At 38.1% G+C, this 72,089-nt stretch overlaps 1 protein-coding gene across 6 annotated transcripts; it reads right to left on the minus strand.

Annotated features, from left to right (window-relative positions):
* Positions 1–7,366: 7,366 nt before the first annotated feature.
* Positions 7,367–46,750, minus strand: LOC107783358 (uncharacterized). Of its 6 annotated transcripts, none has more exons than XM_016604327.2 (22): positions 46,370–46,750; positions 45,628–45,974; positions 45,400–45,434; positions 45,180–45,301; positions 40,645–40,734; positions 40,419–40,538; positions 40,184–40,267; positions 34,173–34,250; positions 32,971–33,096; positions 32,790–32,879; positions 16,232–16,267; positions 16,087–16,142; positions 15,307–15,454; positions 11,178–11,622; positions 10,971–11,062; positions 10,279–10,828; positions 9,952–10,087; positions 9,778–9,819; positions 8,877–9,042; positions 8,699–8,782; positions 7,954–8,088; positions 7,367–7,479 (listed from the first exon to the last, which is right to left on the minus strand). In XM_016604327.2, the coding sequence occupies exons 2-21, from the start codon at positions 45,924–45,926 to the stop codon at positions 7,990–7,992; spliced, it is 2,898 nt and encodes a 965-aa protein (XP_016459813.2). In that variant the 5' UTR covers positions 45,927–45,974; positions 46,370–46,750; the 3' UTR covers positions 7,367–7,479; positions 7,954–7,989. The 6 variants fall into 6 exon arrangements, with proteins under 6 accessions (XP_016459813.2, XP_075087117.1, XP_075087118.1 ...); XM_075231017.1 differs by lacking the exon at positions 7,367–7,479 and adding an exon at positions 44,366–44,430 and having other exon boundaries at positions 7,510–8,088; positions 46,370–46,585; XM_075231016.1 differs by lacking the exon at positions 45,400–45,434 and having other exon boundaries at positions 45,180–45,323; positions 45,616–45,974; positions 46,370–46,648.
* Between the last annotated feature and the right edge of the window lie 25,339 nt (positions 46,751–72,089).

Raw genomic sequence — 72,089 nt, forward strand, 5'->3', positions numbered from 1 at the left:
AATGGCTGCACAAAAGCAACGAATCGAAAGATACTACAATAGGAGAACCAACCTTCGCCACTTCATAGTCGGGGACTTAGTCCTGAGGAAAATCACCATCAACACTCGAGATCCTAATGAAGGGAAGCTCGGCCCAAATTGGGAAGGACCCTACCAAGTCCTTAACATCGTCGGAAAGGGATCTGATAAGCTCGGTACGATGGACGATGAACAACTACCAAATAATTGGAACATATCGCTTCTCAAACGGTATTATTGTTAATGTATGACTTTATTCCCTTTTTTCATTTATATATTCGACACTAACTCACTGCAGATGATCGATCGAAGATATCGAGACCTCGGGTTTTAAAGCACGCGTTGCACTCTTAGATCGGTTTTTGTCCCAAGTTGGTTTTTCCGGCGAGGTTTTTAACGAGACAACAATTATGTGCTACCTGAGGACGATTCAACAGTATCCAAGGCTTCTTTACAATCAACCTCGAATACTGGGGGGTATCACCCTCGTATGTTACATTTTCGAGGAAAATACTTCGTGTCAAAGGGTCTCGATAGAGAAACTTTGTAATGGCCCAAACGGTCGAATGAACCGTGTTTGTATAGATTAGTCGAACCCCGATGGAAAAACATGTACGCATGGATAAATTATACAAAGAAGCATTCTTTCTATATCAAACATCTTGTGTCTTGAAGAAAATTTTCTACTATACAAGCTCCATACTTATGATTTTGTGAGAAATGGCTCAAAGGCCAAGTGCAAATATACCTCGTACACTCGGGGACTGCCGTCGACGGTCGACATATTGGAGTAATCTAATCCAATCCATAAGACCTCAAAAAGACACCCCTCGATCTATAGGCCAAGGGCATCACTCTTGGGGACTAATACTTCGAACAAGTTCGAAGTATTATTGGGAAATAAGCCAAAGAGGCATACCCAAAGGCTACGGCCAAATAAAAGCGGCTCGGAGACGTCCGAATTCTGCAATAAAAATAGGCCTTCGAATTCTTTGAAAAAATGGTTAAAAAAGGCTACCCTCGACATTTAATCAAAAGGGCTTCGATAAAATCAGCCCTCGAAAAACCTTAAGAGGTATCAAATTATCTTAACACAAACGTGCTAAGGCACAAAAAGCAAAGGGGTTTCAATCGATTTCGAACCCTCAAAAAATCCAATCGGTAAAGAATATGTGCTAAGATATAAAGGATTTTTTTTTACTAAGTCTTCTAAGCCAAAAAAAGGAAAAAATAGCCATCTTTTAGAAGCCATATCGGCCTAATCTAAAGAGCCTAAGGGTCAATACACTTAGAGTTCGAGATTTTGTTCTCACTCAATTCAGACCTAAGGGTTCCACTATTCCGAGCTCAAATAAAATATAGCTCGAGGATTCATCATTATTTGATATAAAACCTTAAGGGGTCTGTTACTGTGAGTTTGAAACGTACTCGAACTCGGCTATAAAAGTAGTACATTTACGACATCGATCAAACCATCCGAAATTAAAATCCCGAACATATTGTTAAGCTCAGGGACTCGCCCTCGCTTAACTAAAAAACCTAAGGGTTTGTTCTACTCTGAGTTCGAGCTATTGCTCACTCGATTATAGAGGCTACAGTAACCCGATTGCAACAAAGTTTTCACAAGGCAAAGGCAAAACAGAATTTATCATAAATCAGAAATCGGAGACGAAACGGAAAGAAAAGAAACCTTTCATATATGCAAAGTAGTTACAAAGACCACTCACGGTCTTACACAAAAAAAAAAGGAAAAAAATTCCTAAGTACCTAGTCCGCCTCGGGAGCCGCATCTTCGAGAGCTTCATCTTCATCTCCGCTCTCGGATCCACTCGCAGACGCGACGCTTCAATCGCTTATGTCCCTTACGTCACGATGTTGATGTCATAATCGATCGAGGTACTAAATCAAAGGCTCAGTTCGTTTCTTCTCATTACACTCCAAGAAACGAGGGGACTATCTGTATAAGGTCAAAATCGGGCCTACCCGATTTTACTGTTTGATCAAGACAAGGGAGTTGCATCGGGGGTAGCCTCGTAATAAATCAGACCCGAGCTCGAAGATGAGACATCGAGCCTAGAGATCAAAGTGTACGTTGAGACCGAGGTCAGCAACAATCGATATCAAGTATGACCGATTTCGAGGGGAGCATAATAACGGAATGGCGAGATATCAGTAACCGGTCGAAGATCACGGCGTGAATCTCGGGACAGATATCCGTAATTGGTCGAAGATCATGGTGTGAATCTCGGAACGGACCAAATCAGAAGCGGTTAACTAGTTGTTTATACGATTTTCTTCTGTAATTAGAGACATATCATAATTAGGTTTCCTCTACTATATAAAGAGGAGTTCCAATCATTTGTAGGGCATCATGATTCACCGATAAGAATATACATATACGCTGCTTTCTTTGTCTTACTAACTGTTCATCACTGCTTCTTTTATCCTATGCTGTTCTTATTAACTAAACCTCGAGACTATCTCGAATAGAGGTCGAAGCATTGTTTGCAGACTGGTTTGATTTATTTTATTGTCCAATTTATATATTTAATTCGTTGTTTATCAATTGGTGCTGGTTTAAAACACATATCCTTAAAACCACAATATAACTTTAATTGTTACTCAATTTTTAAAGTAAACAAACTTCACTTCCGAGTTCATTTTAAGGCACTAGTGAAGAGACATTACAGTAAAAATAATATGGACTAGCCAGTTTTCGGATTGCTAATCGAAAAATAGCCAGCATTTATAATTGAATAATAGCCACTATTTTATGCAGAGATAAAATCTGGACAAAAATATCCTAGCTGAAACACGAAAAGTTCCAGCATAATATGCTGAATTATAGAGCTCCTGCGTATATACTTCCAGCATATTATGTTGGAACTCCAATACATTATAAAATTCCAGCATATTATGCTGGAATCTCATATGTAAAAAAATTCGAACTCCAGCATATCATGCTGGAATTTTTCTGATTTTGTACGAGTGTTTTTGTTCAGATTTTATTTTTACATGAAAAAGTGGCTAAATTTTGATTACTTTTAAAATTGTGACTAATTTTTAATTATCAATTGTAAATCAGACTATTTCTGAATTTTTTTTTCCACTATTAAAAACTGTCTAATGCTTCTAGAGTTTGCTCATATCGAATTATCCAAATCACACAGAAAATATCAAAGTTTCTATGTATATGGTCATATTCCAGTATCATATCTTGTTTCGCAATACATGTTCTATTTCATATAATAATAATTATTGAGGATAACAAGCTTTGCTACTATCTTCATTGTATCGACAAAATTTTGACGAAATGCTTGTGCTAGTTAACCTTCTTCTAACCTAGCCTATAACCGGGGCAGAGCTAGAGTGTCGGGACTCGGGAGCAGGTTCGGTCGAACCAGTAACTTTGATTCGAACCATGTAGTATTTGTCTTAAAAAATCCATTGAATATGTATAAATTATTAATTTAGAACCCAATAATTTAAAACGATTAGAATCCTGAACCCATAAATTTAAAAGTCTAGCTCTGCCTCTAATCTTTCCTTAAGGATGTGAATTACCTCATTTTTTGTGGAGGGATGACCCTTTTTCTTGTCTAAAGATTGTATAATATTTACGTAAACACCAACTAAATCTTAGAGTTTTTCATATTTTTCATGTGCTCTTGCCAGTTGCCCACATTATCGACGAGCATTAGGAGATGTTTAGGTTGAGTTTTGAACATCCTGACTTTCAAAATCTTACTTTCCTGAAGCGATGTGAGTCAAAATTGTGATCACCTCTGTTATGGCGGGACGTTTTGTAGGTTGCGCTGGTACACACATTCCTCTGAGTGTAAGAGCTTGTTGTAAACCTTTTGCTGGATAATTATATCTTGATTTCTTATGGATTTTTATATCCAAATCATGGAATTTGAAAGATTTTTTGGGATTTTGACTAAGTTTTAAAAAATAAAAATAGAGGATTTGAGAGTAGATTTGGAATCGATTTTGAAAACTAATTTTATATTTAGACTCGTGGGGTTATGAGTAATCGAGATCTACCACTTGAATCGAGTTTTGACCGTGCGGGCCTAGGGCTATTTTTGTTGACTTTTTGGGAATTAGGTAAAGATTGGAACTTTATTGTTTGGAATTGATTCATTTAGCGTTATTTGATATTATTGAGTATTGTTTTGCTAGATTTGAGCCGGACGGGGGTAAGTTTTAAAGGAAAGGCATTTTTGGAGTATTGAATTGGTTTGTTTGAGGTAAGTATCTTGCATAAACTTATGTGGGGGAATACCCCTTAGGATTTGGCATTAATTGCCTATTTGTATTATGTGAAAAGTGACATGTACACGAGGTAACAAGCGTGTACAAGGGCATATGTTTGGCATATGACCGGATTAGACCTTAGGCCATTAATATGCCTTAATTTGGGATTGTTTTCTATATGAAACATGATTAAACCACTATGTGACTACATGATCAAGATCGCTACATTTGACTTAGACATAGTCATGCTCAGTGTTTTAAAAGGTGTGGGTATAAGGCGGGGCATTTTACATATACCTCAGCGAGGCGTAAGCCCCAAGGCACGGGGCGTAAGCCCCATAGGTATTTAATTTTTTATATTTTATAAAATAATATAATTACAATAAATATTTATAAACATGTAAAATTGCATAAAATTGAAGAAAACTATAAATATGTGAAAAAATATATAGATGTGTTCCAAAAAAATAGTCAAAAGAATATATATATATATATATATATATATATATATATACACAAGATTGCTCCATCCCCACAAAAAACTAGTCAAAACAATCTATTATACGCTACTTAGAAGCACAAGTAACTTGAGTCGAAAAGAATAAAGTTTTCTACATGGAGGAACAAAAAGGATGACTAACGTACAATTTAAACTTTGAACTTACTGCTATGAAGGAGAATGGAGTTCTCTTTGTATTTATACAAAAAAAAAATTGAATATTCGTTGCTTTTGGGAGATAGTAGCAGACTAGCAGACAAGATAAAGAATCGGGAAAGACCATGAATTAGGGCTTCAATCAATAAAAAAGGTCTTAACTTTTAAATTTAATACATTTCAGTTCCTTTTTAAAACTTTTGAGTAAATACCAAGCTGAATTTTGAGAATTTGGGTATTAAATGAAGGGCTTATTCAATAAATTTTGTTTTAATTTGAAAAAGTCTGAAGCTTACGCCTCACTAAAAAACGTGCCTCAAATGCCCGGGCGTACGCCTCTTGAAACTTTCGCCCCACACCATCGCCTCAGGGCGTTTTTGGTGCGCCTCACCCCAGGGCTCGCCCCGAAAACGTCTTTTAAAACACTGATCATGCTTTATTTGTTGGACACTCCTCCGCACTTTTATGTTATTGTCATGTCCTTGTGCACTTTGTTGATAAGTTGTGAGCCTATATCTTGATGATATGTTATTGTTTTGTGATATAGTGCACATGTAGACATGTTGAGCATGTTGATTAGGGGTGTTAGCACGAGGTCTTTACCGTGCGATTGTGTCTATTGTTGTGTGCGTGGGGCAAATTAAGGGCAGCATTTTTCTCGAGTTGCCCACATAGCGAAATAAGAGTGATGATATGCGCATGTGGCAAAATAAGAGCGGTATTTCATTGTTATGTGTGCATGTAGCGAAACAAGGGTGGTTTTATTAATGATGTTATGTGATGATTTGTGGGTGTCTTTCATGATGTTGCTTATGTATTGAAACGTGGTTGATATTTTGATCACATACATGTTTCTTAAAAGTTTCCATCTTGTGGTTTTAATGAGTTAGTTGACTTGATATAATATCACATGCCCCACTTCTACTTGATGATTTGTGAACAAAGATGAATTTTTCTACATTGGGTTATTATCATATGCTCTACGAGATGGTTGATATTGCTTTCCCTTATATATTTTGTTGCCAGTTATTGACATATTGCACAGGTTATTGACTAGTGAGTATCACATGACCTAAACCTCGTCATTACTCCACTGAGGTTAGTCTTGATATTTACTGGGTACCGAATGTGGTGTACTCATACTACATTTCTGTATATTTTTGTACAGATTCAGGTATTAGTGACAGCGAACCCCGAGAGTGAGTTTGTTTGTTCGCGAGAATTCAAGGTAGAGCTGCATGCTATCGCGGTCCCTTGGAGTCTCATCTTTTTATTTATACTGTTAATTTACATTCGAATAGTATTAGCTATCAGAGGGCCCAAAACGATTTAACTTGATGCATGATAACGGAAGCATCCAGTTATCTCCTTTAGCCTTCTCCATCCAGCTTAATTATGCCTAGTGTGAAAGTTGAGGAGGAGTTGATGAGAGACCATGTCGTCTAAGATAGTTGGGTTTTGCCATTAAAATAGAAATGCGGAGAAACTAGCTTAACTTTCCTCAAAGAAACATGCAAAATGGGAACCACCAATGATTTAAAAGAGGCTGAGAAAGAGTTGACATACAAATTAGTAAATATGATAGCTTGCTACTTGTAGAAGCCATCTTTATCGGATTGGAACTACTAAAAGTCCTATTAAAGTTTAGATAGGACTTTAATTCGAATTTTGGTGTTTATATAGTAGCACAACTCTTTAGCCCTCTTCAAATTGTCAAACGATTCAATGTAGTAACACCATTATTTGCCTAGGCCAAAATAGTTAGGCGTCGTCTTCTTGTTATGTGATGAATTGAATTAGCATCTTCTCATCACAATACACAGTGGATTAAGGTAGATTTGCATGTTCAACGTTCAAACGATAAGGCTAGCTGGACGCAGTAGCTGAACTATGATTTTTACTAAGGGATGTCAAAATATAAAAAAGTAAATATACACGAAATTGAAGTTTAACACATCGAATATATAAGCATAATTTTATTTTTTATGTATTTACACAATGTAATATTTCGGTAAAGGGGTATCGGTTGACACCCCTTGGATCTGTCTACTAGAAATAGCCTCTTTATCTCCACAAGGTAAGGATACGATCTGCATATATATTACCCTCTCTAGGCCCCACACTGCGGGATATACAGAGTATGTTGTTGTTTATAAATTCCCCTAGTATAAATTCCCCTTTAGACCAATATCAGTAATCAGTTAGGTCCAATTCACAAACAATCTTCAAAAAGTAATTATCATTCATACAACACATTGATAAAGTGCAGGAATTCACAGTTGAGGAACAGAGTGTCCTCTTATATGTTCATTGTTTATAACAACTGAGAATCGTTCATCGGCAATCTAAGCTACATTTTGATCCTGTCGACTAGAGTTTTGCCAACTGCATCGTCAAGTAAAGCATACTTACAAAAAGTTTAAGTTCTTTCTATTTTCTTTTTTGGAACATATGGGGATGTCAAAGTTATAAGTTTGAACTCAGCAGCAGAAGATTGGATATAATGAACAAGCAATTCGAAAATGGTGATGACCTTTACTGTGAATCTGTGATCAGCAATACTTAAAATCAGAACATGGAAACCTCAATGATAATGTTATTTAGTGAGATGGAGTACCAATGAACACCCAAACAATAAAAACATAGGATCAATTCAATCTTTTTTTAGGAGCTATTTTGTGCAGAACTCAGACCAACTAGCTTATTGCCACTGACTGAAAGAATGCTAACCTCAACAGGAGCTTTAAATAATCCATCAAAATTTACCCACTTAAGGTCAAAGCCTTAAATGGTAGCTATGAAACTCTATCCAAAAATCAAAATCCAAGAATGAATCAGGACAAAACGAAACTTTACTATCTTCACTTTTCTTCTCTTTCAAAGAATGAACTCTATTCTACTGTGACTGTATGGGGAGTTACCCTACCTAGGACGATGTATTGATGTTAATGAAATAGAACCATTCAAGTTGTAGATTTGTAAGATTGTCCTAAGAAGTTTCTGAAAAGATTGTCAATCACCTCCACCACGCTTAATTCTTGATGTAGTTTATTTGGTCATGCAAAATAGTATAGTGATGCGAAGCATATGAAGAAGTCAGTAAGAAGAAGACCCACGGCATCAAAAACAAACTTTGGAGCAAATAACCCCCATACCTGCAAGAAGATGTATGCGGTCAGTTGCAATAGCATAGTCCAACTAATGTCCCGGGAAGAAAAAAAGAGAAAACAAAGTACACTCATACACGTGTCCTCCAATTCTGAATTGAAAAAGAATAGCATGTTGTGACTTGATACAACTATTAGGTCAGTAAAATTAATAATACTCAGGCCATTTTGTTAGCATTTTATAGTTTTTACAATGAAGAGAAGAAAAAGGGTACAAAGAAGTGCAAAAGCCATAGTGAAGTAATGGTTTGTGGTATATGGTAGTTGGTTAAAGTTCAATCTTTTTTAAAGAAGACGCTATTCTCATATGGAAACAAAAGGAAAGGGACAGCAAATTTAATATGGAAAGAATATTTCCCAGCGTTAAATGGCACTTTCTACGTTTCAGGAATACATAGGTGAAAAAGTAAACTTTAAGATAAGTACATAATATAGGTCTTTTCATTTTCGATAAGCATGTCATAGCTAGTATTATGACACTAATTTGAGAAAGAGGATATATTTTGGGACCTAGGAGAAAGTAGACCTCCAGTTCAGGATAGGAGCACAAGAAGATTGTATTATGACACTAATGCAAATGCACAAGGATTAGAGGTACCATCAAGTGCCGCCTTTGAATCGTAACACATATAATTGTAAGTGTCATAGTTGTAGCCATAATAAGTCCGTATGTCAGATAGACCTGAAATGTAATATACGACCTTAGTAACCATCAAACTCTTCAGCAGCAATTCCAAACATCACCCATGATCAAGATCCAGCGTAGATTAGTTTACCTGGCATAACTGAAAGAAAAACAGCTGTTTCCTTTTCTCAGCCTGGACTTCTGGACGTCGGAAAGCAACAAGAAGTGGAAGTCCCATTACTGGGAGAATGTGGGAGAAACCAAATGTATCTATGGTAAGCAGGACGGCTTGACGAAAAAGGTTGAATTCGTCAAACCTGGGGAAAAAAAAAAAAGCATGACACATTTTTATTAGATTTACCATAATCCTGGTTGCTTATGATAGATGAGGACTAAAACTCAACCTTGTTCAATATTTCTCAACAAGAACAACAACAACAAACCCAGTGTAATCCCACAAGTGGAGTCTGGGGAGGGTAGTGGGTACGCAACCTTACCCTTACCTTGTGAAGTTAGAGAGGTTGTTTCCAATAGACCCTCGGCTCAGGAGAAGCAACAATTTTTCTCAAAAGAAGGTAAATATATTATAGATGCAGCACTAAGGAAATGCTGGAATATGTACAAGTGAACAAAAACCAAGAGAATTCCCCTTCTAATCTTGGCGGATACCTTCTTCAAATGTTAAACAACTCCTCGATAGAGGGGAAACTTTTTCAAAATTTTGAATAAGATACTTTTGAATTGTACGGGCAATGAAACAACAATTGCAGATCTTGATCCAGATGTCAAGAGTAAACTGCAGCAGTATCTTTAGCAATACAAAAGAGAAGATTTTAAAGAACGACAAAACTAGTGCTGGTACAACATAATGCGCAAAAAATGACTTTTTTATCAGTAACTAAAACTGTCCAATTTTTGTTATAACCAAAAATGTCCAATTCAGGAATATTGGCATTACTTTGGACAGACCAAGATGAACACGGGAATCCAACATGGAATTTAATAAACACAGATTCACAACCCTTAAAAAGGAAGAAAACATTTCCTCTTACCCAACAAATGCGGCAGCATAGCGGAGGCCATCAAAGGCACACCTGCAGAAAGATTAAACTCAAATCATTAATGACAAAGAGGAAAGTTTTACAACTGAATGTGATCTACACTTGAAACGCATAGGCTGTAGGAAGAAGTGTTTTTTCCTGATCTGACCATGATAAGGATCTTACCAGTGTCCAGTGCAGAAAAAAAGACACACAGCTAAAAGGCTCCATTTTGTCACCGGAGAAGAATATGAAATCGAACTTCCCGTACAGTCATTCTTTGCTCTTGGTTCCGATGACATCAACCTAATTATGCACCACCCTGTGAAATGAAACTCTGCTAGATTAACAAAGGCGTCAAAAACTAGGACGCAAGACTAAAACCACCAAAAGCAAATTAAGGAGAACGAGAACATGAATTAAGAATTTGGAACAAAAAGCCAGTAAGACACATGAAAAACATCTATAGAGGAGCATAATTTCTGAGACCTTAGGAAGAACATGAGTAAGCACCTTGAATTACTGCTGCTAGAGCAATTAGAGGGCCTTGTTTCCCAGATAAAATGATTAATGTTGAACTCCATGCTGATAACATGGCAGTTGCTTTAACAATTGTATCTTCCTCCCAACCTGAAGTCTTCTCTTTACCACAAAGTTGAGATATTGCTAATAACAATAATTGCAGAAGACCAAAAACATAGATGATCCGAGGAATCCAATATGCTTTTATGTCCACAATCATTGTGCTCCGGCTGAATAAGTCACCATCAAAAGCCCAAGCCAGAGCTATAAGAGAAGAAGCGAATATGTTTCCAACAACAACATACTTGAATATTCCCTGACAGGAACTGTAACTGATGCTCTTGTAAAGTATATAAGCTAAAATGGTAAGAGCTAAAAAAGACAAGATATCAGCAACATAAATCCATAAGTTGGTGGCCTCGTCAATTCCTATAGTCCATGAAGGAAATGACTTCAAAAATAAAGAATTGACAGCCTGCTTTGACTGTCCAAGTTCAATACCAAATCTGAGAAGAGGAACCACCAGAACAAAAAGAAGACCCTGCAGAAAAACAGCAAAAAACAAACAAAGGGCTGCAAATGAGGTATCTTGGCATTGTTGCAAGAAGGGGAATATGCAAGAGAAGAGACAATGAATAACCAGCATGCATGTCTAAAACAAATTTGCAACATGGAATACCTACTTCAAGAAGCATCTTCTTTTTTACTATTGCATGACGTAATTGAAGCATTCCAGCCGTGGCCAATAAAAAACTTGCCACTTTACCTTCCTCCACTGTAATAGAAGCACAAAATAAAGGCAAACTATTAAATGGAACAAAGGAAAGGGAGTATCATTAGCTGAAAGAAATCTGCATAATGCAGCATTCAACTCAAGGATAAGAGCTTACAGATGAAACTATTTGAAAGAAAACTGAATGCGCGAATCAGCACAGCAGCATAAGCAAAAATAGCCTCAACAGAAATTACAAAATTGCCACCGTGAGGAAGATAGAAGCTGCATAGTTTGTCCAATTTCTTGATGGTGAAAATGTGAACAAAAAGAGAGAGCACCAAGATGCAGAAACCAGTGCCCATCATCTTTAGATTGAACTCTGTCCATTTGGAACGAGCAAGCGCAGCAACACTTGATAAGAAATTAGAAAAAGCTTCAACTTGCTTCTTCAATTGAGGTAACGATGTAAAACAATGTTCACTTTTACACTTCAATAGAGCTTCCTTGGTATGTAACCAAATATCATGGGCCTGAGCATAGAGGTTCGATACGTGTAACAGATCTTTGTCCGAAAATCCAATCACTGATGAAGCTGAATATACATCAATGTATCTTTTCACCTAAAACAATAAATTCACAAACAAGAGTAAAAACGCAGATGTAGAAACTAGAGAAACCTATATCACACACAGCATTAAAGCTTTGAAACTTATAAAGGAATATTGAACAACCCCACATCATAATGCATAGTTATGCCTTCAAGCAAATTGCAGGATTAACTCTCTTATTACATCTTCAGAAGTGGAGGCAAACTTTGAAAAGCAGCTTGACCTCATCATAGTTACTGTTTCTCTCTTTCATTGCCTTGCTCAATGAATCTGCGTGCTTGTCCAATCCAGCACGGATCCCACAGCCGTACCCGTGTCCATGGAACCATGAGCACCCTCTGACCCTTGAGTATGAACCATTAATTTTGCACCAATAGACCCTAGACTATTCAATTTGACTGAAGAAATAGGCCTTTACCTATGGCACATGGCTAATAAGATCGATCAAAAAACTCCTAATTCATTAATAAACCAAGACAGTAAGCTGTTAAAATTTCGGTCGGACCCGTTAAAGCCAATAAAGTTAAGGAAGACTTAAAAAATAAAGCAGCAACTCTTTGTACACTAAGACAACATTGAGAACTTCACTTCAGCGTGCATTTAAGCAGAATGAAATTTTTATCTTTTATCAGGGTAAAACATCTTTCATTTGGCTTGAAAGTAATTCATGCATTGGGGAAACTTACAGATGACAAAAGGAGCCTCCAGACTAGAACACCAAATATTCCAATTCCCAGGGCATCCCACCAGCCCACCCAAACTTTTAATAAACATACTATCAAACTAAAGTCTGTCTAAAAGGTTTTTCAAACTAATTGACTGATGTTGTTGGCTGACATTATAACGACCAGACCTAAAGGTAGCCCAAATTGCGGAATGATTTCCAGTTGTGATCAAGTTAACGTAGAGGAGGAAACTCCCTCAACTATGGGTTCTTATGCTTACTCCTAAATGTTATAGTAATGACAGTGACGTATTAAATCTTTGTGAGTGAACAGGACCTAATTGATAGAGATGAGCAAGGAAAGCTGTAACAAAGCCTGGAAATAAAAGCATTAAGGAAAGCTTAAAAGTATTGAATTGAAATTAAATTAAATTGTAATAAACTGATGATTGGATAATGTCCATCTCTATACAATAAGTCCTCTTTAACTGATACTACTTGTTGGTTGTTCCTGTTATACGTCAACTAACTATATCACTATCCTGTTAAACCGACGTCAGTTGTCCCATATTCGAGCGATGGTAGTTACTTGAGTGGTCGTAAAATCCGTGTATAATGTGGTCAGCAACGGTAACTTCTTCAATTACTCTTGGAAGTGGATTATGTGTGGATCTAATATCCCTCAAAATCCGGCTGAGCTACCTGGATCTAATCTTTCTGATGAAAACCTTTCATCTGTCGTATGTTCAGACAATTATGTAAGATGAAGCCAAAACTATTCTAGCCAGGTTCCCCAAATTTTGGTGTTAAAACTTTGACCCCCTACAATCTTTAATGGATTGATGTACATGCTGAAGAGCTTTACTCTTGACATCAAAATTGGGCCGTCTTATGCCCCATGTCACCTCTTTGTTGGTTGGATTTACATTGGCTACCTCGAGGCTTTGTTTCTTCATCATTACCCCATTTTAGCTTTTAAATTTGAACTTGATATTCTCCTCTTAGTCTTATGTGATACGCTCGAGGAAACCCTATTTCATTCGTGAAGACCCTTTCTTCCCTCCAACTCATATGAGGCATGATGGCTTCCTCTTTGAGACCTCTATTCCATTATCATCCACGGAAAACCCTTTCATTTCTGGACCCATAGTGAAAATCCCTTCCTGTGGGACCAAAGAGTTTTGCAAGTTATTACTATCTGAGAGTACTTCACTTTCCACTGACATTATATCAGTTGAATGAGTGGAAACAATAAGAGATTTATGATGCATCCAGCTCTCAGGTCAAGGCACTCCTTTGGACAAAGGGTTGACTTTTGGTTACTCAGTTTTGAATTTCCTTTTGATGACCTTTTGAATCTTCTGTAGGTGACATGACCTCATCTTCTGCTTGCAACTCCTTTAGTTATACTTATCAACGGGTGGACTTTTCCCAAGGTCTAGCTTGAAGTTGAGATGCACATAACAAAAAAAGTCTTTCTTGCTATCAAAATCTTTAAAAAATAAATGGAAATGAATTGCGTCTTATAGGACTTGAACCTATAGAAAGGTCTAGAAGACCCATGTTCTATCGATTAGAAAATGGACGCTTTTCATTATTTATTTATTTTTTATTTTAACGTTCCTACTTATTTGAAGAAAGAAAAAACAAACAGAAAGAACCGGATGTGAAATTGAAATTGTATATTCAATGATGTACTAATACTAATAAGCTAAATTTGATTTAATTAATAGATTTAAATTTCAGCAACCTTAAACGGGTTCATCTTTCGTACGGAAAGATAGGCTGAATCTGTGTGCACCAAAGGATGTAGTCATTTAAGTGGCCTTAGGTTCAAATACCGATGGAGAAAAAAATACTAGGTTATTTCTTTCCATTTGTCTAAGCCTTGGTAGAAAAAGTTACCTGGTACCTGTGGTGATGGGAGGTAGCAAACCGGTGAATTTAATTGAGGTGCGTAAGCTGGCACGAACACCAAAAAAAGGCATCCCGATGCCCGAAACATTCCACATTCACGTAGGGTCCGGGTAAGGGTCGCACTCTAAGAGGTGTGATGTAGCGAATCTACCCTAAGAGCTCTTGAAAAATCAGATTAAACGAAGCATATTTGGTTATGGTTAACTCCACATTGAAACATTATCCCTTATTTTCCTTCCCTTCTTCATTTCTAGTACAATAACCATATCTGCCATGTATTAGGTCGAAACTGTCTTTATATCTAACCATATCCCACTCAGATCTCCATCAACAAAAAGTAAAAAGAATCTCAGCAGCAAGGATGAGCAAACATAGTGTTACATTTACCCACAAAAAAAAAATCACAACTCTGATAAGGAAGTCTTGTAAGCAAGGTCGCAGGATGGTGGTTTGATTAAAGTCATGATGCTCATGCTCAATTGACCAACCTTAAACTTGCATAAAACTTGCCCTTAGTCTGGTGGAAGTTCTTACAAGAAGGGGAAAAACCAAATCTCGACCCATTCATTAATTAGACTGTTGAGAATATGGGAAACAGATCGTATCACAGGCCGATTGACTTGGATTTGATTGACTGAGGAACCCAAGTCAAATAGCGCCCCTTCCCTTTGTTCTTGTTTCTTGAATGCCCTATTTTTCATTAATCACTCAAGCTCATCAAGGGAGCTTGAAACCTTGGACCTCGTTGATAAAGAGAGAGTTCCAGATCTTTGTAATTCTTTGAAAAAACTGCTTGCCCTCTTTTTCATTAATACGGTCCTTAAAATAGGAGTAGCTTATTATAAAAGGATAGGAAGCTATAATATAGGTCTTCTGTTATGACTAAATAACATAAACCAAATCTATTAAAGGAAACCTACAAGAATTAAAATACTGACCACGCCTAAGGAAACCTACAGCAATTAAAATACTGGAAACCTAGAATTAGTGATCACGCCTAGTATAGACACGCCCTACAAAGGCATCTGTAACATAGACCACCTTAATCTCGATTGAACTTCAGGAATAGTGGTTGATAGCAAGCAATTGCACAAAGAGAAGAAAGCAAAACTCACCTGCCATGTATTGATGCAGAGGGCATTGACGTAGTTCTGCATCCACCTTTCTAAACTTGAGAGATTTAGGCCACTTTTGGAGGTAAAGATGTCCAAGTTCCAAGTACCAGCAGCTAATGCATATAGTTCCGGATTAACACGCCCAATGCTGAAAACAAGTCAAATGGTAAGCATCACTCAGACAACCTGGGCTTAAGCAATTTGATAGTCCAACAGTCCACTGCACTATAAATACTTGAAATGAATTTGTAGCAGTAAATGACTACTAGATCCAAAACAGCAGATGATCTTGACCTTAGAGGGTGAAAAGGAGAATGGTGTGATGCAATTGAGGTACCGTTCAAGATTCCTAAAGATGAAAAAACTCACTATTCTGAAGCTGTTTTCCAGAAGTAGGACAAATTTTCAGAGAGGAAAATTAAGACAATAGGTGAAACTGGATGAGATTGTCCTCACCTTTTCTTTTTAAAACTCCTACCGGTATCTCACCATGAGGTGACCATATAAAGCAAGAAGACAAGAACAAACTTATCAACTAGCACGTAGAAATTCACTAGGTGTGAAAGTTCCCAAGAAATCTTTTTAATCAAATATGGTATGCCAGAAAACATAAGAAAACAACAGACTACAAGTAGATGAATCATTCGTTGCGACAAATTCTAAGAATATAACCCGTCAAACCAAGTGCAGCTAAGAATAGTTGCACGTTGAATATATACATAAATATAACTCTCCATGTTATTATCTCACATAAATATTGAGTGAGTTCTTACACTGCACCTTCCAAAAGGATAAGGAATGCCAAGCAGAGCAGATACTGTTGCGGCAAAGTCAAGCTGTAAGCAAAGAAAGCTCAGTGCAATTTGTAAAGATAAGCATAGCTCATGACTGGCGAGTTCAAGCATCCGAGCACAAGTTATCTGACCTGCTCAATGGAGCTAGTGCATATCATCCTTTTCTCCTGAAACAAAGATTATAAGCAATCAATACCATAAGTAGATGCATGATAATACAAGTGGAATAGGTTTGAAAAGGTTGAGCTCAGAAAATGTTGCATTAAGTTCATTTCAAGAAGATAAAAAATGAAATTGTGACCAATCACACTGACATGAATCCTCAAAAACTTTTAAAAAGCATTATCTTACAAGCAAAGGACATTCAATTCTTGTCTTCAACTGAAATATAGACATGTTATCAATGATGTATCATAATCCACATCAAGTATTGGAGCTCCCGATATCACAGACCAAATGATCAAAAGTAAGAAATACTAACCCATCCTACTCCTGCATGCTTACACCAATCTCCAAAATCTATCAGAAGTGTGTGCTTGCTTTGGAAAGAAAAGTGCACTTCATGATCCTTTTGATGCCATGTCCATGCAGGAATTATATGCATCGTATACATATTTAAGTTCTCTAAAATACCCTTATTATATGCCACTACCTTTTCATTAATAATGGGTACAGTTTTGACTTAACACAAAAGAGCCCCCCACCCCCCACCCAGCAATTTCCCGTCCTCATCGTCAAGCTCCAAACATATTGTTTCAGCAACCCCTTCTTCTTCATTCTTTAGATCTTTGTTCTTAACATATCCTATAATTTATTAATGTTTGGCCTTTTCGATTGAAACCAAGGTCAAGTAAGAATTGTTGGGTGAGAGCAAATTGAAAAAATTCAAGAAAAAGATGCAACCCAATTGAAAAAGAAAATGAGAAGAAAACACAAAGATGCCTGTGATTAAGAAATTGAGAGAACACAACCAACTCCATCATTTTTGCGACATGTTCTTGCTCGATGCACTAAAACCACTCTCCCCTTAGTCGGTTAAGTATATTTCTATGTAGGACTCATTGTTTCTATGCCCAATTCATTTGTTTCAATGACTCAAAACTAGGCAAACTCCAAATAGAGTACTCCCTATCATCACTTTATTTCACGAGGTTGATAGAATGAGAACAGGTTGTTCTTCTAAAATGGAGTGGGAATTGCTGATTGCATCAAAGAACTATGTGCGGCGAGTGTGAATTGCAAGAAGAAAATGAGATATTTTGGTGAAACTTGAAAGACAAAAATATCCATACATTTAATGTGTTGGCATGAAATAATAAACCTATTTTGGAGAACTCAATTACGTATACCCATTTAATATGTAGTAGGTTAGCATTTATATATATATACACATACTAGTTTTTGGGCACATGCATTGCACGTGTATTCCATATCAATCGGTACAAATTATTTAAAATGCCATAAACATTGTTAAACATGAGTGTGAAGGGGATTTAAAGTAGAAAAATACAAGCTCAAAATGTGATGAATAGCAAAAATCAAAATGCTTCAACATTAATTATTAAACCATTCAAAAATGTCCGTTCTGAGAAATTTTGTATTTAAGGGTATGCAATTATCAAAATTCAGTTAGTTAATATTTAAGATTATAGTTAAAAGGAAATTATTCAAGAAATAAAAAATAGATAAAGTAGAATTACAAGCATGGAAACTTCATTAGCAATGTAGCTAGGATGCCAAAGTATAACAAATACAGAGAGCACATCCGATACCTTACCTATAGTACAAAGAAGTGTATAAAGAAAAACATAAGACACCTCTATAGTAATACAAACTATAGAAAACACTAAAGAAGTTTAGCTTGCCCTTTAGATTTGGTTGCCATGATATGACTCCCGTGCTATGTCATACATTGATTAATTTTATTTGAAGAGCCTTACTAGAACCCCCACCCAAATGAACGCATTATGCTCCTTAAACCTTCATCATACAACATTATAATAGCTTTATAACCAAGATTTATTGAACTTTGAGCACCAGACTTTCGTCAATGATTTCTATTGTATGAAATCATATTGATTGATTAACAACAAAACAATGTCAACGCAAGGTTAGAGATTTGGAGGTGGAGTCTAAATGTTTCAAGTTGACCATGACCAATACCTGGAGTGCAAGTTCAGTGGAGCGACTCAGGATGTGGACGAAGACGTGAGGCTTGCGTAACGACCCGACCAGTCGTTTTGAGCTCTAGCACGTCGTTCGGCGGTTTGAGGCCTTGCGTAGTTTCACTTCATGTAATATGACTTGTATGCATAGTCGGAATTGAATTTCGGAAAGTTCGGAGTTGATTCGGATGGAAATTTCTCAATTCGGAAGTTTTAAGTTGGAAGAGTTAACCAAGGTTTGACTTTTGAGCAAACGACCTCGGAATCGGGATTTGAAGGTTCCAATAGGTTCGTATGATGATTTTGGACTTGGGTGTATGTTCAGGTTGAGTATCGGGTGGTCCGAGAGCATTTCAGCGCTTATTGTGGAAAGTTGGCAATTCGAAGGTTTTAGAATTTCCTAAGTTTGGTTTGAAGTGGACTTTGGTGTTATCGATATCCGTTTGGGGTTCTGAGCCTTAGAATAGGTTCGTATCGTAATTTATGACTTGTACGTAAAGTTTGGCGTCATTCCGGAATGTTTAAGTGTAATTCGGACGCGTTCGTCGAAGTTTGAATGTTTGAAAGTTAAAAGGAGGATTTGATCGTTGATTCATGGTTTTGATGTTGTTTGGTGTGATTTGAGGCCTCGAGTAGGTTCGTGTTATGTTTTGGGACTAGTTTGTGTAATTGGACGGGGTCCCGAGGGCCTGGGTGTGTTTCGGATGTGTTTGGGTTGTATCGCGCTCTTATTTGATGTTTCAACGTCGTTTCTTTGGACATAAAGGGTACCATATTGAGCAAACGACCTTTGATTTGTGATTGGATTGAACCATTAGATCCGTATCGTAATTACAGAACCATAGCAACAAGAATCGCCGAATTCTGAGATCGTATGAGAGAGTTATGCCCATTTCCGTGTCGGGAAAGATTGTTGGTTTCTGGTTTGGACTTTGTTCTTTGCGAACGCGAGGGAGGTCCCGCGAACGCGAAGAAGGAAATTTGGGTTGACCGGTCAACGCGAAAAATTGATGTTCGCGAACGCGAAGAAAAAAATCCCCCAGAGAGTGTTTTAAATGGGCAGACCGAGCATTTTAGTATTTTGAGCATATTTTGAGTTTTAGAGCTCTGTTTGAGATGATTTTCGCGGCGTTGTTCTCGTCTCAACAAGCGGGCAAATATCTAACCTTTATTTTGATGTTCTTCCATGATTATTTTCTTTGGTTATCATTTTTATCCGTGTTTGGGTTGTAGAAATTTGGGTTTTGAGCCTTAAAGTTATGAGATGGTACATCCTTGATTAGAGGGTCAATTCATGGGCGAAATTGGATGATTTTCGGAATATAAACTATATGTTATGGGTAATAATTAATTTCGATAATTTTCGAAATCCGGGCACGTGGGCCCGAGGGTTGACTTTATTGACTTTTCGAGCGGAATTGGGAATCATTATAAATTGTTAAATTGTAAGCATTGGAGTATATTTTGATTGATTTGCACGTTGTTTGACTAGTTTCGGAACGTTGGGCTTGAGTTGAGGTGTTAGAAGCGTTGGAGCCGGTTATGGAACTTCGGAGTGAGGTAAGTCTCCTGTCTAACTTTGTGAGGGAGAAACTACCCCCTAGGTGATGTAATTGTTATGTGCTATTAGTTGTGGGTGCTACGTACACACGAGGTGACGAGAGTCCGTACGTAGTTAAAGCATGTTTATGTCCAGGTAGACTTAGGACTTTACCTTGTAATATTTGGAATATTTGAATTCATTCTGCTGGCTTAAATGATTGAAATTATAATTGAACTTGATTTAGAAATATATACATATATCTTAGACCGAGCCTTATTACCTTGAGTTGTTGGCAAGTTATTTGAGAAACGGTAAAGATTATACTCACCTTGTGTTCATATACTATATCGAAGCTCGTGTCTCGTAAATCGATAATTCCTTTCCTTTCTTGTGGAGCGGGCCGAACGCCTCGGCAGGAATTATGTACCACACTCTCATGGGAGCGGGTCGTTCGCCTCGGCAGTATAATAGATGCATCTATGGTTCGTGCCGCTCGACCCTCGGCAGTGTACACGTTATGATGGAATCGGGCTGATCGCCTCGGCAGTATCATATTCTTTCTGAGATCTGGCCGTACGACCTCGGCATAATCGTGCGTTATATAGTTAGCAGTCTGAATATTCGCGAGATTTTCCTTCCACGGATGCCTTGCATTTTATATGGGAATTCTTATCTGTTTGTTATTGGCACTTGATATTTCTGAGTTATCGAGATAGAATACGAGATTGAGAAATTGATATTGTATAAAGAAATTGAGGAAGATTGTGTTAGTTACAGATTTACCTCACTACTATTGTTGTACTCTTATCTGTTTATGATTTACCATATAGATTTATTGGACCACTAGTAAGTGTCGATGTCGACCCCTCGTCACTACTTCTCCGGGGTTAGGCTAGGTACTTACTGGGTACGCGTTGATTTACGTACTCATGCTGCACTTCTGCACTAAATGTGCAGGATCTGACAGGTTCATTTGATGATCATCTTGGCGCGTAGGCGCAGCTGTTGAGGAGACTTCATGTGAGCTGCATTCCAGGCTACGCATCACAGTCCACAGAGTCTCCATCGTACTATTTATTTTATCCTGTCTTATTTACATTCTAGACAGATGTTGTATTATTATTGTATTCCTTAGTAAATGCTCATGCACTTGTGATACCGGGTTTTGGGAGTACCTACTGGGTGTTCATTATTGTAGTTCGCGTAATTATTATCATTTCATCTTGTAATTTATACCTTATACGGAAATTGGAAAAATAAAATCACGGGTTTTCTACGAGTACTAGATTTTACACTACTTATTCAATGGGATTCATGATTTCGAAAGTAATAAAATGAGTAACTAAGTTGATTAATCACCGTTGGCTTGCCTGACGGCGGCGTTAGGCGCCATCACGACCTATAGTGAATTTTGGGTCGTGACAGCTTGATTCACAAGTCATCCCTAGGAGGGATAGTTTCAAGTACATTGGGTCAATTATACAACGAAATGGGGAGATTGACGAGAATGTCACACATCGTATTAGGGCAAGGTGGATAAAATGGAGGCTCACTTCCGGTGTTTTGTGTGATAAGAATGTGCCACTAAAACTTAAAGGTAAGTTATATAGAGCGGTGATCAGACCGACTACGTTGTATGGGGTTGAGTATTGGCCAATCAAGAACTCTAATACCAGGTTAGATAGAATTATGAATGAAGTTATTCGGGACAAGGTGGGTGTGGCCCCTATGGATGACAAGATGCGGGAAGCGAGACTTAAATGGTTCGGGCACGTGAAAAAGAGAGGCACAGATGCCCCAGTAAGGAGATGTGAGAGGTTGGCCTTGGAAGGCCTAAGGAAAGGTAGAGGAAGGCCGAAGAAGTATTGGGGAGAGGTGATTAAGCAAGATATGGCGATTCTCCAGCTTACCGAGGACATGCTCCTGGATAGGAAGGTGTGGAGGTCGAGAATCAAAGTAGTAAGCTAGGTAGCCGACGGTGAAAAAAAAAGCTAGGTAGCCGAGCGTTGTCCTTGCTCGTTCCAGTAGTTTTAATGCATCCCTCAGTGTTAGTCTTGTATTTTTTTATTATTAGATTTCTGTTATTGCTTACTCTTTCGCTTCGGTTTTCTGTTTGGTTTGCTGGTGTTGTTGCTTGTTGTTACTCCTTCCTCTCTATCTTTCCTGAGCCGAGAATCTTCCGGAAACAGCCTCTCTATCTTGTTCAGGTAAGGGTAAAGTCTACGTACATTCTACCCTGGCCAGACCCCACTAGTGGGATTACACTGGTTGTTGTTGTTGCTACATATTTGTGATAAAGACACATATAACAAATGCATTCTCTATACATATTTTTACATGAATATAGATATTAATTTCTTGAGAATTTAAAATAAAATTTACATATATACAATTAAACAAAATTATAGTATAACTTAAAATGTTTTGGAAAAAAAAACTATTGTCACTAAAAATATTATTTGACAATAGAGTACCAAAATGATTTTATCATTTTAACAGGAAACTATGAATACAAAATTTATATAATCTGTAAATATATAAATGTCTTTTTCTAGAGGAACAAAAAAGTAAAAAAAATGGAGACAGGAAAGATTATCTCTTAAACATACCAACACTACACCTTAGCGGTATATAATATTATTGAAGGATTATTGTATGCAAAGCGTAGATGCCATGAATATCTAAAACGGTTAAATAAGAAAATAATCTTTGACAATTTCTGATTTTCTGGAAATCCAAACAAAATTTCTTTTAACACCAAATATGGTAATTAACTGCCAAATGCCTCATATATCATTTGTTACTGATATATAGTTACCACAAAAAAAAACTAAGGGATTATTTCATAGTACGAAACAATAATAGGAAATGTTTTCTAACCATAATTTGCATAAATGAGAATATACGGTTTCATGAATTCTCATAGAAAGTAACCAAAAAGAAAATGAACTTTCATGAGTTGACACTTGCTAGTTTGTGTATCACAAGAGGTGAGCATATAGGTCTAATTAATATTGTGAATATTTTTACCGAAGTAGGATATTCCAATTGCTTTGAAAATCCACTTATATAATCTGATGTTTGATAAGAAAATCTAATTGAGCAACGGATGAGAAAATTCATTAGCAGTTTAACATGTATCTTTTGGTTTTCTTCGACAGATGAGCTAATACACTAAGATGATGAGTAACAGTTTTTTCAATATATTCATTACCCTTTGAAAGGTTGAAATTTTGAATGTAAAAAAATGCTCAAGCTTTTACATACACTGTTTCCGCTTTTCCGTACGTTTTCCTTGACTTGACAGATTCATTCAATTGAACCCACACTCAAAGGAGGATCACAAGCTCGGAGCTCGACGAAACGGAAAGTTTGAAGAAGCCCAAAGGCATTACTAAAAGCTGACCATTTCAATGGCCTCCACATTTGTATTTTTCTAGTTTAACTTTTTTTTTATCTTCATTAGAGCGTATATTTACCTTTTTGTATACAAACATGGTTGGAATAGTATTTGATTTTAAGGGCAAAATCGCCATTCAGTTTTTAATGGGTAAATTTGTAAATCAACTTCTACTTAAAAGTGTTCCCACTTTTAGTATAGTATTATATATATATATATATATATATATATATATATATATGACATTACAAAAGAGAATGAATCTATCATGTCAACTAGGACTTTCTGGATTAAGGGATAAGCAAGATGGGTTTTAAAGAAAAATGGAGAAACAATGGTTCTTCAGCTCGAAAGTAAAAGCAGGAGTAATACCGGTTTCTTTGGCAGCTCCAGAGGTTTAGTCAAAGGGGCCCTCCATCTCTTATGTTATGTTAACAGAAGCTTTGAGCAAAATGATGGATAAAGCAGTTATGGAAGTTTATTTGAGGAGTTCCACAGCTAGTGCAAGGAGACAAGGAGAATGACAGTGTGCAGGTATCCCATATACAGTCTGATGATAAGTTGGTATTTCGTGATGCAGAGGTTAGCTAGTTACAACACCTAAGGTTCGTGTTATTTTGATTCCAAGTAGTATCAGCACTAAGAATTAATTAAAGAAATGTGAAATCATCACAGCAGAACTGGACAACCTTGAAGAAATTACACAGGTATTCAGCTACATGATTAAATCAATACCGACAATTTACCTGGGATTATAGAATCCGGAAGCAGAAAGAGTAGAAAAAGGGTTGTGCATTTTTGAATTCAGCAAGAGAGGTACTTATCCAAAAAGGGGCAGGGAGCAACTGATAGAGAGGTACTGTCAAGCATACCCACCTATTACAGGTCACTTATGCAAGCTCCAATGATGGTAACAACAAAACTGAAGGGTGGCTTATGAAGAAACATAACAATACCTTATGGGGGTGGTTTATGAAGAAACATGATGAAAGGGTGGGAGATTTCTATGAGAATATTCACTTGAGGATGAGCAGTGGCAACAGAGTCAGTTTCTGAAACCAAGATGGTGGGGTGAAGTATCACTAAGCAACTGTCATCCAGGCATCTTTTTTTTTTTGGTGATGACCGAGAAATGGGCCAACCCTTAGGACCAGAAACAAGACTTTGAATCTCGGGAATATTGGCCCTTCTCCACTTAAATACCAGACTAAGTTCGCATGGCGCAGGGCTCGAACCTGTGACCTAAGTCATAAGTCCCTCAACCTTTGCCGCTTGAACTAAGCCCTGGAGCCAACTGCCATGCAGTCATCTTTAGCACATCAAGCGAGAAAACAATGAACATTGCATAAACATATAGAATAGATGTAGTTGTAGATCTCTAAAATTTAAGAGTTAGAAGAATTAACAGGATTGCAAGAATTAAAACCCTCCTTACTGTACTGTGTAGGCTGAAAATCACAACAACGGACTAGGTTACATGGAGAATGGAGATGGAAGAAAAGGGAATTAACTTTTATCCGTGAAGTAGTTCTACCATAAGAAACTTAGGAAATACAATTAGTGTTTCTATTCTCACAAGTATGAAGACTCGATAACATACGTTAGTTGGTGCTACGTATGCTCTGTGTGCAAGAAAGTGGGAAAAGATGTGAACCACCTGTTGTTGCCCCACCACAAAGCATGTCGATTGTGTTGGACTGTGTTAAATAGAATGGATCATGCCAGCAGGTTACAGCAAATAAGCTTCAGCATGAAGAAGAGAGAAAAACATGGCAAGTAGAGCCTCTAAGTTTCTAAATATGATGTGGACAACGGGAGAGAAAAAATTGGAGGGATTTTGTCGACGTAGAAAATTCTTGGAAATAATGAGAGGTCCTTTGCTGTTTCTAGTGAACTTTTAATGCACCCGTGAGTTCCAGTAAGCATAGATAACTAGGTGACATTGGTAGAGAACCAGCTCTATTGTAGATTCTTTACCTTTTTTGTATTACCTCTTATATACAGGGACTTTCCCCTTTTGACCAATACAATTATTACCATAGCAGAAAAGGGAGTGAATCGATCATACCACAAGGTAAGCTTTTGAAATGATTATGAAGCAGAAGCCTACAATGCAGCTTCTAAGAAAACCTTAAGGATTTGACTGTGAGGATAAAATTTGTTTGGCCTTTTTTCCTTGTCAAAGACACCATAAGTGTTTGAAGACTAAGACCATCATGATAATGGAACTGAAAAGGGAAGCTATCAAAAGTAAACATAACATGGAGTTTCCGAACATAAAGGAAATAGAGGCCATTAAACTTGGATCAAAAGAAAGAAGGAATACTAATTTTCACCTGCATAAGGTGTTATGGGAAATCTAATATAGAATGTTAAATTTCAACCATAGAAGAGGAAAAAGTAAATGTATTATACATCCTTCCGCTTAACTCCAAAAACATCTTGAAGGCACTGATGCATTTTTCCCTTACAGTGAGAGCCAGTCCCAACCCATCATTCCATTTACCTCCCCATCCTTGGCCACCATCTAGTAATGAGCAACAAATGCTTCTCCATGATCACAAACTGCCCTCTCCAGATTCCATTAGGGTAAGCATGATACTCCAGCTCCATCCACCTTTTTTGGGCCTAAAAATCACTAAAATTGACCCAAAGACTAAAGGCAACTTGACACATACTTCTTTTCTAGATTAAGGTAAATTAACTCATACTTTTAGCCAACATATATTAACAGTGGCCCAAACAATGGAGGTACAGTTATTGAAGCAACATGACTCGTACATTGAAAGGTCTTTGAAATAGAACATCAGGATTGAAGCTCCAAATAGGCATGGAGTAGGGAGTCAAGCACATAGTTCCAATGCGGCAAATTTCAGTTGGACCAAGTAAAGGGTGCAAATGAGAAACTACTACAATAGTTTATTTAGAAAAGGGTTTTAATAATAGTACTGTAAATAGCATCAAAAGACCCTTCTGGCTGATGATAGGAACAGTAGCCAGAAGCAGAGGAAAAGCAACAAATATTTTGCTTACCGAGTCCCTATGTAACTAGTTGTTGATTTAATTATTAGGAAAATTTTGATTCTGATTGAGATTTGATTTTATTTTGATAGATTTTAATTGATTGTAATTTATTTCCCTTCCTAAAATAGTCATAGATCCTAGTGTATAAATACATTTGCTTAGGGATGTAAAAAATACACAAAAATATAAGAAGTCTTTTCTTCTTTTCTTGATATTCATGGTATCAGAGCCATTGCTGCCTTTTGAGGTGAGCTTTTCTCCCTCGCAGCACTAGGGTTCCTTAATCTCAGAAAGAGGTCGAGTTTTTCTCCCTCTGTTGGTTGTTCGAAACTAAACACCTTTCTATTAGTGCTGTCAAAAAGGTAATACCACTATAGAGTCCGGCAGATAACGGTGACCAAACCCCAATTAATTGCTACTGAAATCACTGCCAGACGCACCTCCACGTGCTACCAGAAGAGACTGACTTCCGGCGTCATGCGCCGATGCGTGACTCATCCTCCGTAATTGTTTCCGTCCAACTTATTCTCTGGGCCTACGACTCCACCGAGCCAAGTTCAGATCTTCCATTCACCGGAACTAAAGTTCCATCGAGATAGATTTGGTTTCCGGCGAGGCAGATATCAGATTTCCTTCAGATTGGGCAGAAAATATGGAGACGGTTTCCGGAGAAATCTCGTCTGCGGATGAAATTCAACTTCTCCGTCGCCTCCTAGTCAAACTTGACTCCACTAATATTGCCACATCCAATTATGTGCAATCAGGTACTGCCTTTGTTGCTCATCTTAATTTTGGATTGTTGATTCTGGTGCAAATAGACAACACATGACAGGCTCTTCTAAAGGCATTCAAAACTATTCTCCGTGTCTCAAAAGAGATAATATCAAAATAGCCAATGGTTCTTTAACACCAATCTCTGGAACAGGTTATGTCGTTTATACTCTTAATATTAAACTATCATACGTGCTTCATGTCCCTGAGTTCCCTTTCAATCCTTTATCTGTTAGTGCCATCACCAAAACTCTAAACTGTAAAATCGAGTTCTTTCTCGATCATTGTATTTTTCAAGATCTTCAAACAGGAAAAGGGATTGGCAGTGGTAGATTGAGTGATGACTTGTTTATATTAGATGGAATTTAAAAATCTGATCAGGCCTTTTTTTGGGGAAAGAAAGGATGCCAGCCAAGAAATAATACAGCGGCATAGACGGTTAAAACACCAATCATTCTTTGATTTGAAGAAGTTATCTCCTGATTGTTTTCAAGGACACAATTTGATTCTTTGTTTTGTGATGTGTGTGAATATGTCAAGCATACTAGAAACTCTTATTTTGTGAGTGATAATAGAAGCACAACTTTGTTTATGACTATTCATTCAGATTTATAGGGTCCAAGTTGTTTCTTTGTCTGATAGTCGATGGCTTGTTACTTCCATTGATTGCTCACTAGGATGACTTGGGTATATTCGTTAAAAGCCAAAAGTAAAGTTTTCTCTTGTTTTTAGTCATTATTTCATAAGATGATTTGTACTCAGCTTGATGCCAAAATAAAAATCTTGACAATTGACAATGGTAGCGAATACATGGATAACAAATTTAGAGCTTATTTGGAGTCCAATCAGATAGTCCATCAAACTAGTTATCCTTACCCTAGTGCACAAAATTAGGGATGTTCAAAACCGAACCGTAACCGTTAACCGTGCCGCAAAAATGGCTTATTGGCTTATTGGTAGCGGCCTATCGGGGTAATAATTGGTGAACGGATTGAAATTTTATAATTAACGACTTAACGGTTTAGAGGCGGATTATTCAATTTCCTTATCGGATAAACCGTTAACCCGTTAAGAATTTTTATATTTATATTTTTACCCCTGTGTATAAAATACTATTTGAAGCCCTAAATCCCTAATTTCTCAATTCAATACTACCAGCCCGCAACAACCATCTCTATTCTCTTCTCTATCACCTAAATCCCTAATTAAAATTTCTCCCAATCTCTATTGTAAACTAAACAGAGTTGTTGCTGAGGGAGTCAGGGAGAGATGTAATATAAACAATAGCAGACAAACAATGGCGAAATTCTCTTACTGCAGGAAAAAAGGCCATTAAAGAGGATACTAGCGCCAAAGGTATAGCTGATAGGATATAGTAGCATAAGCATTTTATCTCTTTACCTCATCAAGCAAAAAATCAACAGCAACTTCATCATTGGCACTTGGCAGTGTCCTTAAGAGCCCGTTTGGCCAAGCTTCCAAAACTGCTAATTTTGAGAAGTGTTTTAGCTCAAAAGTACGTTTTTTTTATGACCGAGAAATCCGCCTAGGGCCGATCCTTTGGACCAACCGCAGCCTTCGAAACTCGGTGGATAATCAATAATGGGCCCGCCCCTCTACCCTTCTCCACTTAAATACCAGGCTTTGCTTTGCATGGTGTGGGGGCTTGAACCTGTGACCTAAGACAAAAATCCACCACCCTTTGCCACTTGAGCTCAAAAGTACTTTTTAAAAAAGTACTTTTGGAAAATTACAGTTTGTGTTTGGCCAGTTCATTTGAGAAGTACTTCAATAAGAAAACTGTGTTTGGACAATCTTTTCAAAAAGTACTTTTGAGTATCAAATTACGAAAAAAGACAGTATGTATTCAGTTTACAAGTAGTATATTATTTACAATAGAGAAATTAATTTAAATAGTACTTATAATAAAAAATTTAATTAATTTTTCTTATTATTTAATTGGAATATAAAATATAAAGTGTGTGTGTGTGTATATATATATATAAATAGTACTTATTATAAAAAAATTAAATAATTTTTCTTTTTATTTAATTGGAATATATATATATATATATATGTGTGTGTGTGTGTGTGTGTGTGTGTATAAATATTTATCCAAAGCAATAATATTACGTATCCGGTATTACTTATTGTTTACATGATGATTTAAATATATCAAAAATATAGTCATTCAATATAAATTAAAAATTTGTTTCATTAATCCTATATAAAAGAAGAGATCTATTTACAGTGAATAGACTATTTCAAAGAAGAGTAGGAGAAGGAGAATAAAAATATGATAGAAATAAAATAAATAAAGGAAAAGGATGGTAGAAACAACAAACAACAAAAAGGAATAAATAAAATTGTTGAAGGATAATTTGAAAGATATAAATTTATTGTAAGGGTACTTTTGTCTTAAAACAATTAATTTTCTGCTTCCGCTTTTTTTAAGAAGCTAGAATTTGTAGCTTCTTCCCAAAAGTAGAAAAACTGTTTCTGCTACTGCTCAAAAGCACTTCTCCATCTTGGCCAAACACATCAAATTTCTAAAAAAGTACTTTTTCTAACCAAAAAAGTACTTTTGGCCTCCTAGAAGCCTTGGCCAAACTGGCGCTAAGAGTGGTTTTAAGAAAAAGAATGTCCAGCTGAATTTGTTGAAATCCACTACGGTTAAAAGTCTGAAGTCGGTCAAATTCTCTAATTCTCTACTTTTTTTTCCTGTCTATTTGATTAGCCGATAAACTGCCCAATGACAGCCCGATAATCACTAATCTAATACCAATCTGCCTGATGTCTTATTGGATGGCTAGCGGATTACTACGTTTATAAACCGATAACCAATAAGCCAAACCATTAAGTGTAAATATCCGTTCGATCCGCCCGATAAGCACCCCTACACAAAATGAAATCGTTGAAAGAAAAAATAGGCATTTATTAGAAGTAGCAAGATCTCTTATGTTCACCATGCATCTATCAAAACTTTACCGGGGGATGCTATTCTAGTAGCTGCCGATCTTATCAACAGAATACCACTTAAAACCATCAATTTTCAAAGTCCTCTGGAAACTTTAAAGGATAAGAATGAATATATTGTTCCTCCGAAGGTATTTGGGTGTGTTTGTTTTGTCCACACTAGGAATTCAGGGAAAGTTGATCCTGGAGCTATAAAGTGTGTTTTCATTGGGTATTCTCAGACACAGAAAGACTACAAATGTTATCATTCTCCCTCTAAGAGATCTTTTGTTAGCATGAATGTTACATTTCGAGAATCTAAGCTTTATTTCACTATTACCCCATCAACTCAACAGGGGGAGAGTAGTAAAGAGGAAGAGGTGATTCTACCTAGTTCTACCACTTGACATCTTGATGACATTGTCACCGGAGAAAGTGAAATTGGAGAAAAAATTCATGGGCAGATTTGGATAGGCCTGATTTGAAAACATACTCAAGGAGAAATAGAGCAGAAGAAGCTATCATGCAATCTACCGAAACTAAACCTTCTTCTACGGGTGAGTTATCTATATTTCCTAAAGAGTTAGATTTGCATATTGCAGACAGAAAAGGAGTCACATCTTGCACCACCAAACACCATTTATCTAATTATGTTTCCTATAATTCTTTGTCTCTCTCCTATAGAACCGTTTCCTTGTCTATTTCTTCTGTGTCAATTCCCCAAAATTGGAGGGAAGCTTTTGCAGATCCTACATGAAAGCAAGGTATGATTAAAGAAATGAAGGTCCTGTCAAAAAATAAAACTTGGGAACTTGTCACTTCACCATCGGACAAGAAGTTGATTGGCTGCAAATGGATCTTCACTGTGAAGCACAAAGATAATGGCTTGATTGAAAGATTCAAAGCAAAATTGGTAGCTAATGGATCCACTCAGACTTATGGATTGGATTATCAAATTACATTTGCGCCCGTCGCAAAAATGAACACTATCATGGTTCTTTTGTCTTGTGCAGCTAATCTTGATTGGGATTTACAACAGTTTGATGTGAAAAATGCATTTCTTGAGATGTGTATAAGGAGATTCCTCCTGAATTTGATATTGAACAAAGTCAAGAAAAGGTGTGCAGACCGAAGAAAGCCTTGTACGGATTGAAGCAATCCCAAGAGCATGATTTGACAGATTCTGTAAAGCAATGATCTCCTTCGGCTACCAACAAAACAATGTTGATCATACCCTCTTTATAAAACATCAAAAAGGTAAACTCACTCTTCTCATAAACGATGTTGATGACATAGTAATGACATGAGATAACAAAGAGGAGATAACCCAATTGAAGAAGCTATTGGCACAGGAATTTAAGATCAAGGATCTAGGAAAATTGCAGTACCTCTTGGGAATTGAGGTTACAACAACAACAAACCCAATATAATCCCACACGTAAGTATGGGAAGGATAGTGCATATGCGGACCTAACCCCTACTTTGAGAAGATAGAGAGGTTGTTTCTGGTAGACCCTCGGCTCAGAAGGAATTTTTATTTCTCAAAGAAAGTATATTTTGGATCTCTTAAAAGAAACCAGTATGACAGGTTGCAAACTAGCAGAATCGCCCACTGAAAGTAATCACAAGTTACAAACAGGAGTTGAAGAGCCAGTTGATAAGAAGAGATAACAGAGGTTGGTTGGAAGACTCATTTATCTCTCATACTAGACCTGACATAGCCTATTCAGTCAGCTTGGTAAGTCTAAAAATGCATAATCCCCGAGATCCTCATATGCAAGTTGCTTTCACATTTTGCGGTATCTGAAGTCTGCTCCAGGCAAAGGTCTGATTTTCTCCAAACATGATCTACCTTCAGGTAGAAGCCTATACATATGAGGAGTGGGTTGGATCTTTAGATGATAGAAGATCTACATCCGGTTATTGTACACTTGTAGGAGGGAATTTAGCTACATCAAGTGCGGAACCAGAATAAAGAGCTATGGCCCAGGAAATCTGTGAACTTCTTTGATTACTAAAATTATTAGAAGAATTGAGACCGTCTACAAAGCAAAAACTTTCCTTATATGTGACAAGGCTTTCATCAGCATAGCTCATAATCCAGTCTAGCATGACCGAACAAAGCATGTCGACACTATATCAAAGAAAAAGTTAGAGTGGTCTCTTGAGCTTGTTTCATGTGTGATCAGAAAAGCAGCTAGCTGATGCGTTTACCAAGGGTCTCAACAAACGGACTTTTCATACATTAATTTGCAAGTTGGACATGTGCAACATCATTGCACCAACATCATGGGGAGTGTTGATGACTTTTGATTTTATTTTGATTGATTGTAATTGATTGTAAAATGATTGTAATTTATTTTCCCTTCCCAAAATCTTCACTAGTTAGAAAAGCTACAACGATGTAAAGCAAGTGACAGTATTTAAAGCCCAAATCCACCAAAAGACTTGGACTAATAAGTAAAAGAGGTAGTAAATGTAACAGATTCCACAAGCCTATAATCTTTTCTTTCTTTCTTTCTTTTTCTTTTTTGGATAAGTTCCACATGCATATACGCGTTACTCCAGTTAACTCTTTTTGTGATAACCTTCAATTAACTTCACTTTTAGTAAAACCTCAAAGGAAAATATTGGAAGGACGGTAAGCAAAGATTTTAATATAACAATCAAATGAAAGACCAAGGGATATTACCATGTATTCTCATACTAGATTTAGGTAGAAAAAAGTGGGTTAAAAATAATAATCCAGTGTAAAATATATCAATCTCAGGGAAAACAAAAGTTACATAAGCCAAAGAGAGCATATAATTTGTACTGAAAGTATATCATACCATGTCAAGTCGACAAGACGAGCTATCAGTTTCAGATGGTAATGAAGATGGATGCTTTTGCAAACTTAAAGCAAATAATGACGTTTCAACCTGCATAACATATTCTTCAGCATAACATATTCTTCAGCATAACAAGGTCACCACACTTTATCGTCTTTAGGAAACTTGGAAGATATGTTACCTCCTCTGGAGCACCTCCACCATGATCACCATTGATGGTTTGCCCATGATCACCCATCACAAGAAGCAAAGTATTTTCATGTAACCCTCCAGGTCCACTTTGGCTTTCCAGGACATCAACAGCTTTCTGGAGTCAGCGGCAAATCAATTACCACTCTATAGAAAACAAGGAGTGGAGGGTGGGGGTGGAAGGTGGGAGTCAGGTGGGCAGGCGGTGCAATTTATTAAGCCTTCAATAATGCATAAGTCCATGAAATATCCAACATTAAATTAACAATAACATATATCAGAGTGAAGTCTTATATCTCATGCCTAAGCAAATCAAACTTTTGGACCGGTAAAAATACTATGTCTATATCCACATTCGCGAGCTTTTATTTTTTAAGTAAATTCATCCTAGAAGATGTGTCCCCAACAAGCAATTTGCAATAGACAGATGAGCTTTTTATTAAGCGAAGCAGACAAAAGATGAGTCTTTTGAAGACAAGATTTCTCCAACAAAAGAGGCTGCCATGACTATATAAAAAACCAGAGATATTTCAGCAGCTTTAACAAAGTAGAACCAAAGAAAAATAATTTGTCTCAAACACACAAACCAAGGCTAAAAAGCTAAATATATTTGGAAATTCTGTTAGAACTTTATATTTATTGCTCTATAGTATAGCAAACATAACCCTCTTCAGTAGCTTTACTGCCATCAAAACCTTGAAATCTGTATAAAATCATTTAAAACCCTAAGAAAGCAATATTCTCCAATGACATTTAACAACCAGCAGCACAATCTTCTGGCAAATGAATTAGCATGATATTCACTTAGGCTTTTCCACACTATACGCCATCTAGAGGAGGAGCTGTTTATATCAGCCATCAGTGTTCACCAACCATGTAGGCATGAACCATAAAGGCTTTTATTTTTGGGGCTAACTCAGCCGTCCTAGAAATCATGGGATATACAACCAGTAGAAAGCAATCAATGAGAAGTTGAAACAGAAAACAAGTTCCTATCACCAGCGATGGTTGAAAGGCAATCATGATTTTCTAATAAGAAAAATAAATAAAGGCTTTAAGGATGTTAATATGCAGAAGAATAGGTGAAGTAGCATTTTCTTTCGACCTACAATTTTTATTGAGATTTTCCACTTTTCTCTCCTTATATTAAAATGGCATTTTTAACGTGGACAATGCTAAGTTCAGAAATATTACCTCCAAAATCCCATTGTACTGATCCAATTTTTCTATCATTTCAGTAGAATCAACACCAAATATATGTCCAGCATGATCCTAGAGATTTAAACAAATACAACAGTCAACTAACTTGATTATCTGGATAAGATAGAGGACTAACTTCTGAGGAATATCTATCATTATGAAAATATAAACAACAGCGAAAAGTGTACAAGCACACAGCTATGATAAAATATTAGGCAAGCATTGCAGGAAACAAAAAAGATAGCCATAGAATGAGTACAAACAACAACAACCACATAGTATAATCCCACAAGTGGGGTCTGAGGAGGATAGGATGTACGCAGCCTTACCCTACCCTGGAAGGGCAGAGAGACTGTTTCCGATAGACCCTCGGCATAGCCATAGAATGAGTAAATGAAGAAATTAATCTTCAGAATATTCCATTCGGTTATCAACCTTTTAAGCAGAGCTCCAGTATATGACATCAATTTTCATATAAACAACTAAATCTGTTTCGTTTGTGTTAGTTTACAGCATGTATATAATGTAGTATTGTCCCACATTGGTAGAAGAGTAGTATGTCATTGTATAGTATAGCTATAAATAAGGACCTCCTGTATTGTATTATTCATCTAATATCAATAACATATTTTCTCCCGTGCCTTCTCACATGGTATCAGAGCAATTGTGAGAGACTTATCGCTGTGCATAAATTCCAGCGATTTCGGGAAAGAGAAATCGCTGTGCATAAATTCCAGCGATTCCGGGAAAGAGAAATCAGTATTTTTTAAGGCTATTTTCTATCTGCTTCATTTCTGTCAGTGTTGTGCAAAATCCAACACTACCACGAGAGTCGTCACTGTCCGGCGACCAAACCCCAGTGAAAAACTCCGGCAGCAACCTACTCACGCGCCACCAGAAGCTCACGCGCCGGCGCGTACGACCACTTCCGGCCATTTTTTGAAAATCTTCCTTCAGAAGAGTTGGGTCGCCTGGTAATTCCGATCCTACCCCTACTGTTTTCATTTCATTCCGACAACTTTGAGTTTTTTCCGGCAGCTACAGTACTATTCCGGCAGCTACAGTTTTTCAGTATTCTGTTTCTTTGTTTCCGTACACTGTTTCAGTGGATTACAGTTGATTCTTTCTCCTATTTGGTAATAATTTGCAACAATGTTTTTGGGATTTGATGCTTTTGGGTCTAGAAACATGAGCTCTGGAAGCTCTAGTGCTATTATTACCTCGGAACCTTTAATGGGAGGTTCAAACTACTTAGCTTGGGTTTCATCTGTCGAGTTATGGTGTAGAGGTCAAGGTGTTCAAGATCATCTAATCAAACAGTCTAGCGATGGAAATGAAAAGGCAATAGCACTTTGGGCAAAAATCGATGCTCAGTTATGTAGCATCTTGTGGCGATCTATTGATTCCAAGTTGATGCCCTTGTTTCGTCCATTCCAGACATGTTATTTGGTTTGGGCAAAGGCACGCACCTTATACACTAATGACATATCTCGCTTCTATGATGTGATATCACGGATGACAAACTTAAAGAAGCAGGAATTGGATATGTCTACTTACTTGGGTCAAGTACATGCAGTCATGGAGGAATTTGAGAAGTTGATGCCAGTTTCTGTTAGTGTGGAAAAACAACAATAGCAGCGACAGAAGATGTTTCTCGTTCTTACCCTCGCTGGACTTCCTAATGATCTTGATTCAGTACGCGACCAGATTTTGGCTAGTCCGTCTGTCCCGACAGTTGATGAATTATTCTCTCGATTACTCCGCCTTGCTACAGCACCAAGTCCACCAGTGATCTCATCACAGATACTTGATTCCTCTGTTCTTGCATCCCAGACAATGGATGTTCGGGCATCTCAAACTGTGGAGCATAGACGAGGAGGAGGTCGTTTTGGAAGATCTAGACCCAAGTGTTCTTATTGTCACAAACTTGGACACACTCGTGAAATGTGCTATTCCTTATATGGTCGTCCACCCAAAAATGCTTACATTGCTCAGACCGAGACTCCAGGTAACCAAGGACTTTCTTTATCTAAAGAAGAATATAATGAGCTCCTTCAGTATCGAGCAAGTAAGCAGAGACATCTCCACAAGTAGCCTCAGTTGCTCAGACTGATACTTCTGTTACTGGTAATTCTTTTGCTTGTGTTTCCCAGTCTAGCACTCTTGGCCCATGGGTCATGGACTCTGGCGCTTCTGATCACATCTCTGGTAATATATCACTTTTGTCAAATATTGTATATTCACAGTCTCTTCCCACTGTTACTTTAGCCAATGGATGTCAAACTAAGGCAAAAGGAGTTGGACAAGCTAATCCCTTGTCTTCTATCACCCTAGATTTCGTTCTTTATGTCCCTGGCTGTCCTTTTAGTCTTGCATCTGTTAGTCGTTTGACTCGTGCCCTCCATTGTGGTATATATTTTATTGACGATTCTTTTATTATGCAGGACCGCAGTACGGGACAGACAATTGGTACAGGACGTGAATCAGAAGGCCTTTACTACCTTAACTCACTCAGTCCTTCCACAACATGTCTAGTTACAGATCCTCCAGATCTAATCCACAGACGTTTAGGACATCCGAGTTTATCCAAACTTCAGAAGATGGTGCCTAGTTTATCTAGTTTGTCTACATTAGATTGTGAGTCGTGTCAACTTGGGAAACATACCCGAGCCTCCTTTTCGCGTAGTGTTGAGAGTCATGCAGAGTCTGTCTTCTCCTTAGTTCATTCTGATATATGGGGTCCTAGTAGAGTCAGTTCATCCTTGGGATTTCGTTATTTTGTCAGTTTCATTGATGATTATTCAAGATGTACTTGGCTTTTCTTAATGAAAGATCGTTCTGAGTTATTTTCTATATTCCAAAGTTTCTGTGCTGAAATCAAAAACCAATTTGGTGTTTCTATTCGCATTTTTCGCAGTGATAATGCCTTAGAATATTTATCTTCTCAATTTCAGCAGTTTATGACTTCTCAGGAAATTATTCATCAGACATCTTGTCCTTATACCCCTCAGCAAAATGGGGTTGCTGAGAGAAAGAATAGGCACCTTATTGAGACTGCTCGCACACTTCTAATTGAATCTCGTGTTCCGTTGCGTTTTTTGGGCGATGCAGTTCTCACAGCTTGTTATTTGATTAATCGGATGCCTTCATCTCCCATCAAGAATCAGATTCCGCATTCAGTATTGTTTCCCCAGTCACCCTTATACTCTCTTCCACCTCGTGTTTTTGGGAGCACGTGTTTTGTTCATAACTTAGTCCCTGAGAAAGATAAGTTAGCTCATCGTGCTCTCAAGTGTGTCTTCCTTGGTTATTCTCGTGTTCAGAAGGGATATCGTTGTTATTCTCCAGATCTTCGTAGGTACCTTATGTCAGCTAACGTCACATTTTTTGAGTCTAAACCTTTCTTTACCTCTGCTGACCACCATGATATATCTGAGGTCTTACCTATACCAACCTTTGAGGAGTTTACTATAGCTCCTCCTCCACCTTCGACCACAGAGGTTTCATCCATACCAACCGTTGAGGAGTCTAGTGTTGTTCCCCTAGTTCCCCAGCCACAGGAACACCACTCGTGACTTATCATCGTCGTTTGCGTCTTCCATCAGGCCCAACTGGTTCTCGTCCTGCACCTGACCCTGCTCCTGCTGCGGACCCTGCTCCTAGTACACCGATTGCACTTCGGAAAGGTATACGGACCACACTTAACCCTAATCCTCATTATGTCGGTTTGAGCTATCATCGTCTGTCATCTCCCCATTATGCTTTTATATCTTCTTTGTCCTTGGTTTCCATCCCTAAGTCTACAGGTGAAGCGTTGTCTCATCCAGGATGGCGACAGGCTATGAGTGACGAGATGTCTGCTTTACATACAAGTGGTACTTGGGAGCTTGTTCCTCTTCCCTCAGGTAAATCTATTGTTGGTTGTCGTTGGGTTTATGCAGTCAAAGTTGGTCCCGATGGACAGATTGATCGACTTAAGGCCCGTCTTGTTGCCAAAGGATATACTCAGATATTTGGGCTCGATTATAGTGATACCTTCTCTCCCGTGGCTAAAGTGGCTTCAGTCTGCCTTTTTCTATCCATGGCTGCGGTTCGTCATTGGCCCCTCTATCAGCTGGACATTAAAAATGCCTTTCTTCACGGTGATCTTGAGGATGAGGTTTATATGGAGCAACCACCTGGTTTTGTTGCTCAGGGGAGTCTCGTGACCTTGTATGTCGCTTGTGTCGGTCACTTTATGGTCTAAAGCAGTCTCCTCGAGCCTGGTTTGGTAAGTTCAGCACGGTTATCCAGGAGTTTGGCATGATTCGTAGTGAAGCTGATCACTCTGTGTTTTATCGGCACTCTGCTTCAAGTCTCTGTATTTATCTGGTAGTCTATGTTGATGATATTGTTATTACTGGCAATGATCAGGATGGTATTACCAATCTGAAGCAGCATCTCTTCCAGCACTTCCAAACTAAGGATCTAGGCAGATTGAAGTACTTTCTAGGTATTGAGGTTGCCCAGTCTAGCTCAGGTATTGTTATTTCTCAAAGAAAATATGCTTTAGACATTCTTGAGGAGACGGGGATGATAGGTTGCAGACCTGTTGACACTCTGATGGATCCGAATTCTAAACTTATGCCAGGACAGGGGGAGCCGCTTAGCGATCCTGCAAGCTATAGGCGGCTGATTGGAAAATTAAATTATCTCACAGTGACTAGACCCGACATTTCTTATCCTGTGAGTGTTGTAAGTCAGTTTATGAATTCTCCATGTGATAGTCATTGGGATGCAGTTGTCCGCATTATTCGATATATAAAATCGGCTCCAGGCAAAGAGTTACTCTTTGAGGATCGAGGTCATGAGCAGATCATTGGATACTCAGATGCTGATTGGGCAGGATCACCTTCTGACAAACGTTCTACGTCTGGATATTGTGTTTTAGTAGGAGAAAATTTGGTGTCCTGGAAGAGCAAGAAACAGAATGTAGTTGCTCGGTCTAGTGCAGAAGCAGAATATCGAGCAATGGCTATGGCAACATGTGAGCTAGTCTGGACCAAACAATTGCTCAAGGAGTTGAAATTTGGTGAAATCAGTCGGATGGAACTTGTGTGCGATAATCAAGTTGCCCTTCATATTGCATCAAATCCGGTTTTCCATGAGAGAACTAAACACATTGAGATTGATTGTCACTTCGTCAGAGAAAAGATACTTTCAGGAGAGATTGCTACAAAGTTTGTGAGGTCGAATGATCAACTTGCAGATATTTTCACCAAGTCCCTCACTGGTCCTCGTATTGGTTATATATGTAACAAGCTCGGTACATATGATTTGTATTCACCTGCTTGAGGGGGAGTGTTAGTTTACAGCATGTATATAATGTAGTATTGTCCCACATTGGTAGAAGAGTAGTATGTCCTTGTATAGTATAGCTATAAATAAGGACCTCTTGTATTGTATTATTCATCTAATATCAATAACATATTTTCTCCCGTGCCTTCTCACAAGCTCCAATAAGTTCTGTTGTGTACACAATTGTTATGATTTTTCAGAATTCTAAAGAACCTTCCCAAGATGCTGGATCTCTTGTTTAGCTCTTGATCCAATCTAATAAAACATAGTTCAAACTAATTTGCTCCTGCTTTACAGTTTGAAATTCCCAAACACTACCTTAACCAACGACATCCCTTTTTTCCTTCTTCAAATTGAATATCACTTTAGATTGTTCTGATTAACACACACACAAAAACAAACAAAAAATAGAACGGGACAAGTCCAGCAAAGGGATTACTCGCCTTGACCTGCAATCTAATTATCTAGCAATTTACAGTTCAGGGCTCCAAAGCTCTCTAATGCATTCTAGTTTTGTCAATGATACACTAATACGGACAAAGAATCCAAACAAGTGCATCTTTCAATAATAGTTGACATAGAAAATGAAACACATTGGTTCAAAATATACTAATCAGTGAGCAAGTGAATATTTCCATTCTAAAGGATTAATGCAACATAAAACGTACCACACCAAGAAAATGTGCTATAAGTACATCCCAATCTTCTTTATACAAGTAAGGAAACAAGTGTTCAATGCAGCCATTATCTACCTGGTAACGAAACAACATGGAAATTCAGCAAGAAAAATAATTGTTGAGCAGAAGACACTATACTCAAGTCATTTAAACAATATCAATTCTCAGTAAACATTTCTCGAGAAAAAGAAACTTATATCTTCAACAGTGATAGCAAAATAAATACCGTGTCAAGGTCTTTAACATTAAATGAAGGGAATGGATGAGATATATTAAAATGATGAGGAAACAGTTGAACCCATGTGTCGTCCCCCATCATCACAACTCGCTTGCCATTCTTAGCCATCTACAAGTAGGTTTTAGGAACAACGAGGAAGGTAATTAGCATAACTATTAAATGGTTTAACCTTCCAAGAAAACATTGATTTATAGGAAAACATTATCTTTCTTACCTGATATATCAAATTATCTTCAACTATAGCTGGTGCACCAAAGCTATTACCGACATCAACAAAAGTTGGAAGCCCACCAGTTGTTAATCCCTGCAATCATAGAAAGCCCTCGTTACATCATTGATTTAAGAAGAACAACAACATGTAAAAGATAAAATAGCATCAAATACTAACAAACTGGAAAATACGATACACAGAGCGAACGAAACAATAAGCAAATACTAGGGGTCAAAGAATACAAAAAAAAAACAAGGGAGCTACTAATACTACTAAAAAGAACGGGGAACTCTCAACTACCTACTAGCCAACTATCCTAATCTTCGACATCCACACCCTTCTATCCTGGGTCATGTCCTCAGTGAGTTGAAGTAGCGCCATATCCTGCATAATCACCTCTCCCCAATACTTCTTTGGTCTTCCTCTACCCCTTCTCAGCCCCGCCACGGCCAGCCTCTCACACCTCCTAACATGAGCATCCGTGCTCCTCCTTTGCACGTGCCCTAACCATCTCAGCCTTAACTCCCGCATCTTGTCCTCCACGGGGGCCACTCCCACTTTGTCCCAAATAACTTCGTTCCTAATCTTATCTCTCCTGGTATGCCCACACATCCATCCCAGCATCCACATTTCTAGGGGTGGGCGTCGATCGGTTCGGTCGGTTATTATGAAAGTACGGTTCGGTTTATCGATTTTCGGTTTTGTAATATTAATAACCAAATCAAACCAAAGTATTTATGGTTCGGTGCGGTTTTTTCAAAGTTCGATTCGGTTATTTCCGGTTTAGTTTTTCGGTTATTAACGGTTCAAGATTTTTATATCTTGGATTTACTTCCAGTGGTCATAAACTTCCAGTCCAGTGGTTTTTTGCATCTTGAGCCACTGGGCATAACGTTTTATGGATGTAACATTGTAACTTCTAGCAGCATCCAAACATGAACAACATGCATCCTTGACCAAAAAATTTGAGGCACAAGGATATGGCTGCTTTTAGTGAAAATGGACAAAAACAGCTGCTCGAACTAGCGATACGTGTTCCCAATCAAGAAAAATACACAAGAAACAGGCAGTCCGGCCGTGAATAATTTTTTTACATCATAGTTTTTACTGCAGCTCTAGCTGCCTTAAAACTTTGAGTTCACAGTGGAAGACCCTGATGCTAACTTAGGCACTGTGTTACAAATTACAATACTACTACAAGCTAGGTTGAACTTCCTAAGCTAGGTTACAATCTATAATAGTCTATCTCAGCAAAGTGGTGAAGGCCGACGAGGACCAAATTTAGTAAACCAACAATTTTGATAGGCGTTGGTGGCTGCTACTGCAGGCTGATGCTTGTACAAAGCCTTTTCTGGTGTCCCAAAATGTGAAAGATTGAACTTGCCAAACTCTTCAAATCTAATGTTTGGTAATACTAAGCCATTATTTCCTTGGAATTGTGATGAAGTGCATTGCTGCTGTACTATATTCTGAGAGCATAAGTATTTCACCAGTAAGAGTCTTGACTGCAAACATGAAGCAAGGATCTGCCCATATTTCATCAGAAGGTAAACCCACAGTGGAAGGAGCATTAACAGAAGGCATATTCGGTTTTTCGGTTTAACCGAAAACCGAAACACCAAAACCGTAAACCACACCGAAAAATCAAAATTTAATAATTTAAAAACCGTGCACCGACCGAATAACCGATTAAACCGAAACCGAAAAACCAAAATTCACGGTTCGGGCGATTTTTTCGGTTCGGCTGGTATTATGCCCACCCCTACTCATTTCTGCTACTTTCATCCTCTGAACATGGGAGTTCTTGACTGGCTAACAATCAGCCCCATACAACATAGTAGGTCTAACCACCACTCTGTAGAACTTAGCGTTAAGTCTCTTATCACACAAAACACTGGATGCGAGCCTCCATTTCATCCCCCCGCACCGATACGGTGGGAGACCTCATCATCAATCTCCCCGTTACCTTAGATTATAGACCCGAGATACTTGAAACTACCCCTCCTCGGGATGACTTGGGTATCAAGCTTCACATCCATGTCCGCTTCATGAGTCTCGTCACTGAACTTACACTCAAAGTATTCCGTTTTTGTCCTGCTCAACTTGAAACCTTTAGACTCTAAGGTCTGCCTCCAGACCTCCAGCATCGCATTAACCCCGCTTCTCGTCTCATCAATCAGCACTATGTTATCGGTAAATAACACGCACCATGACACCTCCCCTTGAATGTGTCGCGTCAGCACAACCATCGCCAGAGCAAATAAAAACGGGTTAAGAGTCGATCCCTGGTGCAACCCCATCACTACTGGGAAGTGATCTGAGTCACCTCCCATTGTCCTCACTCGAGTCTTAGCACCATCATACATGTCCTTGATTACCCTAGTGTAAGCTACCGGAACGCTGCTAACCTCCAAACATCTCCACAGCACCTCCCTCGGGATTTTATCATACGCCTTTTCTAGGTCTATAAAACACCATGTGTACGTCCTTCTTTCTCTCCCTGTATTGCTCTACCAATCTCCTCACCAGGTGAATGGCTTCCGTAGTCGATCGCCCTGGCATGAATCCATATTTTGAATATCTCTTACAATTAATATAGCACTGAGGGGTTGTTTGGTTTGCCTTCCTTATACATTACTTCATGTATAAACATGTAGAAAATCCAGCATAACTTATTACAATGTTTGGTTGTTGTTTCTATCTCCATATAAAATCTTGCAAAACTTATACAATGTTTGGTTACTGGTTTGATTTCCGTATAAAATCTTGCACAAATACAACATTTGATTAAGTTTTTTTTCTTTTTTATATCCCTATAAAATAATACTTATATACAATAATGGGGAAATTTTTGTATTATTTTACACAGGATAGAATGTGGAATAAGAATACGTGTATTAATAATACATGGATTAAAATATCAAATGACAAAAATACCCTTTCATTTTAGGCTTAAAATCTCTTCCCTTTTTCTAACTACTGCTCTCTGTCTATGCATTTTGGATTTCTAACACAACAATTGAACTCATTTCCATAAATAACATCTCAGAAATACTGCAACATGAACATACTTTAGCTCAACATCCAAGGAGAAGAAACTCAATATTCGAAGTTCTCGATATATAACTCAACTAAAGATCTATCGTGTAGTAAATGAAACAAACTCTAGATAATTTTAGACAACTGATTGTTCAGAACACGAGAAGAAATAACAAACATCGGTTCCAATGGGAAAAGATATGTGGCTCACCACAAGCCATCAATTGTTGAAGGAGATGGATGTAATTACTCTAGAATTGCCTTGATATTTACTACACATTGTGTATTTTAAATTATACAATGTGTATTAATTTTTAATACAGCAAACTAAACATCCAAAAATAATCAATCTTTGCCTAGTAATCTCTGCATAACTAATGCATAACTTAATCCCTGCATAACTAATCCTTACATAACTTAATTCATGCTCCACTAATCCTTGCATTACTTATCGTCGAACCAACGACCCCTGAGTTGTGTTAACTGATGATGCGCCAGATGATGAATAATAGGAATCAGTTTTCTAACTCATGTTTTTTATAATTATAACATCTAAAACACAAATAGCGCTCTTAATCATGTCTTACAAACAAGAATTGAGCTAAATAGGTTTTATCATATAAAAGAAACAGAAAGGTCTTCTTTCATTTGGATAAGTAAAGACACAGAAGGGAGAGTTTCGCACGGTTCCTTGAAATGCAGTTCTTTTGATCCCTACTGATTGCATCAGGACTCCATCATTCCAGAAGCCTATCAATTAGTGTCACAGAAACACTGAGAAGGCAAAGATCAAATGACTAACACTCTTATCTTATAGCTAAGTGACAAAAAAAACTACTCCCTCCGTTTCAATTTAAATGACACACTTTCCTTATCACTTATCAGTCTGTTCCAAAAAGAATGACACATTTCAATATTTAGAAACAATTTAACTTTAAACTTTTCATTTTACCCACTTTACCCTTAATGAGAAACTTTTATAGCCACACAAATATTATGGTCCCACAAAGCTTTTGAAATGATATAAATTACTATTCATGTTAGCATTGTGAAGCCCAGAAGATTTCATTCCAATAAAGCAATATTTTATTTTTTTTGATGAAGTAAGTGATTTCAAAAGAACGCATTAAGCAGATGCAGAGAGTACAAGATAGTATAAAAGCAATATTATGATGTTTGTGAAAGCTTAGAAAAGAGACAGAGAACCTAAAGGTGATAACACCTTCCAGTAGCTTTCTTATTATGCTTACTTCCGCTTCAGTGATAAAAACTAAATGTTAAACATGAGAGTTTTTTATCTTTAAATACTTGCGTCTGGAAGAACACAAGCACATAGGTAATGGCTATTTGCCAAATGGTTGTCACAAAAGCAGTATGTGACATTGTTTAATGGCTTTGCTGCTGCCTTTTTTAGTGCAAACAAGATGTATACACAGAAGCAAAAATGAAGTTATTTAAAATTAAAGTCTTCCAATTAACATGCAAAGCATTGGATTTACCTTTAGGCGTTGCAAACTGGTTGTTGGTGGATCAGCAATAGCTTTAAAGATCTTAGCAGATGAACCTGGCTTAGATGCCAACTTGTGCAAAACCTGCAATCTGTCCATCCATGGCTTTTTCTCTAAGGACAAATACAACATGTGCTACAGTCATCAGGAAATGAAAATGCAGATACACCCTCATCATATTATGAACGAACTAAGTATACCAAGTACTCACCTTCAAAAAAGGTACTCGGAGCAACAAAGTCATACCTGTTACCAGATTGCACAAATCAACACGAATTTGCAGTTTGTGTTACTGATAAATAAATAATAGCAGGTATTTTCTTGAATCATCATCACACATGCCTTTACCCATACATAGTTAAGGAAAGTGGAAGTCGTAAAAGTTTCTGAAACATCCTGAAAAAGGGAAAAGAATGACAACTGACACAAAGAAGAATACCTGAGTGCGTCAAGAACAAGGATGACAAGGCGACCCACGGCTGGTTTCGTCCAACAACCTTTAGAATGGTTAACCATTTTATCGTCTTGAGGAGGAGAGAAGCAAGGAGATTGTTGAATTTCAGAGCAGTGGCTATATTGTGAAAGTTCAGTGCGAGTAAGGAGGAAGCCTCTGGTGAATACCAGAATAGCCAATCCATGTAGTATGAGTATCCCAAGGAACATCATGAAAACCCATCTCCGCTTTCCCAAATTCTCACTTTTCCACCATACCGAAGATGCAGCAGCACTCTTCGACATTGTAAATAAGGGGACAGTCTGATCAAATTTTTAGCAGCAATTATGGATCTGCATCAAGCGTGACGCTAATGAATCTTTAAGAACTTCAACACTTGTTACCTCCGTATTAAAGGCATGAACCAGGATACAATTGGAGAACTTTAAAAGAGAAAGAGGGCTATGACTACTTCTTCCATATGTACTATTGAGCTTATTGGGCTACATGTGCTTTAATACAACCCATCGAGCAGGGACTACACTTTAAACCTTTTACTAGCAGATCTAAAATAATACAGATACCCAACCAAGCATCCAATTTTTATATTCCAGCTATTATACCATGTGTGTTTTGGTTTTAAACTTCAAAAAAAAAAAATACAGCAAGATATGGCTCGATTTTGATTTCTCTGTTAAACAAATCCACTCAAAAAGAGATGATAACATAAGATGAAAGGAAGGAATACCTCGGACGGATTCGAAGACCTCGAACGCTACGGACCAAAAACCTCACCGAACCATACAACCTCGAATGAAAAGCTGGAAGCCGGTGCTCTATTGATGGAACGATAGCAGTAAAGTCACATTCAACAGACAAGAAGCTCAAACAAGTAACTACTCCTATGAAATATTATATAAAATATAAAATGAAACTGAGACAAAGATAGCAGACGTATCGGATCGGACTGGATAATTTTTTTGGCGAGAAAAATAATGAGCAAATTATGCAAAATACAATTACGATTCTCTTGCTCATTTGTAAACTAGTTACAATATATACCTACCCAAATTAAACTAACTATCCAACCTATCCACTCCTCCCAATTTTTTTTTACCCATTTGGCTTGGCTTTGCTTAGCTTAACTTGATTTGGTTTTGACTTGGTTTGGCTTGACTTGATTTGGCTTGATTTAGCTTGGTTTATTAGCTTAGTTTGACTTTATTTGGTTGTTTTTGACTGATATTAAAAAAAATAGGTAGGAGAAAATATCATGGGCAGAGGCGGGTAAATAATTTCTCTCGCCTAGGTATTTGCCAAATATCCCAAAAAATAATGGGCTTAATGTCATGGATGAGGGTGTCGAATGGGCGGGTTGGGCCGATTTTGGATAAGTCAAAATGGGTTGAGTCAATAATTAGGCGGGTCATTGGGCTAAGATGGATTTGGTCAAGATGGACTAAAATTTGGGTCATAACCCAACCCGTCCAACTCTTATCAATCTTTAATAAATAAATGTTGTTTCTTATGAAGTATATAAAGAAATTTTACCTCATATACCAAAGGTATACACCTTATTTATTATAAACCAAAACCATTTTAAAATATAATTTTCTATAGCTACCTTTTATATTTTATAGCAAAATAGGTATTTATGGTATACACTACCATTGAGGAGTAAAATACGTTATTTATGTTTTTTTTTTCTCTTTCTTTCAGTTAACACACGATTCTCTCTCAAAATCTCAACAAAAATTTTCTTTTTTCTCTCTCTCTTCGAGCAAAATACATGCTTCTAATCGTGAATTCTCTCGCTGAATCCTCTTGTCACGACCCAAAATCCAAACCGTAGTTGGAAGGTTAATTCGTAGGAGTTGCCCTTAGTTTGACTTGTTTGAAGATGACTCCGGGATGGAGTTTTGACGGTTCCAATAGCTATGTATGGTGATTTTGGTCTTAGGAGCATGTCGGTTGTTGATTTGGAGCTCCATGGGTCGTTTCAGAGTGAATTGGCGAAAGTTGAAAAGTTGAAGGATTTTGGAAATTGAACGGGAGTTAACTTTGATGATATCGGGGTCGAATCCCAATTTCGAAAGTTAAAATAGGTCTGTAATATTATTTATGACATGTGTGCAAAATTTGGTGTCAATCAGAGTTGTTTTGGTATGAATCGGCGTTGGTTTTGGAATTTGAAAGTTCATGGGCTTGAATTTAGGTTGTGATTCATAGAATTTATGTTGTTTGATGTGATTTTTAGCCTCGAGTAGGTCTGTTAGGTGTTTTGGAACTAGTTGGTATATTCATACGGGCCCCCAGGGCCCCAAGTGTGATTTAGATCGAATCCGGAATAATTTGGACTTATTAAATTTTGCTGAAGGTGCTCAGCTTCTGGTGTCATCGCACATGCAGAGGGTTTGACCGCAGGTGAGGGCTCGCAAAAGTGAGGAACTAGTCGTAGAAGAGAATTTGTCTTAACCCAGCTAGGAGCGTAGGTGCGAGGAGTTATCCACACCTGCGAGTCTGCAGGTGCGGAGAGGAGATTGCAGATGCAGACAAGCCTGGCCTGGGCTATGGTAGCAGAAGCGAGAGGGGTTCTCCGCAGAAGCGGGCTCGCAGGTGCAAGCCATGGTCCGCAGAAGCGAAAATTGTAGACTTAAGTGTTTTCCGCACCTGCGATAGTTTTTCCGCAGTTGCGACATCTCAGAAACGACCCAAAGGCCGTAGAAGCGGAAGTCGCTGGGCAGAAATATGAAATTCGAGGATTTTGATTCATAATTCATTTTGGGACGTAGAGAGCTCGGTCTGAGGCAAAATTTGGGATTTTCAGAGAGAACTTTGGGGTAAGGAATTCTAACTTGTTTTTAATTAATCTACATGAATCTATTGATAATTTCTTCATTTAATTAGTGTTTTGGAGTTGGAAATTGGGGGGAAATGGTAGAAACTCCTTAGACTAAATTTTTGAGTTTTGAAAGGCGAAATGAGGTTGGATTTGAATAATTCTTGTATGGCTGGACTCGATATCAAATGGGTTTTCGATTTTTGTAATTTTGGTCGGGTTCCGAGATGCGATCCCGGGGTGACTTTTTTGGTCAATTTTTCAATTCTTTGCAAGGATCGTAATTTTATTGTTTGAATTATTTTCCTATAGTTATATTTATAGTATTCCCCAGACCCTATTTATGGGATCAAATTGGGTTTGTTGTTGTTGTTGTAGTAGTTATATTTATAGTATAAAATTATTTTGGCTAGATTCGAGTCGTTCGGAGTTGGAAAATCGAGGGAAAGACCTTCTAGTTGATTGATTTAGCGTGGTTTGAGGTAAGTGACTTGTCTAACATTATGTGGGGAAATTTTCTCTTAGGATTTGGTATTGTTGTGATGATTGTGATATGTGAAAGCCGTGTACGTAAGGTGACGAGTGTGTACACGTGCTAAATGTTAAAATTCCCGGTCTTTAGCTATATAGTTCCTATCATGCTTTAATTGAGTTACTTTAACCTGTTATAGACATCATATTTAGTCTAATTTCACATGTCTACTTGTCTTGTCTCTTATTTGCAAATTGTCCTACATGTTTAATTGAAGTACTTGCTTCCTTTATTCCATATTCATTATTTAACTGTTGAATTCTTTACTTGAAATTACTATTCTTGGAATATCTTGATGTTGAGTTTGGTATTGAGTTGCAAATGTCGTGGTTCCGATTGAGACAAAGTGTAAGTTGTAAAATATCATTTTATTGAGTTACTCTACGATTGTTATTGTTGAGACTTTGTGTACATTGTGGTTGAGCCGTGGGCTCTTTATTGTGAAATTCTGTTATTGTTTGGTTTTTCTAGCAAGTTGTGATATTGGGCACTTGAGGTGCAAATTGTGATACGTTGTGATATTGATACGCATGCGGTGGTATAAGGTCTGGGTGTTGAAATGCATGCGGTGAGATAATGTGGGGTTTGAAACGTGTGGCTAGTAGAGGAACTACTAGAAGCCATGCGGTGTGATAAGGTGGGCTAAAACGCGGGATACTATTTCGGAAAAAATAATTTTCAAAACTAAATGTAAAGGCTCTCGCAGTGATATAAGAAAAGACTGTGAGTTACTTTTGTGATTGGGGACTACGAGGCAGTACCTCGGTAATGGCCCTTGTTTATCTTCCTCTATTTGCTGTATTTGTCTTGGTTGTTTGTTTCCTTAACGTGTAAATCCTTGTTTCTTTCCGTGTTGTATTACTACCTTGATTCTGTGTTGTTAACTTTTGGTAAAATCCTTATTGTTTCATTTCCATTGTCATTATCTGTATATTATTATATCTTTCGTCTTGTTTCTTATTATCTCCAGTAGGGCCTTGACCTGACATGTCACTACTCTACCGAGGTTAGGCTTGGTATTTACTAGGTACCGTTGTGGTGTACTCATAATATGCTTCTGCACATCTTTTTGTGCAGATCCAGGTACATCTTATCAGCCCCGACTGTCACGCCATGTTTTTCTCGCGAACATCAGGCTTTGACATCGTGACAACTCTTTTAAATGGGAGGGTAAGAGAGCCGCCACCTAACGGATTAAGGTGCGTTAGGGCACCTATTTTGCAGATAACTCTGATTTAACTAGTTTGCATCACCAAAGATCGGGTAAGGGCTCAAATTACCTCAAGGAGAAGGTGTTAGGCACTCCTCGAGGTCCACAACAGTGGGTCCCGACCGAACTCAAATTATATGAATTAGTCTAAGGGAAGGGAATCAATTTGGACAAATAAAATGATTGAATTTAACAAAGGTGGGGGTCCTAAGTTTTTTAGCCTAAAGGATCACCCCGTGTAACATAAATAATACTTCGTAACTCCCTCAAGATGGGGTGTTACTCATATTATTCAGCGGGCACAAACTATCATCTCCTGCTACCCGATTACTATCTTTAAGTTGTTTACCTAAAGCGCACTAGTCAATTCTAAGTCGTACTCTATGCGTGCACTATCCGTCTCATGCCTATGGTCAAGGAGGCATTTGGACTTCTATTTCAGGGGGGGTCTAGACTTTAACTTAGGTTGCTCAAAAATGATAAAACTAGGCAACATAAAAAATAAAAAAAACAAGTTGGGATTTCATGTAAAGGCAATTAAGGGCTCAAGTTAGCCTCCACACACAAACAAACAAATGCACGCGGGCAGTACATAGTTTTAGAACTTGAGACTTAGAGTCTGATATGCATGGATTCTAGGTGATGCCGAATTCAATATCGTATATGTGGTGCTGCTGTCCCAAGTTAATTGATTTGCAGATTATGGAGGTCATGAAACCTATAGACACGAATTCTAAGCGATTATACAGTTTATGAGCATTTGGTATTACACACTGATTATTGAGACTACAGATTGTAGGTTATTAAACATATAAACATGATCTCTAGGTGATTCACGATGTAGGGTCAATAAAACTTATTGGAAATGCTCAAAATTGCTTATGCCTCCTTATAATCGCATGGATAACAACGTTTGAAGAGCGAGTGGTGATGTCCTATAGGCATGATTTTTAGAGACTAGTGATTGGAATTGATTCTCAAATGTTAGCTCCTATATGCATGCTTTCTAGATTGACAGTAAGATGCAATAGCGATTTTAAGTAATTAAAATCCTACAGGCATGATATCTATTGAGCGTGGTGCAGATTGAAATGACTATTATTAGCATTCATTCCCTATAGGCATGATATCTAATAATCGGACAGAAATAAGCATAAGAGGAGGTAAAATATTTAGTCAAACGATCATGCTTTTGAATAATGTGCAGGTATTAGGCAGGTTAAGTGAAGTGTGTGATTTCCTATAGGCATGGTTTCTAATAAGCAGAAATAGAACACGATTGAACCAAGTATTGAAACCATAGGCAGGATTGCTAACATATAATGACTCAACATAATAGGATACCTATAGGCATGATTTCTAACATACGATAACTAAACACACATTATTGAACCTATAGGCAGGATTCCTACCCCATTGATTGCGAATATAAGATAAAAATCCCTTTCCCAATTTCATTAATACCCAAAATGTTATTACAAGAATTATTACAGGCCCAGAATGAATAGAATGAATTACAAAGTAGAATAGCTATAGGGAGCCTACAACAGGCCCAAAGATACACCCGACCAGGCCAGGCCTTCATTCTCATATTTCATAACAGCCCAAAATTACATCTTCATGGGCATAAGGCAGCCATGAATCAAGTGATTCACCCACTGGGCACATGGCAGAGTTAAGAATTAGAACCATGGCCCTAGTGTGTCAGAGTTCCCAAGGTTTTCAAGAACCCAGGTCAGTGCTCACACTAGGGAGGTTGATATGGGAAATTCAAAGAAAGCCTAAGGACCAAATCCTAGTATATCAGAGCTCACAAGAGTCTCAATTGGACCCCGAACAATGCTCACACTAGGGAAGTCAAACGATAGAACCTAAGTAGCCTTGGCTTTCAGTCGGCTAAGAATAAGAGCTCAAAGAGACCAAGTAGTAAAGGAATAGACTGAGGTTAGGGGGACAACATTGAATGATACAAACAGATTCAAATTGAGCACATAGAACAAGTAGTAAAACATGCTTAGGTTTTGAGAACAGACTTAACAAAGTTTCAAAAAACAAGTTCAACACATAATGCATATACTAGCAAGACAAGATTGCAAAATTGATGTACACAGACTTAGATTTAGAAAAAAAAAAGGTTCAGATTATGCTAAGTGTAGATGCTAGTGTCCCAAGAAGGGATCATATCAATTGGCAACAGAACTTAACAGAATGAGAACAAATTAAGGCCACTATTGGGAAGTCAAGACATGGTAGAAGCATACAGGATCAAACATGCTACATGTCATCACAGCAAGTTCAGAAACAGACTTATGCTAGACACTTAGTGAATACCTTCATGCTTAGTCATCTAATCCATAAAAAAGGATATGAAAGCATGTTCAAGTAACAGGGTTAATAGCAAATTTAAACACTAAAGAGATGGCTAAAGTGCAAAGGTTCTAAACATCAGTAACACATAGGCTAGGCAGACTTAAAAAGAAATTAATCAACTTAAAGCAGGTCTGAACATGTCTCAAACTACAAGCGTAATGGCATTTTAGATTAGAAAGGCCTAGAATTGAAGTAAGACAGTCAGGATTGCATACGAGAACAACCCAGAAACATATTGAACAACAACCTTCAGAAGTGAAAACACATGCTAATGACAGGTAAATAGGAATGAAGTGACGAAAGTTCAGCAACTCACTAGCTAAATGAAAAACAAGAAAGAACAAAGTCAACAGTATCAAGAACCTAGAATTCCTACCCTTGGTCGTTAAGCGAAGAGACAAGAAAGAACAAAGTACACAATAACAAGAACCCAAAATTTTTGGCCTTGGCTTTCAGCCCGTCAGGAACCAGAACATAGAACAAGAGTATTTAGAGAACAAAGAGCGATAATTTCAGTTTTTAGTAAACATTCACGATTCAAGTCTGTCCCAAAAAGGGGAATGGGGAGGGGTTTATAGAGTAGTAGAAATTAACATCCAAACAAGGGAAATTATCAATCAAACACGAGAAAGGAAAGAATCATCGCATGCAATCAAATCAGTAAGGAAAAGAGAAAAATCTCAAACCCTAATTTTAGGAAAAGTGTAAAATCGGCAGAAACCAAAAATAAATAAAAGGTGAAAATCACATGTTGCATAGAATAAGATGAACATAGACAGAAATACCTTTTAAAATCAAAGAATCGAACCAGATTTGGTTCGATTTAAAAGAATCTGAAACCCTAATTTTAGGGTGAGTAGGAATCACAGAAATGCACAGAGATTACTACCATAAACGAACAAGAACGAACATAGACGGAAAAGGTCAAGGAAATGAACCAGCTTTGGTTCGAAATCGATGAAATTCGCTTGCCATGTTTAGGCAAGCGATATATAGAAGGTTCCAGTACCGAGGGGGAGTCGAATATGGCAAGAAGCGACCATAGAATCCCATGATCGGTTGGATTAGGAGAGAAAACTAAGGGGGAGATGGCTAGGGTTTGACATAGAGAAAAGGGGAGTTTGAGAGAGTTCGAGGGTGACGGGTGAAAGGATGAATAGTTTTGGGTTTAGGGGAGTTCGGGTATAATTTAAAAGGGCGGGTGTAATATGGGTCGTTGATCTCAGAGATCAACGACCACGATTAGTCGGGGGTTCTGGGTCGGGTTAGTGAAACGGGTCGCGACCGGGTATGGGGTTGGGTTAATTGGTTTGGGCTCGAGGGTTATTGGGCTGGGATTGGGTAGTTAGTTCCGAAATTAAAAGGAATCTAGGGCTAGATTTTAAATACCCAATGTTTAATAAATAAATAATTTATAAAAATAATTAATAAATATCAAAATTATCATTTATGCATGAAAATGATTAAAAATAATTATTTAATATTATAAAAATATAAAAAGTTATTTTCTACAAAAATAATATAATTATACATGCATATGGGCTATTATTGCAAAATGTGCAATTTGGCCCTAGAAAAATGCAAATGTAATTATAAAAATGCCCTGAAAATATTTAAACCCCATATTGGTGTAAATGATAAGTTTAGATGATTAAATCATCATAAAATAATTTGGAGGATAATTATTGGATATTTATACAATAAAAATGCATAAATAAATTGGTTTAAAGTCTTTAAAAATCATGAAAAATTATGAAAATACTTGTGTATGCTTGTAAATCAAATAATTATGCATATGCACTATTTTGAAGGTATATATATATATATATATATATATATATATATATATATATATATATATGGAAAAATATGAGGAAAAAATCGGGTATCAACAGCTGCCCCTCTTTACCCGGGAAGGATGAAAGATTTGTCCGGTAAAGAAATGATGACCGATTTTGACTGAATGGGGTGATTTGAAAAGATATTGGCCGGACCCTGGTCTCTGAGATGCTTACATATCCTTGGTTTTAGAGGAATCAGGCCATGTGTAGTTCCGGATCCAACGGTAAAATAAACCGACAGAGTTATTGTAAGAACGAACAAGATATTCTGGATAAGACAATATCGGGATTGGGAATGGATGTGTCTGATAATGGTTATGGATATTTTAACGGGTATGGTGATTGGTTACGTTTGAAATAATCGAAGGATATGAACGTTGAATGGAAACTGGAGCGAAGATTGCTCCCGTTAAGAGAACGGTTACTTCCTGGATCACCTGCAAACTCAAAACACGATGTATGCACAATATATATATTGATTATTGCAAGAATTTAAACATGATGTAAATTCCCTCTAGACCATGGAGATCGTCTTTGGACGGTGCAGATGATGTTCTTAGACCATGACGTCGCGGGCCATGAGTTGCGAGATAGGGGATTCGCAGGCGATGAAATGATGTTCTCGGGCTATGAAGGTGGTGCCTCTGAACCATGATACCTTTGAATAATGATGTGCAATATTAAGAGATCCTCAGGCCATGGTATGGTGTCTTCCGGCTATGAAGATGATGCCTTCGGACTATGACGCCCTCAAAAAATTTGGCTATGTATCAGCCCATGAGATGCAAAGACACGATGCTTGAGATAAGACAAGACAGAGCTTAGTCTTGTGTAAGGTCAGAGGCAGAGCTCAGCCTCGAGAGAAGAGAATGATGCAAGGTTTTGGGAATAGAGCAACATTTGTGGTCATGCAAGGAGAGACAATGCTTAGTCGCGTGGTGGTGGGGGGGGGGGGGGCAGAGCTTAGCCTTATGCAGTTGAGAGGCAGGGCTTAGCCTCATGCAAGATTTGAGACAATGTTTAGTATCATGCAATGGGAAGGCAGAGCTTAGCCTTATGCAATTAAGGAGGCAAGGCTTAGCCTTATGAAAAGATTTGAGACAATGCTTAGTCTCATGCAATGGGAAGGCAGAGCTTAGCCTTATGCAATTAAGGAAGCATGGCTTAGCTTTATGCAATTAAGGAGGCATGGCTTAGCCTCATGCAAAGATTTGAGACAATGCTTAGTCTCATACAATGGAAAGGTAGAGCTTAGCCGTATGCAATTAAGGAGGCAATGCTCAGTCTCATGCAAAGATTTGAGACAATGCTTAGTCTCATGCAATAGGAAGGTAGAGCTTAGCCTTATGCAATTAAGGAGGCAAGGCTTAGCCTCATGCAAAGATTTGAGACAATGCTTAGTCTCATGCAGTGGGAAGGCAGAGCTTAGCCTTATGAAATTAAAGAGTCAGGGCTTAGCCTTATGCAAGGTTGAGACAGTGCTTAGTCTCATGCAATAGAAGGCAATGCTTAGCCTTATACAGTCGAGGAGGCAGGGCTTAGCCTCATGCAGGATGTAGACAATACTTAAGTCTCATGCAAATGAAAGGCAATGCTTAGCCTTATGCAGTTGAGGAGGCATGGCTTAGCCTCATGCAAGATGGAGACGGTGCTTGGTCTCATGCAAGGGGAAGGAAATGCTTAGCCTTATGCAGTCGAGGAGGTAAGGCTTAGCCTCATGCAAGATTTGAGACAATGCTTGGTCTCATGCAAGGGGTAGGCAATGCTTAGTCTCATGCAAATGGAAGGCAATGCTTAGCCTTATGCAGTTGAGGAGGCATGGATTAACCTCATGCAAGATGGAGACGGTGCTTGGTCTCATGCAAGGGGGAAGGAAATGCTTAGCCTTATGCAGTCGAGGAGGCAAGGCTTAGCCTCATGCAAGATTTGAGACAATGCTTAGTCTCATGCAAGGGGAAGGCAATGCTTAGCCTTATGCAGTTGATGAGGTAGGGCTTAGCTTCATGCAATATTTGAGACAATGCTTAGTCTCATGCAGCGAATAAGTGATAGTGGAGTATTTCTTAGTTGTGGATGAGTTCGATAGCCTTGTTGTTGTGAAGACAGTGATTCTAAGGTGCGCACGTACTGGCGACTATCTCTTGTTCCTGCATTCAAAGAAAAATTGTGAGTTTTGCGGGGGAGGTTGGTTCATGCCTTTGCCTGCTTGCTTTGCTCTGTTCCGCATTGAAATCCTGTCCGAGTTACCATGGGTAGCATCTGGCTAAGAATAAAGTTTTCGAAAAAAATATGCATGCATAGTTATTGAAAGTATAGTAATGTACAATTTAAAAATTGATTAGATGAACCAATAACCGCGACACTGTTAGAGACATTGCGACCTTCTTGCCATAGAATTTTGAGGGTCCTCCTCAAAATTCTGCCCTAGTTTTTGATTATAGGGAAAATGGAAATTTTATTGAATTGTGACTGAACCCACAGGGCTGCCTACGTATCCCCTCTTAAACGGGAATCAGGTCAAGCGTAGTTCAGTTACATCATATGCAAAAAGTTTAGATATAGTCTCTTTTGACTGCGTCTGAATTAATAGGCTTTGGCCAAATTTCTCCATCCATCTCTGCGAGTATAAGTGCTCCTCCTATTATTACTTTGTGAACCATATAAGGCCCTTGCCAGTTGGGTGAGAATTTTCCTTTGGCTTCATCCTGATGTGGATAGATCCATTTCAGCACTAGCTGCCCCGGTGCGAACTGTCTAAGTTTAACCCTTTTGTTGAAAGCTCTGGACATTCTGTTCTGATAAAAGCTGGCCATGACACACCGCATTCATTCTTTTCCCATCAATGAGAGCAAACTGCTCATAGCATCTTCTTATCCATTCCGCATCACTAAGCTCAGCTTCTTGTATAATTCTCAAGAAAGGAATTTCTACCTCGGCGAGGATGACGACTTCAGTACCGTAGACCAATAGGTAAGGAGTTGCCCTGGTTGACGTGCGGACTGTGGTAAAGTATCCTAATAAGGTAAATGGTAACTTCTCGTGCCACTGCTTGTGATTCTCTACCATCTTCCTTAGTATCTTCTTTAATGTTCTTGTTGGCGGCTTCCATAACTCCATTCATTTGGGGTCGGTATACTGTGGAGTTTTTGTTCTTGATCTTGAAGGTTTCATACATGGCTTTCGTTAGATCACTGTTGAGATTGGCAGAATTGTCAGTGATGATGGATTCTGGAACCCCGAATCGACAAACAATACGGTCCCTGACAAAATTTGCGACGACTTTCTTAGTTACACCTTTGTAAGATGCAGCTTCAACACACTTTGTGAAATAGTCGATGGCCACTAGAATGAACTTGTGCCCGTTTGAAGCGGTGGGCTCGATTGGTCCAATGACATCCATTCCCCATGCAGCAAAAGGCCATGGTGTGCTGGTTGCATTAAGTTCATTTGGAGGTACCCGTATCATATCTATGTGTATCTGGCACTGATGACATTTCTGGACATACCTGGTGCAGTCTGTTTCCATAGTCATCCAAAAGTATCCAGCTCTGAGTATCTTCTTGGCTGGGACAAAACCATTTATATGTGGGCCGCAGGTTCCGGCGTGTATCTCTTCAAGTAGTTTGGAGGCTTCTTTGGCGTCAACACACCGTAATAGCCCTATATCTGGAGTTCTTCTATAATTCCTCTACTCTGGAAGAAATGGTTAGACAACCTCTGAAGTGTGCGTTTCTAGGTGTGTCTTGCGCGCTCTGGATATTCTCCTTTTGTCAAATATTCCCTGATATCATGGAACCATGGATTCCTATCTGTTTCTTCTTCGACATGAGCACAGTAAGCCGACTAATTATGAATCCTTACCGGAATGGGGTCGATGAAATTCTTGTCCGGATGCCGTATCATGGAGGACAAAGTGGCCAATGTGTCTACGAACTCATTCTGGATTCTCGGGACATGTCTAAACTCTATCTTCATGAACCTCTTCATTATCTCTTGCACATGATATAGATATGATAATATCTTGGTATTCTTTGTAGCTCATTCTCCCTACACCTGATGTACCAGCATATCTGAATCTCCAATTACCAGTAATTCTTGGATATTCATGTCAACGGCCAAATTGAGCCCCAATATGCAAGCCTCATATTTTGCCATATTATTGGTGCACAGAAATCTGAGTTTCGCAGATATCGGATAATGCTGAGCTGTTTCTGACACCAAAACGGCTCCAATACCCACTCTTTTGAAGTCTGCGGCTCCATCGAAAAATATTCTCCACTCGTTGTAGGCTTCGGTGATATCTTCTCCTACGAATGATACTTCTTCATCAGGAAAATACGTTTTTAGTGGTTCGTATTCTCCTCCTACATGATTTTTCGCAAGATGATACGCTAATACTTGTCCCTTAACCGCCTTCTGAGTCATATAGACAATGTCGAATTCACTCAACAATATCTGCCATTTTGCCAGCTTTCCTGTAGGCATGGATTTCTGAAAGATGTACTTCAGAGGGTCCATCCTTGATATGAGATATGTGGTTTAGGCACAGAAGTAGTGCCTCAGTTTCTGGGCTATCCAGGTCAAAGCGCAACAGGTGCATTCCAGCAAAGAATACCGTGCTTCGTAGGGTGTTACTCAAATAGTATATGACCTATTCTTTCCTTCCCGTCTCGTCGTGTTGTCCCAAGACACAACCAAAAGCCCCATCTAATACGGAGAGATAGAGTAGAAGTGGTCTACCAGGTTCTGGCAGGACCAGTACTGATGGTGTGGACAAGTATTCATTAATTTTGTCAAAAGCTTTTTGGCAATCTTCTGTCCAACTAGTGGCGGCATCCTTCTTCAGCATTTTGAAAATCGGCTCACATATTACAGTTGATTGTGCTATGAAGTGGCTGATGTAGTTGAGACGTCCCAAGAAACTCATCACGTCCTTCTTGCTCTTTGGCGGAGGTAAATCCTGGATAGCCTTGACCTTTGACGGGTCTAACTCAATTCCTCGGCGGCCGACGATGAACCCTAATAACTTTCCTGTGGGGATCCCGAAGGCACATTTTGCGGGATTTAATTTAAATTATACCTCCGAAGCCGATCAAAAAAATTCCTCAAGTCTGCTATGTGATATGTACTCTTCTTGGATTTGATGATGACGTCATGGAAAATAGTTATCATGGCCCTCATATAAGTGTCCCCAGCATTCTTCAGATCGAACGATATCATTTTATAGCAGTACACCCCCCATGGTGTGATAAAAGCTGTCTTTTCGACATCCTCTTCATCCATCCATATCTGATGATATCCCGCGAAGTAATCCACAAAGGATTGGAGTTCATGCTTGGCGCAATTGTCGATCAGTATGTGTATGTTGGGTAACGAGAAATCATCTTTGGGACTTGCTCTATTTAGGTCCCGATAATCGACGCATACTCTGACTTTCCTATCCTTCTTCGGAACTGGCACGATGTTAGCCAACCAAGTTGGATATTCAACCACTCTGAGAACCTTAACTTTGATCTGTTTGGTGACTTATTCTTTGATTTTTAAACTCATATCTGGCTTAAACTTTCTGAGCTTCTGCTTTAATGGCGGACACATTGGGTTGGTAGGTAGTTTATGAGCCACTATGGACGTGCTCAAACCGGTCATATCATCATAGGACCATGCAAAGATATCCTCATATTCCTTTAGGAAACGAGTGTATTATTCTTTCTCTGATGGTGACAGGTGAATGCTTATACGTGTTTCCTTGACTGTTTCGGAGTCTCCTAGATTAACTGTTTCAATCTCATCCAAATTGGACTTAGGCTTGTTTTCAAAGTTTTCCATTTCTCTGACAATTTCCTCGGGCATTATATCCTCTTCCAAATCCTCTGAATCATTATCCTTATGTTGCGTTATCTCATTACATGTCACAGTCGTAAGTTCACCGGGATAAGTAATAATAATACTGTAGAGAAAAATGGTAAAGAATAATAATAAATACTAAAAACAGCAATGCATTTAGATAAATCTTGAAAACGTCAAACAGGTGCGGCTCGATGACCCGAGCAATTATTTCAAACAAAACATGCTTAAAACAAAATGCTGAAAACATCTTAAATGCTCATAAAAATTGCTTTTAAAATAAATTATGCTAATTGCCAGGCTACCCAGGAACTCGATGGGCCCTTGATAGTGCAGCAGTCCAGCTCTTGAGAACAACTCCCTTCTCCACGGTTCGAATAATGAGGCCTTCCTCCTCTTCCTCCTCATCTATCGCACTACAATCCATGTCTCTATCATCCAGAAATAGATTCCTTATAGTGGCTAGAACTTCATCTTCTTCGGAATCCCACATCATGTCAGCTTGGTGAAATGACTGGCTCAAATATGGTACTGGTTGCTCTAGAGGGTAATAAGTACCACGCCATGGCGGCGACCAATTCTGATACTCGTGCCAGGTGTATTCATACCCAAGACCAAAAGTTATGCCGTGACGCTTTAGCTGTATCGGTTTGGTAATACCTTGGAGGTTCTTCCCGAGCCCTTTACTGGGTTCATACCTTGCCCACGCTAGTATGCTTTCTATTTTGCTGCTCCACCACTTGTCTTTCTCAATTGCATTGACGCGCTCGATACAATGATAAGTCTCCCCACCTAACTTCCTTCTATTTTCCACGATCGGAATAGTTTGGTTAGTATAAATGGTATTACTCCCGTTTCCATGAATGATCACCTCCTGATGGTTCCATTTGAACTTTACAGCCTAGTGCACCCGGCGGCATGTATCCAAGGTCGTCCCAACAGCAGATTGTGTGAGGCAGATATGTCTAGCACTTGAAATTCAACGTCAAACCAAGTCGGGCCCATCTGCAAGCATAGATTGGTTTCCCCAATTGTGTCCCTTTGAGACCCATCGAACGCCTTCACATCCATAGTCCCTGCTCGTATTTCATGCAAACATTTACTTAACCTTTTCAGAGTAGTCAGAGGACAAAAGTTGAGACTGGACCCTTCATCTATCAAAACCCTGGCAATGAAATTATCCTCGCATTGTACCATGATGTGCAGCGCCCTGTTATGGCTTAATCCCTCTGGTGGCAGTTCGTATTCATGAAAGGTGATCTTGTGGCTCTCCAATACTAGCCCTACCATGTTAGCCATCTCCCCACTGGTGATATTGTTGGGTACGTAAGCTTCATTCAATACCTTCATCAAGGTATTCCTATGTGCCTCAGAATTCTGCAGTAATGATATGATGGATATCTGAGCAGGAGTTTTGTTCAGATAGTTTACCATAGAATATTCTCTCGTTCGCACCTTTCTCCAAAGATCATCCGGGCCATTTTCGATGATGGGTTGCTTGGAAGCAACTTCTCTACTCGTTCCTCCCAAATTATCAAGTGTATAAATTCTACCAGTCCTGGTCATCCCTTGTGCTACACCAGATTCTTCCATTTTTTGCTTTTCCTTTCCTCCTGGCTTCTGCAACATAGTCCCAGGGTACGACATTGGATTTAAAGGGTGGTGTGGATGCTACCGTCACAGTGAAGGGTGTGGTTACTTCTACTTCGAATGGAGTAGGTGCAGCTGCAGGTGTTGTTTCCACCTCAAACGGGGCTGGTACGGCCACTTCAACTTCAACGGGTGGCTGTATCTGTACCACAATAGGAGAAAGAGTGACCACAGGTTTCTTCGGGTTATCCCCTTCTCGAATAAGCCCAATCGACCCTTCTGGGTCCCATTCTTCATCAGTCTCTATCACATTTACTCCCTCACTCCTATGATCCGGGAGGGGATCGTTGCGGACGTTAGGTGCAACCTCCTTTACTTGTATAACCTTGGTATCGATTAGTGTTTGATTTTGTCTTTCAGGGTGCGACATTCATCAATGGTATGACCTTTTATGCCGGAGTGGTAGGCACATGTTTTGTTTTGATTGACCCATTGAGAGGAGTTTTCCATGGCAACAGTGGGAATAAGAGTGACATATCCAGCAGCTTTCAGTCTCTCGTATAATTGATCGATGGTTCAGCAATAGGGGTGTATTGTCTGGGTGGCCTGCAGTCGAAATTTGGTCTATTTTTTTATAGTTTTGGTAGGCTGGAGGTGAGTGATAATATGCTGGATGGATGTTATAAGTGTGGTAGGTAGTGGCAGGTTGTGGATATCTAGGAGGTGAAGGCTGATATGTGGGTGGAGGTGTTTGGTATGTAAGAGGAGATTTTGGACCTTGGGCTACCATCACGGCCCCTACTTCTTTCTTCTTGGATATACCCCCTGACTGCAATGCTTTGTTTGTAGCATGTGATGCCTCAAAATTAGTTACCATTCCAATCTTGATCCCCTTTTCAATCATTTCCCCTAGTTTGATGATATCGGAGAATTTGTGGTTCTCGATAACCATCAACCTTTCATAGTATTGTGGATCCTGGGCCCGGACGAAGAACATGTTCATCTATTTTTCTTCCAATGCCGGCCTTACTTTTGCGGCTTCTGATCTTCATCGAGTAGCATACTCACGGAAAGTTTCTGTTGGCTTCTTCTTGAGATTCTATATGTAGAAGACGTCTGGTGCATTCTCCGTATTAAACCTGAATCGATCCATAAAATCTGATGCCATGATTACCCAACTAACCCACTTCTTGGGATTTTGACTGATGTACCAAGATAGGGCGTCCCCAGTGAGACTTCTCATGAACAGCTTCATGTGAATCCTCTCATCCTTTCCAACTCCTATGAGCTTAACACAGTATGTCCTTAGATGCACCTTTGGGTCACCTGTTCGGTCAAACATCTTGAACTTAGGAGGTTTGTAACCCTCTTGTAGTTCTACGTCTGGCTGAATACACAGATCTTCATAATTCAAACCCTTAATACCTTTACCCCCTTCGACACCCTGGACACAACTTATGAGCTTCTTAAGTTCCTCTACCATATTCTTGATGAGCAGGTCCTTCTCGGCAGATTTCGGTGTGTATGGGGTTTGTTGAGTGGGGTGAGATAGGGTTTTTATGTATATGGGTTTACTTTGGTGGATCCCGGGGATTTGGGTGTAGTGATGATCATTGGTTGAGTTCTGCGGATCGGGGGTAGGTTGCGGTGTATTTTGAGGAGTATGGTAGGTAGTAGTTTGTGGATACTGAGTTGGAAGATGTTGGTGTTGAGGAGGAGTTGGCAGTAGTGGAGGGTTAGGATTGTGAGGTGGTGAGGGAGGGGTTTTCCAAGTTGCGGACCTGCTCAAGTTCCCCTTGCAAATCCAGTATTTTCTGCTCCAACCGTAGAACCAAATCATTCTGTGCCGGAGTACTCCGACCATCTGAAGTTTCAACATTTTCCGCATGCGCAATGTTATCTTTCCTGATACCACTCATGTCATCCATCTTAGCATTTCCCTTACTTTTAGGATCACTTAGAGGAGGAGGAGGAGGAGGTGGAGGGCCTCTGGATCTGGTATGATACGTTGATGATGCCAGTATGCAAGAACCAACCTTAGGGGATGGGAATAATCAAAACAAAGAAAAGCAAAAAGGTAAACAAGTCAGTAGGGGATTTTGGAAGGACAATTGCGGTATTTAAACATGTATTGCGGAATTATAAATTCGCATCCTAATTTTGGGGACCTCATTGTGCCTGAGGTAGGCCTAGAGACACATAGATTTGGAGAAACTTGATGTCGATAACTGCCTCATTTCATTAATGTAATAAATAGATCAAACCTCTAAAATGACAATAATTAAAAGAGTTGCTAGTGGCATTTGCCTTATTACAATCAATTTCTAAAATGACACTAGAAAAGTAAATAAACAACAATTCTATTTTATTTGGTCCCGGAGGGACCCTCTCCAAGCTTGGCCTTCTTGGCCCCATCGATCAGATTCCCTAGGTCGCGTATGTCCGGCAGCAGATACGCCCTTGCTAGGTGTCCTCCTTCGTTGCCCTCTGCATTCTGACAATCCACGATCGTTTTCCTCATCTTCCCTTCAAGTTCCATCAGACCCTGGTCTAAGTACTCCAGCCTCTCGGTTGATTTTGCAGCAACTTTCCTCCATTCATTGATTGATTCCATATCTATCTTGTGTTGTTCCAAATGTATGGCTTCAGACTCAAGGATTCTCTTGCGCAACCTCTTGTATTTTACTTGTGCTTTAGCAGCATCGTCTATGACCCTGTTTCCTCGATTGATCCCTGGCTCGACTTCTCCTGCTATGTCATCATCTAACCATGATAAGTAGAAATACACAACCGACGTGGTACCGATCTGGAAATACACACAAACTAGGGTTTGACAGAGAGAGAAGGGGAGTTTGAGAAATTTTGAGGGCGGCGGGTGAAGGGACGAATAGTTTAGGGTTTAGGGGGGTTCAGGTATAATTTAAAAGGGCGGGTGTAATATGTGTCGTTAATCTCAGAGATCAACGACCACGATTAGTCGGGGTTCTGGGTCGGGTTAGTGAAACAGGTCACGACCGGGTATGGGGTTGGGTTAATTGGTTTTATCTCAAGTGTTATTAGGCTGGGATTGGGTAGTTAGGTCCGAAATTAAAAGGAATTTAGGGCTAGATTTTAAATACCCAATGTTTAATAAATAAATAATTTATAAAAGTAATTAATAAATATCAAAATTATCATTTGTGCATGAAAATGATTAAAAATAATTATTTAACATTATAAAAATATGAAAAGTTATTTTTTGCAAAAGCAATGTAATTATACATGCATATGGGCTATTATTGCAAAATGTGCAATTTGTCCCTAAAAAAATACAAATATAATTATAAGAAATGCCCTGAAAATATTTAAACCTCATATTGGTGTAAATCATAAGTTTAGATGATTAAATCATCATAAAATAATTTGGAGGATAATTATTGGATATTTATACAATAAAAATACAGAAATAAATTGGTTTAAAGTCTTTAAAAATCATGGAAAATTATGGAAAATACTTGTGTATACTTGTAAATCAAATGATGATGCATATGCGCTATTTTGAAGGTATATATATATATATATATATATATATATATATATATATATATATATATATATATATATATAATATATATATATATATATATATATATATATATGAAAAAATCGGGTATCAACACTGGCACTAGTGAGTTGAGTTTGCATTTGGAGACTTCAAGGTACACCTGCCCACGTCCGCAGGCTTCAGAGTCCCCTTCTATCCCTTTTTATTTTCCTTCCTTATTAGACACAGTTGTATAGGAATGATTTGGCATTGTCATAGAGCTTGTGACTTGAGTTACGCCGTGTTTTGGGCTATTGTATACACTTATAGCTGTAGAGATTTCCTTTTATATATATCTTGTTGAGTTTTGAGATTTTAGATCATTTTTTTCATTCACTTTCGCGTGTTTGCTAGGCTTACCTAATCTTAGAGATTAGGTGCCGTCACAACATTCTACGGAGGAAAATTGGGGTCGTGACATAGCCACTAAACAATAGTGGTTTCTGAAAATTTCTCATTATATAATTACTAAATAAGACTTTTTTTCTTTTGTTATGATCATGTATAACATATCAAACATAAACACAAATTTATTTTAAAGATATTTTGGTAAAGTTACCCATGGATCAATTTTAGTCTAAAAATCAACCAATTTTAAATGGGTTGAGGTTGGTTGGTCAAAATGGGTGGAGTTCAATAAATGTGCGAGTTAATAATTAGCCAACCTTGGACGGGCTGATCGGGTCATTTGGGCTTGGGCCAAATTTGACAGTCCTAGTCTTAGAGTACTTAGGAGCTGTGGAGCCGATGTGCGAAGGGAATGAAAAGGAACGACAAAGAGAGAGGGAGAGAGAGTTAAAAAGAAAGGAGATGAGTGAATGGTTTTGTGGTCTTTATAAATTCATTTTTAGTTTTATGACCCTATCTTTTTTTATACATCGAAGATTTACTTTTACACATAAAAAATATATCTTTTACACATAAAAGATCTAAAATGGATACTTTCTTAATTTTAACATTGTAAATTGCCATGAAGGCCCATTTCCTCAAACAAAACCTAGGTCTGAAGTTAATTTCAAAGTTTCCTACATAATAGCCTAAATTTTAAAAATTATTTTTTAAATTTCTCGACTATAATAGTCAAAAACGTTGGCCAAACTTTTTATTGACTTCTATTTCGACTACAGTAGTCGGCAGAATCACACGATATTCAGCTTAAAGTATGTCCTATAATTTTGTGCATTGTCCGACTACTACAATCGAAATACTAAAAATTATTTTTTAAAAATTCTAACTATAGTAGTTGAAAAATTGACCCAACATTTTTGTTGGCTTCTTGTCCGATTGAAGTAGTAGAAAATTTTAATTCGCAAAAAATTTCACCAAATTTGACGGCTACTATAGTCGAATTTGCAGTCAGGTAAAATTAATTTTTTAAAAAAATATTTATCACATATAATTTTTTGGCTACTGTAGCCGGAAAGCTCCGGCTACTATTTTGTAGCCAGAATTAGTAGTCCAAAAAGAACGATTTTTCTGATAGTAAAAATTCACCGATAATTATTGCAGCACCAGCTCCAGGATATGCATGCAATGTGCAGAAATATAGTATGAGTACAACCAACCTCATGTACTCAATAAGTATCATAACTAACCTCAGCGGGGTAATATAAGCAAGAATTATAAATGATACTCACAAGTTACCTGAATAAGTTCATAAATTTCCAACAAGTATAGAACATATATATGATCAAATTAGGAAAACACATATAAAAACATCTTGGTGTTCACAATTCTTTTTAATGTGCTTTGCTCGGTCGACAATCCAACATTAAGGAAGATATGCAAGTAAATTAGGTAAACAGTCAAGGAAATTGCAAATAAAGATGATATGCCAGAACCAAATATCAATCTGTTGCGGCATGCAACCCGATCCTAATATAAATCACATCACGGCCCTCTGACCCACATCGGAATATCAGTAACCGAACCCAACCAATAACCAACTCTCCTAGAGCTCACATCAACCAGAAAACCCGCCAGTTTCTCATAATTCGCGTGTACACCATCAAGAGAGAAACATGAGAGGGTGACGAATCCATATCCACACGCTGCACGGATAACTCATGTGTTATTAATATCAACTGCACGGACAACTCATGCGTTGCATAGATAGCTCATATGCCAATAATATCAAAAGCTGGATCCGCATGGACAACTCATATGCTAATAATATAACAACTACTCGGACAACTCACGTGCTAATAATCAGAATTCTCCCGGTGTAGTCACAGGCTCAATATCACAATCTGTTCGGCTTGGTCACAGGTATAATCAGAATTCGCCCGGTGTAGTCACAAGCTCACATGATACGCAAGAATACATGTACATGATCAAAGAACATCAAATTTCATAATCTTGGACTGGTATAAGTGACATGCTAAGGTGTATGCATGTTCAGGTATGATATCATAGCTCAAAACAGGTGAATACATTAAAAAATAGCAGCTACAAGGTTAAATCAGGAGATTAACCTCTATGCAACCTCAAACACGACTCAAATAGCTCACAACAGGGGTACAAATAAGAGATACACCACAATATTAGGTTTATCAATCATTTCAAGGCATGTCATAGAATAAGCACTACCCCAAGCATGAATAAATACCCTTGTGCTCGCACATAAACTCAACCCCCTCACATATGCGCACCCGTATCACGTAGCTATCAGAAATAACTTAGGCAACTAGTGCCTCAATCAACTTTAGATAGGATACTTACCTCAAGCAAGCCAAATCAATACCGAGCAAGTCAAACAATACTCTAGAAATGCCATCTCGCACGAATCGGCCTCCTAACGACTCAAAACTAGACAAAAGTCAACTCAAAACATCAAATAATGCCAAAGGGAACAAACCCAAACGGTAAAGGTCTAATATTTAATCAAAAACTCAAAGTCAACCAAAAAAATCAAATCCGAGCCCGCACCTCGAAACCTGACAAAACTCACAAATTCCGATTACCCATTCAATTACGAGTCCAACCATACTAATTTCACTCAAATCCGGCTCCAAATCAATGTTCAATACTCAAATATTCACTTTATGAAAGTTTAGACAAAAATCCTCAATTTCTCTATTAAGATCATCAATCAAATGCCAAAATCGAATATGGAATCATGAAATATAGTAAAAATCGAGTAAACAATACTTACCCAATTTGTGTGATGAAAATCCTCTCCAAAATCGCTCAAATCCGAGCTTCATAACTAAAAATGTGATAAAATAACTCAAATACCCGAAAAATAGCACTTATAGGTCTGCTCCAGGTATACTCTTCGCGAACGCGGAAGCAACCTCGCATTCGCGGTGAACAAAAATACATTGTCTCAAAATTATTCTACGTGTTCGTGTCATGAAACTCGCGAACGCGATGCACTGATCAGCCAACACAACGTGAACACGGCTTATATTCTCGCGAACACGAAGAAATAACATCCAGCTCCCAACTTCCAGCTCAACTCCACGCAATGCGTTGCCACTGGCGCGAACGCGAAGTACAACCAGTCAAAACTCCACGAACGTATTCCAAATGTCGCATTCACAATGAACAAACCATCAGAGGGCTAAAACACACTTCGCGATCGCGGCTGGACCTTCACGATCGCGAACGACACCGGAGGCATCAGATATTAACAGAAAACCAGCAATGCATGCAACTCCGAAATAGTCTGAAATCAATCCGAAACACACTCTGAGCCCCTTGGGACCCCATCCGAACATATCAAAAAGTCCTAAAATATAACACGAACCTACTCGAGGCCTAAAATTACCCATATCAACTTCAAAACCATGAATCGTACCTCAACTCAAACTTAATGAACTTTTAATTTCCAAAATTCGTGCTGAACCATATCAAATCAACTCGGAATGACCTCAAATTTCCACACAAGTTCCAAATAACATAAAAAATATATTCCAACTCCCGGGATAATAATTCGAACCTGATATCATCAAAGTCAACTCCCGGTCAAACCTATGAACTTTCTAAACATTCAAATTGCCAACTTTTGCCAATTATGGCCAAAATCTTCTAGAAGCCTCCAAATATAAATTCGGACATACACCCAAATCCAAAATTATCATTCGGATCTAACGGAACCATCAAAACTCCGATCCGAGGTCAAATCCACAAAAGCTAAATTTGGTCAACTTAAAGCTTCTAAAATGAGGATCATTCTTCCAAATGAATCCCGAATCACCCGAAAACCAAAACTGGTGATGTACACAAGTCATAATACATCATATGAATCTACTCATGCCCTCTAACAATCGAACGGAATGCAAAAGTTTAAAACGACCGGTCGGGTTGTTACAAAAGATTTAGGTATGAGGTCCAATTTCTATATTATAGGTTGAATAAGAATTGGATTCCAAGTCTTGTTTGTCTTTATCCAACCACTTTGATCTAGGACTAATTCCTCATTTCATTTATTATTTTATTTCTTTATCTAATTCTATCTGACTGAATCTTCTTAGGGGTGTTATTTGTACGAATTTAGTAAGGGGTCAATTCATATATGCTTGAGGATGTATCCCATTTAATCCCTCCCATATCCCTACCCTTTGTTTTCTTTGAGGATTAGTTTTCATAATTGCTTGTTATGATCTTGAATTTCTTGTTACTCACATTTAGCAAATATGTGGGTGCAATGATTTTAATTAATTGAACTGTCGATTTTTCCTTTTCTAAAATGACAACTTCACACAAAATCAATGATCTTTTGACTTGGCTTCTAATAAGTAGTAATAAGTTTGCATGTAGCATGATAGGTGAAAACCAAATGCTATATTTGGAGTCAAAATTCTTTCTTAATTATTTCCATAAATAAAAGTATTTCTTTGGTACTAGGAAAATCAACCTCTTAAAACTTAGCAATGACGATTCCTCGTACCTATTAAAAAGAATCAATCTTTTTACAGTCCCTATTATTTTAAAGAATAGCATAAATATAAATTCATAACGCTAGTAAATCTTTCTATAGATCATTTATAAGCATTAATAGTTCCTATTCTAAGCCCACAAATACGTACACGCATAGGTAGATATTCTAAGGTACAATCAATAGACATTCCTTAAAGTATATTAAAGAGTATCAAACATCTTGTAGAGCATGTGATGAAAACTCGATGTAGAAAACTCATTTTAATCATCAAATCATCAAATAAGTGGGACATGTAATAACATTAAAAGTCAACTAACAAGTCATTAAAATACAAGATGGAAGCTTTCAAGAAACATGTAAGAAATCAAAACATCAACCCTATTTCTGTACATAAACAAAATCAAGAAAGACACCCCCGAATCATCACATAACATCATCAACAATGCCACACTTATTTCGCTGCATGCACATAACAATGAAATGCCTCCCTTATTTTGTCACATGTGCATATCGCCAGCCTTATTTTACCACAAGGACATCAACAAATAAATATCACTCTTATAGTCCATACATTATCATCAGTGAAATTCCACCCTTATACTCCACACAACAACAATCAACCCGTATAACATGTCCATATGTGTCACAATATCACAAAATAATAATACCAAAGTTTCGTCAAGATGTAAGTGTCACGACCCTAATTTAGTAAGCCTAACACTTGCTGAATTAATGACAACTCAACCAACAACTACTAAATATGAAACATAAATTTTCTTTACAAAGCCAACAATCCCAAAACCGGTAGTACAAGCCATAAACTCTATTAAGTTTACTAGAATAGTCTTCTAAGTACATCTGTTCCAGAAAAGGAATAGACAGTATAAGTACAATATTAGAAGGTGACTCCGAGGCCTGCGAACGTGGTGACAGGTTTTTTTTGAGTCTCCACAGTAAACCCGAATAGCTAGCTAGTGATCAACCAACTCCGAAGTACCTGGATCTGCACAAAAATGTGTAGAAGCATTGCATGAGTACACCACAGCGGTACCCAGTAAGTATCAAGACTAACCTTGGTGAAGTATTGACGAGGGACAGTCAAGACACCTACTGGACTAAACAACCTGAACAAGTATAAATGTGAACTAGCATAGTACAATATCAATGTAGAGATATGCATGATAACAATAATAAAACAATGCTCGTAATAGGAAACTAAGAGCAAGAATTAACAATAGGGAACAAACAGGTAATAACCCTGTAGAGTAAGCTGAACACAGTTTAAGTCCGGTGAAACCAAATAAAGAAAATCAAGTAACAACTCAATAAGAACAACCGCTTTCACACCAGATTTATTCCAGAATTTCCACGAGGTACCAAACCTTAGAATCACAAATAACGGGTCCCAATTCATAAATTCTAATCACTTGGCATCTTGTGCCCACATTATAATTCATAACCGCACGGACGACTCATGTTCCAAGAGAGTGACAATATCTAATATCCGCACGGACCACTCACGTACTGTAACAATTCAACCGGTCATTTTGAGCTCTAGTGCATTGTTTGGCGGTTTGAGTTCTTGAGTAGTTTCACTTCAGGTATTATGACTTATACGCGTGGTCAGAATTGAATTTCGGGAAGTTCGAGATTGATTTGTAAAGAAAATTCTAATTTCGAAAGCTTTAAGTTGGAAGAATTGACTAAGGTTTGACTTATGAGTAAACAACCTCAGAATCAGTATTTGAAGGTTCCAACGGGTTCATATGATGAT

Source organism: Nicotiana tabacum, chromosome 2 (genome assembly GCF_000715075.1).
Source record: "Nicotiana tabacum cultivar K326 chromosome 2, ASM71507v2, whole genome shotgun sequence".
In the NCBI taxonomy this organism is placed as follows: domain Eukaryota; kingdom Viridiplantae; phylum Streptophyta; class Magnoliopsida; order Solanales; family Solanaceae; genus Nicotiana; species Nicotiana tabacum.

Excerpts from the sequence above, each read along its gene's own strand:
- LOC107783358 (XM_016604327.2), bottom strand. The coding sequence starts at position 45,926 with ATGTCGAAGAGTGCTGCTGCATCTTCGGTATGGTGGAAAAGTGAGAAT. Across the intron at positions 15,455-16,086 it reads ATTCCTTATCCTTTTGGAAG|CATTGGGCGTGTTAATCCGG; the intron begins GTGCAGTGTAAG and ends ACTTGTTTTCAG. Across the intron at positions 11,063-11,177 it reads TCTTTCAAATAGTTTCATCT|TGGAGGAAGGTAAAGTGGCA; the intron begins GTAAGCTCTTAT and ends CTTCTATTACAG.